Consider the following 72,089-nt stretch of genomic DNA (forward strand, 5'->3'; position numbering starts at 1 on the left):
CAGAAACCATTGTGTCACATATATGCAATAGTAGGAGAAATCGGGGATGAGGGGTGGCTGTACATTTTCACATTGTTGTAGATCTCTATTGTAGTAAATGTTCAGAAAGAATTTTAAATATCCAATATTAATGAAAAATCTGCTGAAATTGTTATGTTCATAAACATAGGCATCTGAGTTTCCATTTTAAAAGCACAACTCAGTTTTGAAATTTTAGCCCAGAGAGGATTATGGAATGTGTGGAAATGTTTGACTTGCCAGCATTTTTTGGTCAGTCAGCAAGCAATGCCAGAGAGACAGATGACTAGTTGCTGCTTAATACAGATCTACTTTAGTTTGCAACAGAAAATAGTATTTATTTTTCTTTTGTTTTTGCATTTGCTTCCCCTGCAACTAATGTGCAAAAACTCTCATCCAGAAGTCCGATTCTGATAAAAATGACTTTTCAGGAAGTGGGGGGGAGGGGTAACTTTCAAACTATGATGGGCCTCTTTGTTGAGGTGGAAGAAGAGGGAAAAGCCGCAAATCTTTCTAGCATTCCAACTAACAGTCTTTAAAAGTAAAAAGCCAGAGAGCAGGAAAACATTTAAAAGAAAAGTGCTGGGATCATGGATCTGATAGTGATTTTGAACGCTGTATTCACCAGGCTTCTTTTTGTTCTACACTCTATAATAGGAGTGTGGAGGGTCACTGAAATTAAAAATGACAGACTTTACTGGTGGCTGGCCCTGCTGAATATCTTTTTGTGCCTTGAAATGATACTGACGCTGAAATTCAAGAAAGGCAGAGGACTGAAATGGTAAGTAACTCTGCACCACTAATATTGTCATTTCAGGTTATTGCACTCAATCTGATTGCAAACGGAGTGAAGAATTCTCTGTACTGTATCTGACTATTGCTCTCCTAGCATCATTATTATAGTATGTGCACTTTATGGCTAGCTTTGTCAAACCTTTATTGATTTATCCAGCACCGATGATGGAGAAGGTTGTTAAGCTAAAATTTCCCTGCCAGTTGAACTCCATGAAGCTTAAATAAGCTCTCAGTAGTTTTACAGTATTACACTATCTAATCCATGCATAGCTCGGGTCAGGAAAGAGGAAGCACACGTACAGAAATTAATTGTAAGCATTCTCATTCATTCTATTCTGAGTTCTTATATCTGGTTCTTTATGTCAGAATGTTACGAAGAATTTGATGCCTATTACCACTACTCTAGATTGGATTACATGAGTGATTGTACAGTACTGTTTTAATGCTTCTTGAAGAACAGGATTTTAGGATGTGATTTGGGTTTAATGCCAGTTTATTTAGAAATGGTACTCAGAGAAATACATGTAGCTGAGAAGCAGGTTAGCAGTCTCTGCCTAGCAAATCAATTCCAATCAGTTTTATCTCTGAATGAGAGTTCCGGTAGCTGTATTGGCTCTACAGGAAATTGAAATTTTTGTAGGTTGTAAGCTGGTCCCATTGGATTGAAAACCTCATCTTTTTTGTTGGCCCAATTAAAGTTAGTTTCAAACCTATATAACATTTCCATTCATTCCCAGTGTGAAGATGATTGTTAAACATTGCATTTAAGTTTTAGGTCTATAAAGGTAGATTTAAAAACAAACCAGAGAAAATATTTTTTCACAGAATGTGTAATTAAACTTTGAAATTCGTTGCCGGAGAATGTGGTGAAATCAGTTAGCTTAGCAGGGTTTAACAAGGCTTGGATAATTTCCTAAAAGAGATGGCTTGCGGAAATCTACTGCTTATTCCTAGGATATGCAGCATAAATTCTGTTTTACTACTTGGGATCTAGCTAGGTACTTGGGACCTGGGTTGGCAACTGTTGGAAACAGGATATTGGGCTTGATGGACCTTGGTCTGTCTCAGTATGACAATTCTTATGTTCAGTAAGAAAACGTCTTTTCACTGCATAATAACCGTGGCCTGTGTCCCTCTTTTTGCAGAATGAGTTTAATGTGCCCTTAGAATTGAGAGTGAGAGCTAAGTCCAACCATATACACAATGGCCATAGTTGGTTTCTACAAAGAGAAGATGGTGCTACAATATAGCATGTAATGTGCCAATTTATTAAATTTAAAAATATGAGACATCACTAATTCACACATGTTTAATTATTTTAGAACATTTAGGCCTTTGGGAATGAAAACTAGAGATAGCTCATATCCATTCAACTGCAGATTCAAATGTGTGATTAATAGCAAAATGAATAATTTCTAAATTGTTGGTTCAGCATTGCCTTGATGATGAGTGTGACTGTTGGGGAGATTGGATGGACTATGCAGGTCTTTATCTACCATCATTTACTATGTATTTGAGGGGTGGCTGAAAAGTTCTCAGCTCAGCCAAGAAGAGAATAATGTGGAGCCATGAAACTTACAAGTTATTCCATACTTTTCTTGACACTGTTCGTTTCAGTGAGGCAAATGCATCTAGTAAGTGGGCACAAGTATAGGGAAACCAAGCCGTTGTGACATCACCGATGAGGTTGGCTCTTAGGCACTGGTGGAATGAGGCATTATGACATCACAATACGAGGGGCCGCTGAACAGTTCTGAGCCCAACCAAGAAGAGAATGATGTGGAGTTATTCCATATTTTTCTTGACACTTCGTTTCAATGGTATGAAATGAAACAAAAAGTGTCAAGAAAAGTGTGGAATAACTTGTAAGTTCCATGGGATCCACATCATTCACTTCTTGGTTGTGCTGAGAGCTTTTCAGCGGCCCCTCATATGTGTTTCCCTGTGAGATGGAGGAATTCTAAGGCAGAAGGGAACAATGCATGAGGGATTCTTCAAGTACAAATGTGGATATTGCCACTGTGCCTCCTTTCTATCTGTTATATTGAGTGTTTTCTATTCTTATCGCTTTGACCTTTATCAGAAAGGATATGAAGAAATCAGAATAACTAAAAAGACTCTGTTGTGCCCTGTAGCACCTTGTCTTTCTTTTAGTTTCTAGCAGTTCCCCTTTGTATTCCAAATTGGTTTTCTACATAAGTTTTTCTGTATAGTTTTCTGGTTTTCACATGGTTCCCTGTGTACTCTGATTTGCTTTTATCTGCTTTCATGTTCTCCCTATAACACAGCATATTCATCAGAGCTAAGGTTTTGCTATTGGCACTAAGTTAGGGGTCCTTTTACTAAGCTGTGGTAAAAATAGACTTTAATGTACTCTTAAGCAGATCTTTCCCGCATGCTAAGTCCATTTTTACTGCAGCCATAAAAACCCCAGTAGCCCATCCTCACGGTAGCCAATCCGAGTCACTAGTACCTAGCAATGACCCAAATAGCAGCAACATCCCATTCTACCGATCCAGGGCAAGCAGTGGCTTCCCCATGTCTTTCTCTATAACAGACTATGGCCTTTTCCTCCAGGAAATTGTCCAAATCTTTCTTAAAGCCAGCTACATTAACTGCTCTTACTACAACCTCTGGCAACACGTTCCAGAGCTTAACTATTCTCTGAGTGGAAAAAAAATCTTTCCTCCTATTGGTTTTAAAAGTATTTCCCTGTAACTTTGAGTGTCCCCCTAGTCTTTGTAATTTTTGACCGAGTGAAAAATTGATCCACTTGTACCCGTTCTACTCCACTTCAATCATATCTGCCCTCAGCCATCTCTTTTCCAAGTTGAAGAACCCTAACCTCTTTAGTCTTTCCTCATACGAGAGGAGTTCCATTCCCTTTATCATCTTGGCTGCTCTTCTTTGAACCTTTTCTAGTTCCACTCTATATTTCTTGACATCAAGTTTCAAGTTTATTAAAAGATTTTTTAGACCGCCTATTCAAATTTCTAAGCGGTTTACAATATAAAATTACGTAAAAACTGATTATAAAAGTACATAAAAACACGTCAAATGGAGGGTATAAATAACAACCAAACGTAACAAACAATTCTGATCTGAACATGGTAACTTCAGCGAGGATAGTGGGGAAGAACTACAATAATTATAGAAAAGATAAAACATAAAAGGGTAAAGCAATAGGTTAGGATTAAGACGGCAGTAGTTTAAATTTTAAAATTTAGATTTAGCCCTTAGAAGGACAATTGTTAACAAAAGGCGTCTTGAAACAAAAATGTCTTTAGTTTAGCTTTAAAATGTTTTATATCGGATTCATAGCGCAGATAATTAGGCAACAAGTTCCATAGAGTGGGGGCAGTAACGGCAAAGTTATTAAAACGTAATGTATTAATCGATTTTAAAGAGGGTACAATATTAATGTCTATGGGTTAATGTTGCTATTAGCATGTGGCCAGTTTTTTAAAATTACCACATGAGTGCTTTTAGGAGCTAAGGGCTTCTGCATTATCTATGCGTTAATTAGTTTGGGCCAGATTTTATAAATGGTGCCTAGGTTAGGTGTCACTAGGCACCCTGATTGAGGCCTAGCCACGTTCTGTGTGGAACTCTAAATTGAATAATAAACTTAATTGACATGTTAATTGGCCATACCATTAAGAACTCATTTTTTAAAAAACTTAAAAAACAATTGAGTTCTCAGTGGAACTCAGAGCGGTGCATACCAATGCCCAAGCTGAGGCACCTACCAGTGCTTAATGTTACCTATCTGAAAAGTAGGCATGGTTAGGGGGCAGAGAATAGGTGTGGTATGACTTAGGTGTTGCTAGGCATCTGCGTTAGGTGCCAGTAAATTCGGCCAGGAAAACCTTGGCCTGATATACTGGTACCTAACATTAGGATGGCTGTCAACATCTAAGTTGAGTTAGGCGCTGGAGTTGAGATTCTGTAAATAGTGTCTAGTGGTCAGTGTCGCAGTAAGGGTAGGAGGTGCCTGGGGTGGAGGTGCCCCCGCGCCCTCCTCTCCGTACCTCTGCTCCTTCCCGCCCCCTACTCCACACTCGCCCCCATACCTCTAAATGTTCACCAGTGCGAATGGCTTCTCTCCAGCATGCTCCTCATGCCAGTGTTGGATTTCTCTCTGACATCATTTCCTGGCCCCATGACCTGGAAGTGATTCAGAGGGGAACCAGGCTGGCACGAGCAACAGGCAGGAGAATTTGCTCACACTAGCTTAGATATACAGATATACGGGGTGGGGGGAAGGATGGTGCGAGCATGGCATGGCAGGGCGGAGAGGTGCCAGTACTACCACTGGCACGGTGCCTAGGGCGGCCCGTCCCCCTATTACTACGCTACTACTAGTGGTTGATTGACAACTGAGCCGAGCAGCACCTAGAAGATAGGCATTGCTAGGTGCCTGCCATTTATAAAATCTGGCCCTTAGGCGCAATTCCGCTGCTGATTTTTTAAGCGCCTTAATAAACGCTGTTTGAATGGTGTTCTTAACTGAGTTTTGGCGCCGGTTTGAGAATTCAGGCTTTAGTGCATAGTAGTGTAAATGAAGGAACACTTTCTCTCTGACCCTGATATACCCTCTCAAAATATTTTTGAAAAATTATTTAGCATGTGGTTAGCCTGTGCAGTTTCAAAGTTACCACAAGAGGCCTGAGTGCATCCTGCAGTATTCCATTTTTTGCAGCATTAGAATCTAACACAGCTTAGTAAAAGGGCCCCTTACTTTAGGCACAATGAGAGCTAATTCTTTTAAAACTGAGATTAATGCAGTCTCTTAAAAAAATCACACACTTGCCTGTGTATGAAGAAGGCAGGCCAAGCAGTTAATGAATGCAGATTTAAAAATAGAGCAAATTTTATTTCTATAATGCTTAGTACTGCAGCTGTGGCAAATTTAGAAGTAAATTGGTTTGCAATTGATACAAAAGACTTGCTTATATGTAAATTAAAATGTCAATGTCTTCTGGGATCTTGCCAGGTACATCAAGCCCACTGTTGGAAATAGGATATTGGGCTTGATAGACCTTTGGTTTGTCCCAGTACGGCAACTCTTATGTTCTTAAATTCAGCATTGATGATGTCCTGCCCTCCTCGTCTTTACGGTGACATGAGCCCTTACCATCACCTATTTCGTAGGTAATAAGGGCTCACACACTAAGGGGCTCATAATCGAAATGGAAATATGTCTAAAAACATGTCTAAATCGGCACTTAGACGGCCAGCGAGACATGTCCAAGTGCCAATAATCAAACTGGATTTTAGATGTATTTAAAAACGAGCTAGGCCTTCATAGTGCTGCTGAATGACCAGAGCTAAAAGGGGCATGTCAGCAGGAGTGTTGAGTGCGGGAATTGGGCGGGACGTGGGCCATCCTAGATTTAGTCATACTGCATGTATAACCCAAAGTTTTACAACACTGCCTAGATGGAACCTGGAAGTTGTGACTTAGGTCATATAAAACCAGGTCTAAGTCACAAGAATGTATCCAAAGTGACCAGAAAAGCACTGAAGACACAAAGTACAGGACCCCCCCCCCCCCACTGCTCCAGTCATCACTGAACCCCCTCTAAAAATTGTAATAACAACTCTACATATCTGCCTCCAGAACATCAGCACCTGCAGCCTGATATAGGAAAGCCTAGTTGAGCTGCACAGAGGTGGCTTAAGTGGTCTTGGGGTAGGTTAGTGAACCACGGAGAGGAAGACCCAGGCCCATAAACCACTCTAATTACTGCATTCATGGTGAAACATGTGCATACCCTACAAAAACCCCCAAAACCCTTTTGTACTGCCATATAAGTGGCTCCTGCAGCCATAAGGGCTATTGGGGTGGTAGATAGGTGGGTCTGGTAGATTCTGGGGGTGTTTTGGGAGGCTCACCATGACCTATAAGGGAGCTGTAGTGAGATGTTTATGTGGGACCCTTTTTGTGAAGTTCACAGAAGTGCCATGTCTGGATGTCCAGTCCATCACTTTTCTGGCCACTCCCGCGCCCAAAAGTTCTTTTTCTAGGCGTTTGTGACTTGGACAAATTTTGGGACGAAAATGGGGTATAAACATGGATGACTTAGCAGTCTGGACGATCAGACGGCAGAACGTACAGTTGGACCATTTTTGAAAGAAAAAAAATATATATATTGGACGTATTTTTTGAAAATGGACCTTTTCCCGTGTCCGACTTTGGGCGACTTGAGACTTAGGCCAAAACGGACTTAGACATTTCTTTTGATTATGCCCCTCTAATTCTGTGCTAACAAGTTAGTGTGAAGCAATTCTGACTTACTAACTGATTAGTGCAAAACCACTAACATGCCCCCTTAGCTAAAAAATAAATATGTTTTTAGTGCCTGAGTGGCATATGCACATTAATAGCTTACTATGGGATGCCTTACATTGCCTCAAGGTATGCCATTTTAAGCTGCAGTAATCACACGTTACTGTTTACTGCAGCTTAGTAAAAGGACCCCTTATACATTTAGCAGCTGCTGCTAATCATATAAATCCCGTATTTTTCAGTGATGCTCTCTTTAAATTTACCTGCTGCTATATCCTCTGGAAGGTCTAGAAACATGCGGCTGCTACAGGAAAACATTTTCATACTGCTGTCTGAGTGTCCTCCTGTGACCCACAGACTGCAGATCTCTCCCTCTTCTTACTTTTGAATAGGTCTTGTGTCCTTTATGGGTGGGGAGGTGGGGGGAGGTGTATTTATGCTTCTTATTTTATATTATTGAATGCATTGTTGTTGTATTATGCATAATGTGATCCTCTATTGTTGTTTTTGATATTGTTTGCATCAATAAAAAATTTTTGAATCTAAAGCTGGGTGGTAAAATCTTTTTTTTTATGCCTCTGGAGCCAGTATAGGTCAGAAGAAAACATTCTGAAGCAAAACATGTAACTTCTCTAGGTTTCTTTTTATAGGCTAACACCCATGGAGGTGTTAACAAGACATCTGATTGCTGTTAATGAGCCTGCATAAATGCACACACACCAAAAAAAATCTTAAATATACCTCCAGAGCTGTACTTAAGAATTTTGGCATTAGTGTGGACAAATTAAAGTTCAAAGAATTTAATGTGCATTATTAAAGGGGGGGGGGGGGAGGGAGTTATCAATATGGGTTAAGTTAGGTTGTTTTACATGTTTGGTTATTTTAGCATAAGGTCTCATTGTACAAAATGTGACCCTGTACTAAACTAAACTAAGGGCCTGGTTTACAAAGCCGCACTAGCTGCTGCTGTGCGGTAACGGCCCCGAAGCCCATAGAGATTTAAAGGGCTTCAGGGCCGTTGCCGCACGGCTTTGCAAAACAGGCCCTAAAACTTAAATTTATAGACTGGGCCATCTCCATATAAAATGTAGCTCGACTCGGTTAACAATCATGAAATAAACTAACAATAATATTAATAAAAAATAAAAGAAGAAAGAAGAGGAAAGAAAAAGATAAACCGAAAGGCATAATATAACAATAAGAAAAAATTAAGTGGAACGGGTGGTTAAATGTGCTAAGATAACCCGACATGTGGTAAAAATAACCTGTCTTAAAAACTTGAAGACTGCCAACATATCCTTTTCCTCTCCCTTGCAGGCAATCTGGTCCCTCAACTCCACCCCCAAGCCTTCAGTTCTTCATCGGCAGTGAGCAGTAACTTCTGCCTGTTACATGCACCGGCCCCGAGTCTCCCTTTGATGCAACTTCCTGTTTCTGCATAGGTGGGACCAGGTCAAGGGGAGGTTCATGCCAGTGCCAGAAGGTTGGGGGGGAGGGGGGTTGTGGAGTTGAGAGACCCAGTTGCCTTTGTGGGAGAGGTGGAAGAGATGCCAGGTGGGCAGGGGCCCACCCAAAATTGGGTGTCTGGCTTTGCCCCTGCTGTACATCACTTCAATCGCTTCTGGGTTTGCAGATACTATATTAGAAACTAATGAAAAACCAAATCAGCATGGAAAAAGGCAAAAAATGATACTCTCACAAGTAAACACTTTCTTTTTTCTTCAAACTTACCTTCATCATGCACTTTCGGATTCACTTTTATGCCCATGCAGAGAAACAGGGAAACTACCGCAAACCCCTTAATGTGGTTACATGGTTGCTTGTCTCCACATACTAACTGCATATAAGGGCTGAACATCTTTTAGCTAAAGGACCCCATAATATCTAAGTATATAAAAACGTAGGGCCCTTTTATTATGCTGCACTAAAAAGTGGCCAGTGCAGGTCTTTCCCACATATTTCCCACACATTTTAGTGCAGCTGCAAAATGATCACATTTCCTATTAATGGCCATGCACTAATTTGCCAATTAACACATGGCCATTACTGTATGAGCCCTTACCACCACCTATGTGCTAGGCAGTCAGAGGTCACATGCTTACTAGAGTTCAATTAGCGCAGAGTACGCTTATTCTCTACCTCCAAACACACCCCCACATTAAAAAATAAAACCTATTTTTTAGCGTGCGGGTAGTATGTGCCGATTCCAGAACTACTGCAGGAGGTTTGAACACATCCCGCGGTAGTGCCTTTTCAACCTGCAGTAAGTTAGTGCTTACTGCAGTTTAGTAAAATGACCCCAAATTGAACTAAGACAATTATAGAGTAAAATATATATATATATATATATATATATATGTTCCACAATGGGGAGAAAGTGTCATACAAGCCCATAGGAAGATGGAATTGAAGGAAATGGCAAAACATAGGAAACAGCAAAACATAGGAGAACATAGGAAAAATACCCCCTCATTTCCTTTAAATAGGGCCTAGAAGAGAACTAAGAAGTGGTCTGATCGAAGGTGGAAAGAAGCCCTTTACTCTAAAGAAATAGCTGTAACTGTGAGGACTCAAAGGAAACATAATGAGTATTTTAATAAGAAACCTAACATTTATATGGAAATCTAAGTTGATAAGTGGCCCCTGAAGACAAGAGCAGAATGCATGGTCAAAAATTTCTTCTGCCTAAGTGGCATCCATCTAGAAAGATCTGTAAAAACAGAAACTTTGGGGCTCATAATCAAAACTTAAACATGTCTAAAAACCCACCTAAGTCAGCACGTGGATGACCATGTGCTGATAATCAAACCAAATTGCTGGATATATCCAGAGACTTTTTAGACCTCTGAATGCCGCTGTGCACCCAGAACTGAAAGGGGTATATCTGGAGGAGTGGTTAGGGCGGTATTTGAGCGGGATGTGGACTGACCTAGACTTAGGGCTCCTTTTACGAAGGCGCGTTAGGGTCTTAACGCGTGGAATAGTGCACGCTAAAATGCTATGCGCGCTAGCCGCTACCTCCTCCTCTTGAGCAGGTGGTAGTTTTTCGGCTAGCGCACACGCTAATCCAGTGCGTGCGCTAAAAACGCTAGCGCACCTTCGTAAAAGGAGTCCTTAGTCGTCCTGCAGGGATAATTGAATATTTCATGAGACTTCCTGGACAAAACTTGCAGGTATCATAAATATTTAGGTACGGTAGGTATATGCCTGTTCCTGGAGAGTTCATAATTTAAAGGAAAAAAAATATATAGAAGCTGAATTGGGACTTGAACCTGGGTCCCCTGATTTATAGTCCACTGCACTGACCATGAGGCTGCTCTACAGACCTGTTTATGGCTTTGTTTGAATGCCCATAACACCTGATGCTGTCATAGATCCCAGTTTTCCTTTCCTGTTTCACTTTCAAGGGAGAGGAAGTGGTACAGCAAGCACTGGGGGATTCATAAGGGATCATGTCGCAATGCCTCCAGTGATCAGCTGATCAGTCAGAGCATGTTTATTTATGTACCTTGGACATCTTTCACTTTAGGCTTGAACATTTCTTCCCATTCAGTTAATTTTGGCCCTCTTTAGTCTTGCCCAAAACACGCCCTTATGCTATTTGGGCAAAGGCAGTGTAGTTTATCCAAATTCTGCCATTCTAAAATCACAGTTTGGGCATTTTTGGCAAATGGATTTTTTTTTTTTTTTACATTTTGAGACATCACTTGCTTTGAAAATGAGCCCTATAATCATACCTAAGTGGTATTTGTCATCGTGCAAAATTCAGAATGGACATTATTACCTTATTGCTAGGCTCATTAGTATTACCCGCAAGGAAATTTATTGCTGGCATTTTGATTATATCTGGGAATTCAATGGTTATATCCAGATACAACCTTGCACTGCTGATGACCATGGACAGAATATTTCTCCCAAACCTTTCAGTGAAATGGCCATATCTTTCCAGATTTCTTATAGTCAGAAATCACAAGGGCACTTTGCCTTCAATGGTTGTTCATATGTTTACTGTGAAAAATCTGGGATATATGTTTAATTGTTTGATGTGTTGTCAACTGCGTCTGCCTTTTTTTTTCCCCCATAGGTTATCTCCTGCGATATTTTTCTACCTGATTAGCATAGTACCATCACTGTGGCTTCTTGAAGTTAATTATGGCACTCAGGTATTTCTTTATATGTTCTTTTTCTTTTTTGCAGTTATTCACCTTGCATACTTGCTCTTCCTTTGTTTCCCTAATCTTCTTGAACAGTCCACATATGTAATTTGATAATGAGAATATGACACTTCTAGAAGCAGTTCCCTGACTTCAACCAGCAGGAAATGCTTCATAATTTGATAAGGTAATCGCTGAGGCCCAGACATATCGATCAGTTTCTTCCATTTCATGTCTGGGGGAGGGGTGAAATTCTTGATTAATTTGTTCCCCATTGTGTTATTTTTATTACACAATTGCTTAGGGGGGGGAAGAGCATATTTAAGCAGTCTATGTTTTGTAACTATGTAGAAAAAACAACAATCAATTTCAGCCCTTAGCGCCACTGTTCTACAAGGCTAATTTACTTGTGTTACCATGGGATGTATGGTAACTAAGTGTGATTTGCTTTGGTAATGAAACCAGCTACTGAAAAAAAAAACACATGCATCTACTGATGGCATTAACAAGTATTGAATCCTAAAACAGCCAGAGGGTCTGAAATCTAAATTAAAGAAAAAACAAAAAACAAAACCTTATACTTAGGAAAGAATAGGAAGCTCAGAGAGATGCAACATAGGGAGGGGAAATAAAAATTATTATAAAAATTATTATAAGAAACCATGGTCAGTGTTTCTCAGGTCAGAGTTTTCTGTCTGTTATTACTACTACTACTACTACTATTTATCACTATTTATCACTGAAAGGTGTAGGCAGTGCTATACATTTTGACGTTTAATAGACGGTCCCTGCTCAGAAGAGCTTACAATCTAACTTGAACAGACAGACATGATATAAAGAGTTAAAGATGCAGAACCCAAGGTGAGAGGAGTTAGGAGTTGAAGGCAGTCTCAAAGAGGTGGGCTTTTAACGGGGCCTTGAACACTGCTAGAGACGAAGCCCGCCATAGAGATTTGGGCAGCTTGTTCTAAGCATACGACACAGCAAGGTAGAAAGGTCTGGAGTTGTCAGAGGAAGAGAAGGGCACAGACTGGAGGGATTTATTAGTTGAGTGGAGCTCAGGGGGCGGGGGGAGGAACATAGGAAGAGATAAGTGAAGAGAGATAGTGAGGGGCAGCCGTGTGAGTGCATTTGTAGGTCAGTAACAAATGGGAAGCCAACGAAGAGACTTTTGGAGAGGGGTAACGTGAGTATAATGGCTCTCTTTGGATGAGTCATTCAGCTGAATTCATTTGTACACTGCTGTTTTCTGCATGACATTATCCCCATAAACTTGGACTAACATGTCCCTGATTTCACTTCCACTCTTGCCAAGTTTAATAAGAAATTTAATGTTTGTTCATTGCTCTATTTCAAGCTTCGACATTCTCATGATGGCACACAAAGACACTTAACAACAATAATGAATGCCACTGAACAAGACACCACCACTCGTTGACATGAACACAGCTATGAGGCACCGATATACAAAGGTTATGAAATCATACCGAGTTGTTTGTACTGTGCTGCCAACTTAAGCACACAGAGGCAAATTTGCGAACTTAATTGGCAGACCTCATATGAGAATGTACAAAAAATGCATCTCATTTATTTCAGCATCATCTATGAATGCCCATAATTTAGAGGTCCTTTTTCTTAGCTGCTTTAGTTGCTAATACATGCCTAACACAGGACATGCTAAAGCATCTGACATTCATTTCTGCATGTGCACATGCTAACTGGAAGTTAATAATTGTTGTGGAATTTTTTGAGGGGCTGAGAGTGGGCAATAAGCTCGATTCCTAGCGACTTGATGAATTACAGATCTCAAAAGAAATCAGTTTTATACTAGTCTGGTAAGGTCCTCCATCGTCAGCCCCATGGTTGTTTTCAACATGTCCAGCCATCTGATTGCAAGTTGCTCTCTTTGCCCAAACATAATGTCCTTCTCCAATGATCTCTCTCTTCTGACGGTGTGACCAAAATAAGACAGTCGTAACTTCATCATTTGGGCTTCGAGTGACATAGCCAGTTTGATCTCTTCCAGAATCGATTTGTTGGTTCTTCTGATGCTTCACAGCACACATAAAATCCTCCTCCAGCACCAAAGCATAAATGAATCAATCTTCTTTCTGTCTTGTTTCTGTAGTGTCCAGATGTCACATCTGTAATTGATCACTGAGAAAATGAGTGTGTGGACAAGTCTGATCTTTGTTTGAAGTGTTGTTTCTTTGCGTTTGAATACTTTGTCAAAAGCCTTCATTGAAGAGTGACCCAGTACTATTCTACGAAGTATTTCTTCCCTGCTAGTTGCTTTTTTATTTACAAAAGAACTCAGGAGATTGAAATCCTTTACAACTTCTATTCTATCGCCTTCAAGCTTAAAAATCTTCATTTTCCATGTTCATGATCTTCATTTTGCTTATGTTCAGTTCTAATCCATAGTATGACTTTTGGCTTTAAGAACATAAGAACATAAGAAATGCCTCTGCTGGGTCAGACCCGAGGTCCATCGTGCCCAGCAGTCCGCTCACGCGGCGGCCCAACAGGTCCAGGACCTGTGCAGTAATCTTCTATCTATACCCCTCTATCCCCATTTCCAGTAGGAATTTGTCCAATCCTTTCTTGAACCCCAGTACCGTACTCTGCCTTATAACGTCCTCTGGAAGCGCATTCCAGGTGTCCACCACACATTGGGTAAAGAAGAACTTCCTAGCATTTGTTTTGAATCTGTCCCCTTTCAACTTTTCCGAATGCCCTCTTGTTCTCTTATTTTTTGAAAGTTCGAAGAATCTGTCCCTCTCTACTCTCTCTATGCCCTTCATGATCTTGTAAGTCTCTATCATATCCCCTCTAAGTCTCCTCTTCTCCAGGGAAAAGAGACCCAGCTTCTCCAATCTCTCAGAGTATGACAGGTTTTCCATACCTATTATCAGACGTGTTGCTCTCCTTTGAACCCTCTCGACTAATGCCATATCCTTCTTAAGATACGGCGACCAATATTGGACGCAGTACTCCAAATGCGGGCGCACCATCGCCCGCTACAACGGCAGGATAACTTCTTTCGTTCTGGCTGTAATACCCTTTTTGATTATACCAAGCATTCTATTCGCTCTCTTAGCGGCCGCTGCACACTGTGACGACGGCTTCATTGTCATGTCCACCATTACCCCCAAGTCCCTTTCCTGGGTACTCTTATTCAATAACATCCCTCCCATTGTATAGTTGTACCTCGAGTTTCTGCTCCCCACATGTAATACTTTACATTTTTCAATGTTGAACTTCATCTGCCATTTCGCCGCCCATTCTTCTAATTTGTTCAAGTCCCTTTGCAACTTTTCGCAGTCCTCTGTAGTCCGAGCTCCATTAAATAGTTTGGTGTCGTCCGCAAATTTTATTATCTCGCACTTCGTTCCTGTTTCTAGATCATTTATGAAGATATTAAATAGCAGCGGCCCGAGCACCGAGCCCTGCGGGACACCACTCGTGACCCTCCTCCAGTCGGAGTAGTGACCCTTCACTCCTACCCTTTGTTTTCTACCCTCCAACCAGTTTCTGATCCATCTATGTACGTCTCCTTCCACCCCATGGTTCTTCAGTTTCCGGAGTAGACGTTCATGGGGCACCTTGTGAAAGGCTTTTTGGAAATCTAGATATATGATGTCTATGGGGTCTCCTTTGTCCATCCGTTTGTTGATCCCTTCGAAGAAGTGCAATAAGTTCGTTAGGCACGATCTTCCCTTGCAGAAACCATGCTGGCTGGTTATCAGAAATTCATTTTTTTCAAAATGTTGATCGATGTTTTCTTTTATCAGTGCTTCTGCCATTTTCCCCGGAACCGAAGTCAGGCTCACCGGCCTGTAGTTTCCCGGGTCACCTCTTGATCCCTTTTTAAAGATGGGCGTAACGTTGGCTATCTTCCAATCTTCCAGGATCTCGCCTGTTTTCAGGGATAAGTTGCAAATTTGCTGCAGTAGTTCCGCTATCTCCTCCTTTAATTCCTTCAGAACCCTTGGATGTATGCCATCCGGACCCGGGGATTTGTCAGTTTTTAGTTTTTCTATCTGCCTACGAACGTCCTCAAGGCTCACTTCTATGGATGTTAATTTTTCTGCCTGACTTCCGTTGAAGAATTGCTCAGGTTCCGGTATGTTGGACATGTTTTCGTTTGTAAATACAGATGAGAAGAACATGTTAAGCCTTTCTGCCACTACCTTCTCCTCCTTCACCACTCCCTTCCTGTCTCCGTCGTCCAGCGGTCCCACTTCCTCTCTAGCCGGCTGCTTCCCTTTAACATATCTGAAGAATGGCTTTTCTCAATAGATACAGCATGTCTTCTTTGCTGCTGGTGATGAATGTTGTATCATCTTCACAGTGCAGGTTGTTTATATTCCAGCCACTCTATAACAGATCTATAATCTTTAGATTAGAACACTGAAAACTGTAAGAAGCCACCAACTTTGAAACCAATGCTCTCTTCTTCCAAATTAGCTTATCTGAAGATGGCTTTGCCTTAAAGGTTGAATAGGTAAGGTTACAAGATGCATCCTTGCCTCACGCCATGTTTTATTGGAAACCAACCAGTGTTGCCATATTCTGTTTTCACTGCAGTTTCTTGATTTTCATAGAGGCTCTTTATCAGCTGAGTTATGCATTTGGGTATTCCCATTTGTTCTAAAGTTCTCCATAGTTCATCATGAGCCACACAGTCAAAAGCTTTGCTGTAGTCATTGAAGTAAAAGTATAAGGGCTTTTGGTATTCTTTGCTCTTCTCCAATATCCATCTAACATTGGCAGTAATGCCTCTTGTTCCTCAACCTTTTCTGAAACTAGCACGAATTTTGGGTAGTTCTTCCTCAATGTATGATTGTAGCCTCTGTTGTATTGTTTTTCAGCAATATTTTGCTAGCGTGTGGAGTTAATGCAATCATTCTGTAGTTGTTACGTCATTGGCGTCACCTTTCTTTGGTATAGGTATGAAGAGTGATCTTCAGTCGGTTGGTCATGTTTTTTCCTTCCAAATCTGTTGACACAGTCGAGTGAGAGCCATGATAGCACCTTCTGAGCCTTTTATTAATTCAATTGGAATACCATCGATATCAGTTGACTTGTTTTTCAAATCAGTTGACTTGTTTTTCAATAAAGCTTTAATTGTTGCTATGACTTCTTTTAAAATATCTGGTTCTTCTTCAGTGACAGTTTCCTGTTCAATTTCCTCAATGTTAGCCTCGTTGTCTTTTTTGTATAGATTTTCCATATATTTTTTCCATCTCTTTTAATGCTTTCTGAATCATTCAATATTATTTCAATGACATCTTTAAGCATCCCCAATATAGGCTGGAATTTCTGCCACAATCTCTTAACCTCCTGATAATCTGGTTTTTCCGTTTACATGTTCTGATTCAATTTTCTGACACATGTCCTTAGATATCATTCTTTGTCTTGCCAAACTTGACATTGAAACACTCATTTGTGACACTTTTTCTCTATCACCAGATTGTTTTTCTTGTTTTCTTTGTTCTGCTACTTTTCTGGTTTCTTCTGAGATCTAAGCTGATTTCTTGGCATTATTCCTCATCTGGAGTATTTTTTTTAGCTTCATCGCTAATTACAGTTTCGATATCATTTCATAACTTCTAGCTCTCTATCTCCTGTTTCAAGTCAGGCATATCTATTGTCTAATTTTATCCAATAGTCTGATGGAATATTTTCAATGTCATATTTTGGGAGGTCTTTAATGATCTTCTTCTTGTGAAGCTTTACTTTGATCTTGCATGTCAAAAGCTCATGGCTGCTTCTACAATCAGCTTCTGGTTTAGTCCTTGCAGTCAAAACTGCAAGTTTCCATCTCTGTCCTATGCAGATGTAGTCAATTTGATTTTGATACATGCCATTTGGCGAGGTCCATGTGTACTGGTGACGTTTGTGGTGTTGGAAATGTGTATTTATTATTGGCAGTTAGTTTATTTTGCAAAACTGTACCAAGTTATCACTGGCTTCATTTCTTTCTCCTATGCCATGTGTTTCAACCACTCCAATAATTGCACTATTTAATTTTCTAAGGAAGCTAGACTGGCTAGAAAAAACAATTCTAGCTAAGTTTGTGGAGGTGGATGTTTTTCAACCACTGCATCTTCAGGTATACTTCCTACTTTTACACTGAAATACCTCATAATGATCAGGAGATCTTGTTTTGGCGTTTGATCTATTTCATTTTGAAATTGTTCATAGATCAACTCTATATTCTCATCTTCCGTGTCTATCGTTGGAGCATATACTTGGATCAAAGTGACATTGATCAGCTTTCCCTGTAGACGGATTGACAAGACTCTATCACTGATAACATTGTACTTTAGTACAGTCTTTGAAAGCTTGTTGAGGATGAATGCCACGCCATTTTTCCTATATTTTTTATGACCAGAGTAACAGATCCAATGCTTGTTTGAATGAAAATGGCCTTGTCCTGTCCATTTGAGTTCACTGAGCCTATCAAATCAATGTTATTTTTTTTCCATTTGATCTTTAACAATTTCCAATGTTCCTTGGTTCATACTTCGTATGTTCCATGTTCCTGTGTTAAGAATATCTTTACAGCATCTGATCTCCCTTTTCTGTTCAAAAACATAATCAGGACGTCCTGGTGGCTTTAATCTGTCAGCTTCACAAACACTAGGCATACTTTGAGTGATGGTCAGCTCTTCCCTAGTAGCATGGTGAGTGTCTTCCTACCTAGGGGACCATTTTCCTGCATTATATGTCAATTCTTTTTGTCTCTTCACCATCAAGTTTTCTTGGCAGAATACAGAAGTAGATTGCTAGGCCTTTCTTCTGTTCAGTATAAATTTGATGTTGTTGCTGTTGTCGCATCAAGTGCAATCCTCCACCTCTTGGAAAAGAGATGGCTGAGGGGAGATATGATTGAAGTCTACAAAATCCTGAGTGGAGTAGAACAGGTAAAAGTGGATCGATTTTTCACTCCGTCAAAGATTACAAAGACTAGGGGGGACACTCGATGAAGTTACAGAGAAATACTTTTAAAAACCAATTGGAGGAAATTTTTTTTTCACTCAGAGAATAGTTAAGCTCTGGAACGCATTGCCAGAGGTTGTGGTAAGAGCAGATAGCGTAGCTGGCTTTAAGAAAGGTTTGGACAAGTTCCTGGAGGAAAGGTCCGTGGTCTGTTATTGAGAAAGACACGGGGGAAGTCACTGCTTGCCCTGTATCGGTAGCATAGAATATTGCTACACCTTGGGTTTTGGCCAGGTACTAGTGACCTGGATTGGCCACCCTGAGAACAAGCTACTGGGCTTGATGGACCATTGGTCTGACCCAGTAAGGCTGTTCTTATGTTCTTAACATTGCCCATCTGCTGCAGCCTAGATGGATGGTGGTACATCATTAATCCACTGAAACCTGTCCACCTTGGGAGACCCTGCTGGTAGTGAAACTACTGACAGCACAGCTTTCAGCTTCTCAGATGCACGCAAGCCCCAGTGGCATGACAAGCCCATGTACCATGACAGCTTTGAAAAAGAACCCCTTAGTTTAGTAAATTAAAAATCAAAAATGCATGCAGCAAAAAGTGTGAATCTGTAAAAAAATTAAAATGTCTTCTGCAAACAGAACTCATCAAAATGAGAAAGAACTTATCTTTCGATTAGAACACTGAAAACTGTAAGAATCATCTCTCAGCTCAGAGAATTTAGGTGTTTGTGTCCTGCTGATCCTGTACCTATACAGTGTAGATCTTGCTGAGATCAACAACCCTTGGGGAAAAGACATTGAATGCAATGTTTTCAACCAGTCTGAATTACATCAACTTTATTCTTTGATCAGTGTGAATCATAAATGTATAATAAATCCACTAAGCTAGGTTTTAATATGCTGTGAAAAAACTTTTGAATGAGTATCCTTTAATAGATAAAATTTATATTAAAATTTATTCAACAAAGCCCATATTATAAGGATATACTATGCTGAAAGTGATTCATATGGTAAAGGTTTTCTCAGTCTATAATTGTGAGGTGGTGGCTAGAGAGTAAAAACAGAGCTGCATTAGCATTTTAATAGTTTCTGGAGTATTCAGCAGTGACACTAGAAGAAGAGCTGAAGTTTGCGATTGAACGGGGAAATAAAGTGCCTAAAAATTGAACCAAGCATTCCAGAGCCCATATTTGCACTCACTATGAAAACCCAAATGACATACTGTATAGTATCACTTTGCTGAGAATGAGCGAGATTAAAAAAAAAAAAAAAAAGGCCGTGTGGTTTGTCTAAAATATTCTACCACTATAGTTTAATTCTGAACTGATAGATAACAAATAATATTTTCTTTTGTTTTTTGTTCCAGTTATGTACCAATCAGAACAGTCCACAAAATGACACAGATATCATCTTATTTATGAAAGTAAGATATATTTTGATTTTCTATATAGGTTAATGTGCCTTGGGGGATAATGATGTGCACAGCCATAAAACATTTTGGGGTCCTTTTTCCAAGCTGTAGTAAAAGACAGCCTTAGCACACCCTTACATGGGTTTTTCCAGTGTGCTAAGGCTATGTTTATCACCGCCAGAAAATGGCCGATTTTCAATTTGTTCAATTAATGGCCATGCGCTAATATTACATACTCTAACAATAGGGAAAGTAAGATGCTATACCAGTTTATACTAAACTAGTCTTTAAGCCCGTTACATTAACGGGTGCTAGAACAGATGTGTCTGTCTGTCTTTCTTTCTTTCTCTCTCTCTCCTTGGCCACTGTCTGTCTGTCTTTCTTTCTTTATCTCTCCGTGGCCCCCTTCTTCCCCCTCCCCGAGCAAACCAAGATTGCTGCCTGCCCCCAGCACACCCCTCCCCCCAAAGCAGCCCCCTTTCCCTCTCTCCCTCCACTTCCCTGTCTGTTCCTCTCCCTGGCCCCCTGCCTCCCTATCTCTCTCTGTTGCGCCATGCCTGCCTGTCTCTCCGTGGCTCCCCTTCTGTCTCCCCCCCCGATCAAACCAAGATTGCTGCCTGCCCCCAGCATACCCCTCCCCCAAAGCAGCCCCCTTTCCCTCTCCTCCTCCACTTCCCTGTGCAGCAGTAGCAGCCAGATGCCTCGCAGCACCCGCACCCTGTCCGCTTCTGAAGGACACCCTCCTGCCGTTGCTCTTGGTGCCGCTCAAACCACCGGACGCGCTGCACGTGCCGCAAGCCGACGCCCGCCATGCAAATCGAACATGGCCACGGAAGCACACAGCCCGGCAGCAGGAATCACGGCCTCCTAAGTGCACATGCGCACTTAGGGTTGTATTATAGAAGATAACTACTTGCTTAAATCCTACTGGAGCAGAATTTGCAAAAAATAAAAAAAATAAAAATAAAGAAGGCATATCTCAGTGCTAAATTTCCCTCTCAGAAACTAAGGCCATAATAGGGGCTACAGTAATTGTAGTCATTGGCATGCCCTCTTTAAAAACATAAATCATATTCTGAATCAAAGTGGAGTAAAAAGCTTGAAAGGAGAAGAAATTCCACCCTGTACAAGCAAGTTTACTCCTAAGTAGTCATCATTAAAGTCCACAAAGCAAAATCAGAGGAAAAAGATGGAACTTGGAAGATATTTATGATAAGCCACTTTTTGAAAATTATTTTCTGCTTACAATTTATTCGAACCATTATTAATGTAATGTTAACCACTTAGGCCCACATTCTATAAATGATGCCTAAAGTTAGGTCAAAAAAGCTTCAAAATGTTACTCACCAGCAGTGGGTTAGATCACCAAGGGCTCCCTTTACTAAGCTGCGCTAGTGGTTTTAGCTGGAAGCTAACGCCTCCATTGAGCTGGCGTTAGTTTTTCCGTGTAGCGCGGGGGGGGAGGGCAGCACACGCTAATCTGCAGCGTGCGCTAAAAACGCTACCACAGCTTAGTACATAAGAACATAAGAAGTTGCCTCCGCTGGGTCAGACCAGAGGTCCGTTGTGCCCAGCAGTCCACATCCGTGGCAGCCCATCAGGCCCATGATCTGTAATGTGATCCTTTTCTAAGCCCTTTGATCCCTTTTATCCTTCTATCCATACTCTATCTAAAACCTATCTCTACCTCTATCTGTATCCCTCAATCCCCCTATCGTTCAGGAATTTATCCAATCCTTCTTTGAACCCCCGTAGTGTACTCTGTACTATCACAACCTCCAGAAGCGCATTCCATGTGTCCACCACCCTGTGTGTAAAAAAGAACTTCCTAGCATTGGTTCTAAAATTGTCCCCTTTCAGCTTCTCTGAGTGCCCCCTTGTGCATGTGGTTCCCCCATAGTCTACCTTCTCTATGCCTTTCATGATCTTGAAAGTCTCTATCATGTCTCCAAAATCCACATTAATAGTAAAAGGGTGGAGAAAAAAGCCTCAAGGAATATACATCACACAGCAATCATTGATGATTTTAAGCTGGCGTTGTTCTTGTCATTGGCATAAAAAAACTCACACCCACCAAATGTAAGGATCTAATAGGGAAACCCCATTCCCCCCCCCCCCCCGACTACTGTGCACTTTCAAACTAGAAATCCAGCATTAGGAAAAAATCAGTATTTAGCTCAAACGCCTGAAGGCTGCTGCAGCCTAAAAATTAGGTGCCTAGATCGGTGCGCCTAGGTGATCTAGGCAGCTAGCTTAATTTTCTTAATTGGCTTAATCGACACTGATAACTGAAAGTGCCATTAAAAAACAGAAACAATTAAAAAAATTAATTAGCTGGTAGATGCCTACAGGTTTCAGGTAAGTGTCTATACCGAAGAACATACCAGCAAGTAGGCGTGGTTAGGGGGTGGATTTGGGGTGTGATCTGACTTAGGTACTGGTAGGTGCCTAACTTAGGTGCACTTATTTAGGCCAAGAAAACCCTGGCCTAAATGGCAGCGTGCCTAAGGATTCAACACTACTGGCACTTAAGACTCCTTAGGCACCACTAGGTTCAAGTCTATAAACAGTGCCTAGCGGATGATTGGACAATTGCACTCAGTGGCGCCTAGGAGTTAGGCACCATTTATAGAATCGGGATCTTCAGAGTATACTCGTTTGTACAGAGTTGGAGATTTCTTTTTTTCTGCTTTCAAGCTTTATCTCCAGTTTGATTCAGTGGATCCCCAAGCCTATTGGTGAGTGAGACACAAGCATAGTGTTTCTGTGAGAAATTCCCTAACCCCCTATTTGTCATAATTGAATTGTAAGCTTTATTGAGCAGGGATTGTCGTTTACGTGTTTAATGTATAGTACTGCGTACGTTTAGCAGCTCTATAGAAATGCTAAGTAGTAGTAGCAGCAGTGCAGTGGCATGAGAGCCAGGCATACTGGGTTTGATTCCCATTGCAGCTCCTTGCGGCCCTAGGTAAGTCACTTAATCCTCTTTTGCCCCAGATATGACATAAATACCTTATATGATATGTAAACTGCTTTGATTGTAACTACAGAAAGGCAGTATATCAAAACCTATCCCCTTTCTCTTTCTCTAGTACCTGTCCATTGCCCATGTAAATGTACAGAATACTGCCACATAAGTGTACACTTACCCACACCAGTGAAGGCAGGGTGCCTGCACATCATTTTAAAACGGCTCGCCTAAGTGGCATAGCACATAAATGAAAGAGGGTGGGCTGCTGTTTACATGCATAACTTACAGAATACTGTAAGTTATGTGTGGTCTTGCCCTATAACGGTATATAAGAAATAAATTATTATTATTATTATCTATTCAATTGCAATTATACCAGTTCTATGGCTGATGTAACTGGTGGTGTGTAAATGTAAGGCACTGATACTAGGTTATGTTAGCATTCTATAATGGAATCTGGGTTATTATAGAATAGGCTGTCACTGCATGGCATCGAAGCACCTAAATTCCACTATGTACGGTAGAAATGTCTCCTAACTGCAAAATTAAGCATTTTCATAGCTCCGTCAAAAATTACAAAGACTAGGGGACACTCGATGAAGTTACAGGGATAATACTTTTAAAACCAATAGGAGAAAATTTTTTTTTTTTTCACTCAGAGAATAGTTAAGCTCTGGAACACGTTGCCAGAGGATGTGGCAAGAGCGGATAGCGTAGCTGGTTTTTAGAAAGGTTTGGACAAGTTCCTGGAGGAAAAGTCCATAGTCTGTTATTGAGAAAGACATAGGGGAAGGCACTGCTTGCTCTGTATTGGTAGCATGGAATATTGCTACTGGGCTTGATGGACCATAGGTTTGACCCAGTAAGGCTATTCTTATGTTCTTATATAAAAAAAGCTGAATCACATCAATCTACTAAATGTTAGTGTCTACCCTTGATCATTTCTACATGTTTATGTTTCATTTTAAAACAGAGCATCGAAATAGTTAATACGTTGGTCACAGGATGTGAAACTGCTTGGACCCTAGGACTGCATCAGACTTTCCTGTTACTCCTAATTATCGGGAAATGGCTTCTTCCCATTGGTGCTGGAATCACCCGCGACCAGTTGTCACAGCTTCTTCTCCTGTTTGTGGGAACAGCAGCAGATATACTTGAATTCACCAGGGAGACGCTTGAACAAGATGATATTAGGTAAGCAATCACTGTCTACAAATAACAACACCAAAATAAGATGTCACATTTATCACGCCAACCTTTTTGGACCAGAGGGATTACAATTAGTTCCATAGGCTGATAACTGATGTATATTTCACCAAAATCATCATTGGTCTGACTTTTAAAAATTTTCATTCAAAATCTTTTCTAATTACTCTCTAACTCCTACTATTACTATTATTGCTATTAAAACAGTACCACGTGCTGGATTAGGAATTGGTTATCGGACAGAAAACAGAGGATGTTCTCTTTTAACCAAATAGTAGAATTTTCTTCTGACCAGCCTTTATGCTCAAGAAAAATCTGCAGTGTCCACCCTTCTTTTTGTTCTTTCCTTTCAAACATATTGTAGTTCTTCCCCCTCCTTTTTGTGCCAGTATATTTATCTGTTTTAAAGTTTTGGGTTTTCTTTGTTGATGTTGCTGTTGTTTTTTTTAAACTTTGATGCTTTTTTAATATTTGATGTCATTCTGTCTTAATTGTTTTTACCCTACTCAAATGTATTACGAATGTTAGCCACTTTGAAACTTTGAAAAGGCAGGATAACAAAATTTGAATAAACTTGAAACTTGAGGATAGGGTTAAATGGCCAATTTTCTCAGTGGAGTAGGGTAAATAATAGAGTGCCACAGGGATCTGTATTTATAAATGATCTGGAAATTGGAATGACAAGTGAGGTGATTAATGGCTTCTTTTACAAAGCCGTGTTAGGTTTTTTTAATCGCCAACTATGGCAGTAATAGCTATTCTTATGTTCTTATGCAATAATTATGACGCCCGCCATGTAAGCTTAACCCCTCCTTTTTACTAAGCCGCAGTAGAGGTTTCTACTGTGGCCTGGAGCACAAAAAACTAAGACGCTGCTCCAACACTCATAGAATTCTTATGAGCATCAGAGCAACATCGGAGCATTTAGTGCTCCGGACTGTGGTAGAAACCTCTACTGCAGTGTAGTAAAAAGGGAAGTGGGGGGAAAGAGAACATAGTATTATTTTGTTTAAACTTCAAATACTCAGTTGGGGAGTTAGGGGCCTAGAATTTATGTGAAGGGGCTACAAAGCTGAAATTCATCTGGGGGCCATCTAAAACCCTAGCACCAGCTGTATTCAAATGGAAAAATTCCGGAAAACTCTGAGAAATTGATGTACATATATAATTATAACAGAGTGACTAGCATTAGCTAAGTATTTTCAAGATAGATAGTGATTCACAGTTTTAGAGGACCTGCTTTCAATATCCATAAAGATGCAGATAAAATTCTTTTAACAACGCCAGCTATTAAATGTTCTTTGTTAATGATGTAGACGAAGTTAAAAAGTTGTATGAAATGGTTAACATGGACACTCCTTGCAAGACAATGGTGTAGCTATGCTTTGGCTTATGCTTAGAGATCAGGTTTTATTTTTTATGTTGTCTTCAACATATTTATAAACGACCGAGAAATTGGCACGACGAGTGAGGTGATTAAATTTGCGGACGATACAAAGTTATTCAGAGTAGTGAGGACACAGAAGGATTGCGAAGACCTACAACGAGACATAAACATACTTGAAGAATGGGCTGCGAAATGGCAAATGATGTTCAACGTGGATAAGTGCAAGGTGATGCATGTCGGTAACAAAAATCATGTGCACGAATACAGGATGTCCGGTGCTATACTCAGAGAGAGCCCTCAGGAAGGAGACTTTGGGAGTACTTGTAGGCAAGTCAATGAAACCGTCTGTGCAATGTGCGGCAGCAGCGAAAAGGGCAAACAGAATGTTAGGAATGATAAAGAAGGGGATCACAAACAGATCCGAGAAGGTTATCATGCAGCTGTACCGGGCCATGGTATGCCCCCATCTGTCACTGGAATACTATGTCCATTACTGGTCGCCGTACATGATAAAGGACATAGTACTACTCGAAAGGGTCCAGAGAAGAGCAACAAAAATGGTTAAGGGACTGGAGGAGTTGCTGTACAATGAGAGGCTAGAAAAACTGGGCCTCTTCTCCCTTGAAAAGAGGAGACTGAGAGGCGACATGATGAAAATATTCAAGATATTGAAGAGAATTGACTTAGTAGAGAAAAAGAGATTGTTCACCCTCTCCAAGGTGGAGAGAACGAGAGGGTAGAAATCTGGAATGCTCTTCAAGAGGCTGTTATAGGGGAAAGCACCATTCAGGGATTCAAGAAAAGGTTAGATAAGTTCCTGCTGGACCAGAACATACGCATGTAAGGCTAGGGCACTGGTCTTTGACCTAAGGGCATTACTTTGCCAGACAGTCTCGATCCTTCTCCAGGATTCTCTTCCGTGAACACAGAACAGAAGTATTTGTTTAGCACGTTTGCTTTTTCCTCATCACTCTCCACATATCGGTTCCCATCATCTTTTAGTTTAGCAATTCCATTTTTCATCTTCCTCCTCACTAATATATCAGAAAAAATTTTTGTCTCCCTTTTTTACATTTTTAGCCATTTGTTCTTCCGCCTGCATATCTTTCTCTTGGCTTATTTCAGTTTCACCCGGTAGTCCTTTCTGCACTTCTCTTCTTGGGTTTTTTAATATTTCACAAACGCCAGCTCTTTTGCCTTTATTTTCTCCACCACTAGTTTGGAGAACCATATCGGTTTCCTTTTTCCCTTGTTTTTATTTATTTTCTTCACATAAAGGTCCGTAGTCATTTTTATCGCTCCTTTCAGCTTAGACCACTGTTTTTCCACTTCTCTTATGTTCTCCTATCCTAACAGCTCTTTCTTCAGGTACTCTCCCATTTTATTAAAGTCCGTACATTTGAAATCTAGGACTTTAAATATTGTCCGGCCACTCTTCACTTTAGCCGTTATATAAACCAAACTGTTTGATGATCGCTACTTCCCAGGTGTGTATCCTCTTGAACTTTAGAGATACTCTCTCCATTTGTGAGATCCAGATCCAATATCATTTTTTCCCTCGTGGGTTCCGTCACCATTTGTCTGAGCGGAGCCTCTTGAAAGGCATCCACAAACTCCCTACTTCTTTCCGATTCCGCAGATGGAACTTTCCAGTCCGCATCCAGCAAGTTGAAATCTCCCAACAGCAGCACCTCGTCTATTCTTCCAAACTTTTGGATATCCACATTCAGATCCTTATCAATTTGCTGCGATTGTGTCGGAGGTCTGTAGACTACATCCACATAGATAGAAGTTCCATCTTCTCTTTTCAGAGTGATCCATATCACTTCTTCCTCTCCCCAGATCCCTTGCATTTCGGTCGCTTGGATATTGATCTTTACTTAGAAAGCTACTCCTCCACCTTTTTGACCATCTCTGTCCTTCCTAAATAGATTATATCCCGGTATGTTTGTATCCCATCCATAGGATTCACTGAACCATGTCTCTGTAATAGCGACAATATCAGGATCTGCCTCTAACATCAGGGCTTGCAGATCATGAACTATGTTGCTTAGACTGCGAGCATCTGTGGTCATCGCTTTCCAGCTATCTTTCAGCGGTAATCTCCTTTTTTGTATAGTTGTTTTGTTTCGTTTCACTTTCCATTGCAATGCTAGGAAGTGAGTTGCTGATATTAAGAACAAAAGAACATAAGTAATGCCTTTGCTGGGTCAGACCAGAGATCCATCATGCCCAGCAGTCCGCTCACGCGGCGGCCCATCAGGTCCAGGACCTGTATAGTAATCCTCTATCTATACCTTTCTTTACTACCATCACATCTTGTCTTTTGCCAGGGGTGGTCTCTATAATTGTCCTTCATACATACACCACCCCTACCTTCTAGTTTAAATGCCTAGAAACGTGAAGGATTTTCACAATAGCACAACAGTAACTTTTCACAAGGGATTCAAATCAATGACTTATTCCTCCAAAGATAGCAATACCTTCAGCTATCTTGGTATACCCTCATGCATATATATTATTATACCGTTCTAAAGGATCCTCAGCGGCACCACTTAGGGCTCGATACACTCTCATTGCCCAAAGCTTTACGTGTCAAATCTTCATCGGTAGAGTGGTCGGGTTGTTGGCGATTGAATATCTGGGGAAGTTCCTTGATAAAGCTAATAGCGAAACATGTCGGTATGACAATCCCTGGGCCAGAGACCACAAGTCACTAAGCTAAGTGTTGCTTTTTGAAAAGTAGATCAAATAGATCAAATTAAAACATAAGTAAAAAATGACATATAAAAATGATATATTTAAGTTAAGTTAGGACCCGATGAAGATTTGACACGTAAAGCTTTGGGCAATGAGAGTGTATCGAGCCCTAAGTGGTGCCGCTGAGGATCCTTTAGAACGGTATAATAATATATATGCATGAGGGTATACCAAGATAGCTGAAGGTATTGCTATCTTTGGAGGAATAAGTCATAGAAACGTGAAGGGGCATAATCGAAAGGAACGTCTAAGTTCGTTTTTGTCTAAGTCGCAAGTCGTCCAAAGTAAAAAACAGCCTAGGACACATTTTCGAAAAATACGTCCAAAATTTTTTTGTTTCGAAAATCGTCTAACTATACACCCTGCCGATCCGATCATCCAAGTCGCTAAATCGTCCATCTTTATACCACATTTTTGTCCAACTTTTCGTCCAAGTCAAAAACACCTAGAACAAGCCCTGTTAGACGTGGGAGGGGTCTGCAAAGTGATGGACTGAACACCCAGACATGGCACATAAATAGTGGGGTACCTTACAGGGCACTGCTGTGAACTTCACAAAAAGGGTGCCATGTCTTCTCATTACAGCTCCCTTATAGGTCATGGTGAGCCCCCCAAACCTCCTCCAAAATCCCCTAGACCCACTTATCTACCACCCCAATAGCCCTTATGGCTGCAGAAGCCACTTATATGCCAGTACAAAAGGGTTTTGGGGGTGTATAGGAGTGCACATGTTTCAGTATCAATACAGTGATTACAGGGGCTTATGGGCATGGGTCCTCCTCTCCATGAGTCCCTAACCCACCCTCAAGACGGCTTAAGCCGTCTTTGTGCTGGATGACTAGGCTTTCCTATGCCAGACTGCTAGGTGGCTGAATTTTAAAGGTGTGATTAATATTTTTATGGGGGTTGGCGGGGGGGGGGGGTCGGTGATCACTGGGGTAAGGTGTGGGGGTCTGTTTTATGTGTTTGCAGTGCTTATCTGGTGACTTTAGGTGGGTTTTTGTGACTTAGACCATGTTTTAAATGGTCTAAGTCACAACATCCAAGTTCCGTCGATCCTGGGCTGTATAACTTTCAGTTATACATGCTGTACGACTAAGTCTAAGCCGGCCCACATCCCGCCCAAATCCCGCCCTCGACACTCCTCCTGAAACGCCCCGTTTAGCTATGGTTGTTCAGCGGCACTATGAAGGCCTAGGTCGTTTAGAAATACATCCAAAACCCGGTTTGATTATCGGCACTTGGACGTCTTTCGTTTATGATCGTCCAAGTGCTGACAGGCCGGTTTTTGGATGTTTTTCTCATTCGATTATGAGCCCCATATTGTTTAAACTTCTCCGCAAAGATTCTTTTTTCTGCTATAGTAATATGTAGCCCATCAGTACAATATAGTTTCTTGTCTTTCCATGTATTACCCCATCCTCCTATGTACCTGAAGCCTTCATGATGACACCAGGCTTTGAGCCATCTATTAAAGTCCTCTGTGTTTTTAACTCTTTGCTCTCCCTTTCCACATGCAGGCAGTACTTCAGAAAAAGCTACAGTCTTTACAAAAGACTTATTGATTAATTTAAATAATGTTTCCCAGGTAGCAGACTCACTCTGAAAGTTTACTAAAGAGATGATCCTATATTCACTCGTATTTTTCAAAAGGAGGGAAAAAAGGATTAACATCAAATTGTCAATGTTTTTGCACATTTTCCTTGTACTGTATACTGCTTCCTTTTTTGTGAAGTAAAAGTAGTTTTGTACATTGGCCTCTATACCTGACCTAATTTTGATATTGCTGTCAACTAAAGGATTCCCTAACTTATACTATTTTATATCATAATAATTTGAATGTTTTGATTGAAGATTGTATGCTTAAACTATATGCAATGAGAGAAAACAATCTCTTAAATGAATGATATATATTATATTTCCTTTTTTTAACCCCATTTGTTTCAGAAGTAACAGAGTCTTAGTATATTCAATTCTTGCTGTATGGACCTGGAGCATGTTGCAGTTTCCCCTTGATCTTGCTGGTGAGTATCTCATTGTAAATAACAAAAAAAAAATAAAAAATAAATAAATATATATATATATAATATATATATATTGATCATGTAAGATAATATGATATATAAAGCATGGAATGAACATAGTAGATCTCTAATCAGAAGATAATAGTATACTGTATATTGAAGAACTAAGGCCAGTACTTGGCAGACTTGCATGGTCTGTGTCACGTTTATGGCCATTCAGTTGAGGATGGGCCGGGATGGTTTAGATGAGCTGGAGTGAGCTTCGAAGGAGACTCCAGTAGATGGCCAATACCAGGCAGAGCTCTAGGTTTCTGGCCCAAAAATATCTAAGAAAAAGGACTATTTAAATTAAATCATTAAATTATAGAGAGTGTATGTTTGGGTAGACTGTTTGGACCATTCAGGTCTTTATCGGCCATCATTTACCCCCTCTTTTACGAAACTGCAATAGCAGTTTCTAGCGCTGGGAGCCGCGCTGAATGGCCCGCGCTGCTCCTGACACTCATAGGAACTCAATGAGCGTCGGGAGCAGCGCAGCTTCCCGCACTAGAAACTGCTATCGCAATTTGTAAAAGGAGGCCTTACTATGTTACTATGTATAAGGGAATCATATTATCTTGCATGATTACAAGGGGGTGCTGAAATGTTTTCAGCCCAACTAACCATCTTCCTAAATTCTGAGCATTATTTTGCTATTGTAGCTGAAAACAATGCTATCATATTTTGTTAAGTGCCAATTTGAAGAAATGAAATTCTATGTTTTTGACATTGTTTCAGATCATTGATTGAACCATACCAATGTCATTCCCTTCGTGGTTGGGTCTCATAAATTATTGTTAGCACTCTTGCTTCTCAAGGAACAAGAATCAAACTCTTAACAACCTTCTATAGTCCTTTGTAAAATGTGGAATTGAAATTGCAGAACTATTTGGCTATAGTGTCACAAGTTCCAGTTTTGTCTTATTTTTAGATGGACTAAATCTGTAATTCATTGATGACTAACCTATATTTCAGCTAGAGCAACCAGTCTGCTACATAGGACTGAACTAAGAAAGCTAGTTTTGGAGGGCTCAGTAGGTTGACTGACATTAATTTTTAGAGGATTTATTGGTTACCTTCATTAGTTAATCATATGTATATTTTTTTCAGTTTAAGTTATGGGGTCATTGACCATTGAAAATTTGTCATTCAGTTAAAATCTAATCAGCTACATATAGGAGGAGACCATGCATTTGCACAGATATGATAAAACTTTAGGGGCTCTTTCACTAAGCTGTGCTAAAACGTGACTGGTGCTAATATTAATGCATGGGTGTCCCATGCGCTAAGGCCAATTTTATCATGGCTGTAAAATGGCCACATTTTGCATTTTTTTTTTTTTAATTAATGGCCACATGCTAATTTCCAAATTAGCATGTGGCCATCATCGCGTGAGCCTCTAGCGCCTCCTATTTACTTGATGTTAAGAGCTCCCGGGCTAAGCACATGCTAATCAGTTAGCACACAGTGATGTAGCTGCACTAACCAATTATTTATTTACTTATTCAATTTTCTAAACCGTTCTCCCAGGGGAGCTCAGAACGGTTTACATGAATTTATTCAGGTACTCAAGTATTTTTTCCTGTCTGTCCCGGTGAGCTCACAATCTATCTAATGTACCTGGGGCAATGGGGGGATTAAGTGACTTGCCCAGGATCACAAGGAGCAGTGTGGGTCAGGGTGCTTAGGCTGTAGCTTTAACCCTGCGCCACTCTAGATGTAGTAAACGTGAGCCAAGTATAAGACAATCAAGCCATTGTGACCTCACTGATGAGGTTGGCTCTTAGGCACTGCTGGAATGAGGCATTGTGATGTCACAATACCAGCTCTGGTTATCAGAGGCTGAAACTTCTCACTATTTATATATTCAATTTTCTATACCGTTCTCCCAGGGGAGCTCAGAACAGTTTACATGAATTTATTCAGGTACTCAAGCATTTTTCCCTGTCTGTCCCGGCAGGCTCTCAATCTATGCATGCATACTTTACACCCCCACCCCCCAAACATTCCCCCTGCACTAAAAAATAAAATGTATTTTTTAGCACATGGGAAGCACGTGTCAAACCTAAAACTACTCTGGGATGCCTGAGTGCATCCCAAGGAAGCGCCTTTTTAACCTGCAATAAGTACGCATTAGTGCCTACTGCAGCTTGATAAAAGAACCCCTCAACCAGTATTCAACATTATCCAGTTGAAGTTAACAGATCTATTAACTTGATAAGGATATTTGTTAACTCAAACTGCTTATAGTTAACTGTGCAAAATTAACTAGTACTCTGCCTGAACTTTAAATGGATAAGGACATGTTAACTATTGACCCCCCATTAGGCTTAAACACTAATAAGAATGTTGCCGATGAAAACACTGGTTTAACATAAACAGGTTATAAAATGATAATTAAAAGAAATCTTAGGGGCACTTTTACTAAAGCTTATTGCGTGTTAACAGACTTTAGTGCACACTAAGGCCCTGATTCTCTAAAAGTGTGTCCCGATTTTAGGCAGCTGTAGGCGTCCTACAGCTGTCTAATCAGCCAATCGGGATGCACGTTGTTTAAAAAAAAATGCTCCCCAGGCAGGCCGCCTATATTGAAGGCAAGGCCCGCAAGACACCTAGGCCCTGATTCTGTATAGGACGCCCGGGAGAGGCGTCCTATTCAGAATCGGCCTAAACTAAATCCCGATTCTGTAACCGGCGTCCATGTTACAGACGCGGGTTAGAGAATCGGGTTAGATTAGACACAGCCCGCTACACTTATCGCGGCAAGGGATCTCTCTGCCGCTATAAGTATAGCGGGCCGTGGCCCCCTGACCGATCGCTGGCAGGAGGGTGCCCAAACCCTCCTGCCCGAAGACGCACCCCTCTCCCCGACACTACCGACCGCCCCCCCGACACTACCGACCGCCCCCCCCCGACATTACTGATCTCCCCCCCCGACAATATCGATCGATGGCAGGAGGGTGCCCAATCTCTCCTGCCCAAAGACGCACCCTCCCGACACTACCGACCGCCCCACCCCCGACACTACCGACCGCCCCCCCCGCCGACATTACCGATCTCCCCCCCCCCGACAATATCGGTCGCTGGCAGGAGGGTGCCCAATCCCTCCTGCCCGAAGACGCACACCCCCCCGGCGCTAACAACCCCCACTCCACCATACCTGTTCTTACAGATGGGTCTTGCACGTCGAGCAAGCAGGCACGCCTCGTTGAAATGAGGCGGGCCCGCCCCTTCCCGGCCCATCCCGCCGAAGCCAAAGGCCTGATTGGCCCAGGCTCTAGAAGTCTGGACCAATCAGGCCTTAGGAATAGCGGGTCCGCCCATCCCTACTAAGTCTAAGGTCTGATTGGCCAATCAGGCCTTAGATTAAGGTCGGTAGTGTCGGGGAGGGGGGTGCGTCTTCGGGCAGGAGGGTTTGGGCACCCTCCTGCCAGTGATCGGTCAGGGGCCACGGCCCGCTATACTTATAGCGGCAGAGAGATCCCTTGCCACGATAAGTATAGCGGCCGCGTCTACTTACAATGTAGACCAGCATTTTGCTGGCCTACATTTTTAAGCTTCTCATCTACTAGGGAGACGCATAGGGCCGCCTAGGTTCAGCCTAAGGCCCGCCTAAGGCCCTTAGATGAGCTTAGGCATCTTGGGGGTCTCCCTAGGCTCCCGGAGGCGCCTTCAGGCCTGCCTGGGGAGCATTTTTTTTTTTTAAAACGTGCATCCCGATTGGCTGATTAGACAGCTGTAGGACGTCTACAGCTGCCTAAAATCGGGACGCACTTTTAGAGAATCAGGGCCTAAATGCTATGCAGTTTATTTTATACCTATGGGCCACGTGGCACCTAGCACATGCATTAGAGCAGGGGTAGGGAACTCCGGTCCTCGAGAGCCATATTCCAGTCGGGTTTTCAGGATTTCCCCCAATGAATATGCATTGAAAGCAGTGCATGCAAATAGATCTCATGCATATTCATTGGGGAAATCCTGAAAACCCGACAGGAATACGGCTCTCGAGGACCGGAGTTCCCTACCCCTGCATTAGAGTGTGTTAGGTTTTAGTAAAAAGGGATAAAGATCATCCTCTTCACAGACTACTTTAGCCAAGAAAAACAACATAGAGGAGACAGTTGGCTAGTCCCCACTCCCCAGCATCAGGAGCACGCTAGGATGAACACAATGGGGATATAAATAGACAAAGCACAAAAGCCCAGAAAACTAGAATGAGGAAGATGATATTTTAAAGATAAACATAAAACACGATACAGATATGTGTATATAGATTATATTTAGTTGAATTGGCCAACCTCCTTAGGAGGTATGTAAATATTGTGTACTTAGCTGCAATACTAAACCTGATATTATATGTGAATATACGTAGGATAATTGATTTGGTATAAACATATGCATATAAGTAGGATGATCGATGTGCCAGTAGCATAAGTAGCTGTGGCTCTGTATTGTTCTGTCCTGCTGCTCCGAATTGTTCCTGTCCTCCAGATTGTTCCTGTCCTGCTACTCCAGATTGTTCCTGTCCTCCAGATTGTTCCTGTCCTCCTGCTCCGGATTGTTCCTGTCCTGCTGCTCCAGATTGTTCCTGTCCTCCAGATTGTTCCTGTCCTGCTACTCCGGATTGTTCCTGTCCTCCAGATTGTTCCTGTCCTGCTCCGGATTGTTTCTGTCCTGCTGCTCCAGATTGTTCCTGTCCTCCAGATTGTTCCTGTCCTGCTACTCCGGATTGTTCCTATCCTCCAGATTGTTCCTGTCCTCTTGCTCCGGATTGTTCCTGTCCTGCTGCTCCAGATTGTTCCTGTCCTGCTACTCCGGATTGTTCCTGTCCTCTAGATTGTTCCTGTCCTGCTGCTCCAGATTGTTCCAGCCCTTCAGATTGATCCTGATCAGCTGTTACAGCTAGTTCCTGCTTCTTATGCTCTGTGGTTACAGATTGCTACTTCCCTGACGATCCAACTGAGCTGCGCTATAGTTCCAGCCTCTTCCTGCAGTAGTAAATTCAATATTGCCTGCATAATGCCATGAAACAGCTCCAAGAATCAACGCCAGAAGAAGCAGCTGGCAGAATCTCAGTTCCTCGCTGCAGCACTCTCTCAACAACACGCACTGATCTGCAATGCCTCCCTGATGTTGCCCCCCCCCCCCAGTGATCCTCTACCAGGCAGAAGCAGCAGCCCTAGAGGTACATTGAATCAGTGGACCTCCCCTTGACAGTCGGCCTTGCGTCCCCGAGAAGAGCCGCAAGATCTGCGCGAGGACGTGCTCCCATGCTTCAGTGCTGGTCTACACATGGCGCAAGCTCTCCTCTCCCTCAGGAATCAAGTGCCTCTCTGTGTGGGTTAGAACCTCAACTTGTACAGTCCATTTCCACTCGGGCTTTGGCGATCCCATTCCCGCTCTCACTGGTGTAGCATTTCCACGTCATGCAGGAGACAAAGGAACTATAGTCCCTCGGACAGAGCGCACCGCAGGCATTGAGCAGAAAGAAGATCCATTTCCCAATCGCCTGGCCATTGGGTCCCTTCCAATAGGAGATCTGTGTCCCGGGATGGCTGGAAAGCATCTAGGGAGTGTGGCAAAAGGCGCAGAAGTCAGTCCCCGAGGAATCACAGTCACTGCAATCAGGAGGGGCTTCATAGACATTATAGGACAGCATGTCCCAGCCTGCAGAGATTCATGTGCTTGTGAGAGCAGCAGCTTACTTTGTTCTCAGAGTGTCACAGTCACCCTTGCTGCGGTGCCCCCTCACATGAGCCGTGGGATGTGGCCACTTTCTGCACCAGGAGAGGCACAAGGAACCATGGCGTGCTGCAGCAGATCTTACCTAATAACATCACAACAACAGAAGAAGCGGGCAGCGCTACTCAACTTGGATGCGGTGAGCAGAGTGGCACCCCCAGTGGTCAGCCAGTGGTAACTGAGCCCCTTGCCTCAAAGGATAGCTTGTCTAAGGCCTCACCAGAAAAAATGGTAAGAAGTGAAGGCGGTCTTCCTCCTTTTATTCTTCCCCTTCCTTGCTTGTGCAAGAACGTCAGATTCTGCCTATCTCCCAGGCTATACAATGCTCTTACAGTGTTCCGCCGGAGCACTTGTGGCAAAGAGTCCTGAGATCTCTCAGGAAGAAGATAATCAAGAGGGAATAATTTGATATTTTCAAGCTTGTGGAGGGCAGGCGCAAGAAGTATGCTAAGCAGGCAATACAAGGGTACCTAGTGCAGACTCACAATAAAACCATTCCCCACAATCTGGCCTGCTGGGTGCAGTCTTTTGCCCAGATGATGAGTGTTACATGCAGGAAAAGGCCGGAACTGATGGTACCTAGCTATCTAGATACGGTGATTGGCATCTACCGCAGAAAATGAGGGGCCTGCCTGGTTAGCATACAACAAGCACGTCAGGAACAAAATGGAGTCCAACTTAAGCCTGGCATGGGACATGGACGACAGTGCTCTGTGGTTAAGGAATGTTTTCATATGCAGTGCCAATCCCCTGAGATGTCCCTCCTTTCAGAAAACCAGAGGAGGGGGCAAATCGGGGAGGCCTGCCCCTGGGTTGCACGATGTATGCTGGAAATATAACAAGTCCACATGCAACATCTCAGGTTGAAAGTGTGCACCATCTGTGGCTCTCCCCATCCTTCATCCCTGTGTGCCAGAAAACCTCAAGCAAACCATGGAATCAGCGCTAGAGCCTAATGGCCCTTGCTTAGCTCCCTTTCCAATCAGTGTACATAATATGTTGCCATGGCTGGAGCTCTATCCAAAATGCAAGGCTGCTCAATGGCTCCAAAGCGGTTTCACTGAGGGGTTTTCCATCCCTTTTGTTGGGGCCATTCCTCCGGCTTCCACCGTGATTGGCTCTGTTCCAAGGCGTCACCTGACCTCTGTGATAGTGAACAAAGTGGTTGTGGAAATTGAAGCAGGGCGAGTGGCAGGCTCTTTTGGACACCCCTCCCCGTTCAATCGGATGTTTGTGTTTCTACTGTCTGCAGTCCCGAAGAAGGAAAAAGGGAAATATCGGCTGATTTACAGCTTGCCCTACCACCGGGTTCGTCAATCAATGACCACATCTCTGTCATTTGACTCAGAGATGGACATGGTGCGGTCGGCTGGTCCTGGAGCCATGATGGCGAAGGTAGATATTGAATTGGCGTTCCGACTCCTGCCTATCCACCCCGGCAGTTTTCCTCTCCTTGTATTCAGTCATTCAGGCCTATTCTTCTATGGTAAGTGCATGCCGATGGGTTGTGCGGTCTCTTATAACCTCTTTGAGAAGTTGAACCCCTTTCTGCATTGGGTAGTTGCTCAATGAGCTACGGTGGCAACTATTGTACAATATCTTGATGACTTCTTCTTTGTCGGTCCAAGTGGATCAGGGATATGCGATTGGATCCTAGCAACTTTCCTGGCGGTGGCCATGGAATATAGAGTACCAGTTGCATCCAGCAAACCTTCAGGCCCGTGGTAAGATTCACCTTCCTGGGAATCAAGATTGACTCATTGCGAATGATAACCAGGCTGCTTGTCGACAAGATGGAGGATTTGAGGTTGAGAATACAGAAGGCGATAGGGGCTTGCAAGCTTACATTGTATGAACTGCAGTCCCTCATTGGATCCCTGAACTTTTCCCGCAGAGTGATTCCCAGAATATTTGTTCGAAGGTTGGCAGCAGCAACGGCGGCATCTGCCACAAACATGTACGGGTATCGCTTCCTTTGAAGCAAGACCTTAAGATTTGGTTCAAGTTCTTAAATTAATTCAATGGACTAGCCTTCATACAGGAGTGGGCTGTGTCAAGTGTGGACCTGAACCTCTTCACTGATGCAGCGGGCGCCGTAGGTTGTAGAGCCTTCTGTGACGGAGCCTGGTTTGCTTCCCTTTTGGCTACGAGCATGAGTGAAGGCCCTTTATGTGTGGACACACAAACTGTCTAATAAGAAGGTGGTATTTTGGTCAGATAATGCTGTGGTGCTAGAATCCGTCAACAGGCAGTCTGCTCACTGCCCACGGGTTGCGGAGTTGTTCCAAGCTTTTGTGCTGTGCTGTCTTCAGATCAACTTCTATGCGCAGGTGTGTCATGTACATGGTGTGGATAATCAAATAGCGGACGCTCTTTCATGACAGTATTTTCCTCTCTTTCGACAGCTAGCTCCAGCGGTGGAAGAGGTGCCGACAGCTATCCCTGAAAAGCTGTGGAGTCTGGGGGTAGTGCTGCAGAACATCTGATCGCTGGTTCTCTAGCTCCGGCCAAGTGGCGGTCATACCAGACTGCATTCCAGCATGTCTCTGAGCATATAAATTCTTGGCATTTAAAAACTTACTTATTCTACGACAGCTTCAGTGCTCAATATTGCCATTATAGAATACTTGCTTAGAGTTCAATTCTTTCGCACCTAATTTTTGTGCATTTTCTTAAATTTAATCTACCCTTAAATGTTCAAATATTTAACAGGCTATGATAAAGTACAAGATGAAATATTTTGCATAGAATGAAACTGTATGAAAGTGCAGTGTGACTCAATAGAACTACAATATTTCTCTAAGAGAGTGATGACTATCTGGAACAGATTTCGTGGGGAGTATGTGGCACAGTGGTTAAAGCTACTGCCTCAGAACCCTGAGGTTGTGGGTTAAAATCCCATGCTGCTACTTGTGACCCTGGGCAAGTCACTTAATCCCCCATTGCCCCAGGTACATTAGATAGAGTGTGAGCCCACTGGGACAGATAAGGAAAAATGCTTGAGTACCTGAATGTGAACCACTTAGGCTATAAGTGGTATATAAATACTAAAAAAAAAAATACATTTTTAGGAGCTGAAAAAGTATCAGGCTTCAGTCATGATTGGATAGATGCAAAGGGGGAAATTTTATAAAGCTTTTCCATGTGTAGAGCTGTTTTACAAATAGCGAAAGGTTTGTGTAACATTTCACAACTCCACATGCACATAAAAATTAGGCACATGGATAGAGTGCACCTACTTTTTACTCAGCCTTTGCACTGGCATTCCTGGAGGTGCATCTTCAGCAAAACGGTATACAATTGTGATATACATGCTTGCATAATTTACAAAATATTCAGCATGACATTCGAAAGATCCCAAAATTAGAGAGGACATCAAAACTCATCACATCTTGTAATTATAAGCCACAGAAGTAAATTATATATAATGGACCTTCATCTTGGGAGATCACAAAGGACCTTTCTATGAAAAGCATTAAGCTTTGGACTTAACGTGGCATAAAGCAGGATTTTATGAGTGGCAAACCCAAAACTAATGCTGCATCAAGAAGGGGTGTTCCTGCTTTTTTTTTTTTTTTAATTGTAAGTCATGCATTAACATTCAGATTAAAATGGGGTATCTGCCATTCAGTTAACATGTAAGTGGTAAGTTGTCCTGTATTACCTTTGTGTTAACGCACGCACGCAATAAGTGTAATGTGCCAGCTGGTTAATGCTTCCTTACTTACTCTCTACCTGTGCCACACAGTCTGACAGGAAATTCACTAATGCAGTGTTCTTCAACTACCAGTCCACAGAAATTTCCTGCCGGTCCACAGGGCCAGCATGTGCATCAGGTCCAAAATAGTGTTCTTCAACCACCGGTCCACGGTGCAATCAATGCGGCATTATCTTTGAGTCAGCTCCCTCTTCCTCACTGATTCAGTGCACAAAGTCACGGGCGCATCCTGCGCCTGAACCAGAAGCCTTCTCTCTAGCGTTGCAACGTCAGAGGGTAGGCTTCCAGATGAGGCATGAGACGCGCAAGGAGTGAAGAAGAGGGAGCCGGCCTGAAGATAATACCGGGGGCAGCATAAAATGGCCAGGTGGGAGCAGGCCAGAAGGTAAGGCATAGCATGGAGGGAGGGAGACAACAAAGGTAGGGGGGAATGATTTTATTTTTGAATTTAGTGATTGAATTATGTCAGTTTTGAGAATTTACATCTGCTGTTAACCATTATGTGTTGTTAATAAGATGATATTGTGTATCTGTGAAAAATGAATGAAAAAAATAGTGTTACAATTAGTACTATTATGGGGGTGGGGTCTAGGGTGGAGATTGGGTAGAGATGGGCGGGCTCTGGGCCACGACATAGCCCAGTGTTCTTCAACCGCCGGTCCATGAACCAATGCCGGTCCACAGACTAATTCTTTTATTTATGCCGGTCCATAGGTGTAAAAAGGTTGAAAAACACTGTACTAATGCACAGTTTAACATGCAAAAAAAGGGAAACTACTGTACTGAAAAATCCAGAGTCACAAAGAAGACAGTCCCTGCTCGAAAGAGCTTACAATCTAAACAGCCAAGACAGACAAACAGGATGTCATAGATACAGTTAAGGGCCTGATTCTATGTATAGCGCAAAAAATATCTATGCTGAGCTGCATAAACTCATTTAAAATGTCAGCGCGTTGGTTTCAAATTTGGTGCCCAAAATATAAACAACCTGGCTATGCGGATGATACAATGCTCATGACCAGCTACAAAGACATGCTGTATCTACTGAAAAAGGTTAAAGCCAAAGGCCATAACATGGCATTAGAACTGAACATAAACAAGATGAAGATTGTGAACATGGAAAACGATGAAGATTTTGAGCTTGAAGGCAATAGAATAGAAGCTGTAAAAGATTTCAGTCTCCTGGGCTCTTTCATAAACAAAGAGGCAACTAGCAGGGAAGAAACACTCCACAGAATAGCACTTGTCGGTCACTCTTCAATGAAGGCTCTTGACAAAGTATTCAAAGGCAAGGAAATAACACTCCAAACAAAGCTCAGACTTGTTCATGCACTCATTTTCTCAGTGGTCAATTACAGATGCGAAAGCTGGACTCTACAGAAACAAGACAGAAAGAAGATTGAGTCATTTGAGCTTTGGTGCTGAGGAAGGATTTTATGCGTGTTGTGGGGTGACGGGACTAAATCGCGCGAGACAATGGTGCGCCGACAACGGTGCACCGACAACTGAGCGCCGATAACTGAGCGCAAGGTTGATGGGGCGCCGAAGAAAAGCACTATTTTAAAGGGCTCCGACGGGGGATGTGGGGGGGAACCCCCCCCACTTTACTTAACAGACATTGCACTGCCATTGTGGGGGGGTTGGGGAGTTGTAACCCCCCACATTATACTTAAAACTGAACTTTTTCCCTAAAAAAACAGGCAAAAAGTTTGGTTTCAAGTATAATGAGGAGGGTTACAACCCCTCAAACCCCCCACAATGCCAGCGCGATGTCTGTTAAGTAAAATAGGGGGGTTCGCCACCAACAACCCCCCGTCGGAACCCTTTAAAATAGTGCTTTTCTTTGGCGCGCCGTCAACCTTGTGCTCAGTTGTCGGCGCGCCGTTGTCTCGCACGATTTTGTCTATGAACCGTGTTGTGGAATGCCGGAAGGACTAACAAATCAATTCCGGAAGAGATCAGACCAGCAATGTCATGCAAATCCAAATGATGAAATTACGACTGTCTTATTTTGGTCACACTGTCAGAAGAGAAAGATAATTGGAAAAGGACATCATGTTGGGGAAAACTGAAGAGGGCAACCTGCAATCAGATGGCTGGACTTGTTGAAACAGAAGAGCACCTCGCCTTCGAGAAAGGACAGTCAAACAAAAAAAAGGCAAGGGTGGTGGTTTTTCAACTGGTAATAAAGTCTTTATTAAACAATTAAAAATCTCAACAAGGATCCCTGTTTTGGCATATAAAAACGACTTCCTCAGGGGACACTTGAGCTGTTTGACTGCTCAAGTGTTCCCTGAGGAAGGGCACTAGGTCTTTCTTCATGTTATTCACACCATCCAGGATGTCTACTCTATTGCAGATTTTGGTATCATCCGCAAAGAGGCAAAACTTACCTGACAGCCCTTCAGCAATATCGCTTACAAAAATGTTAAAAAGAACAGGCCCAAGAACAGAACCTTGAGGCACACCACTGGTTACATTCCCTTCCTCAATGGAAATTCACGGGACGCAGCAGTCTGCCAAATCTCAGCAATCAATGACATCATTAATTTTAAGCAACATGCTTGCCATTTGTATATGTGGGCAGCAATGTCTTATTATTACTTATCAAAAGAGAATAAAGTATTGGAGAAATTCTTACCACTCGATCTCATGTGCCTTTAACACCATCTAGAACCTTTAAACATTTTGCCTTTTTGGACTTCTCATATAGGCATCCTGTTACAAAGTTACCCCAGTTGGGACCTTAATGGCTGGGGGAGAGAAAAGACCATAGACTGAAGAAGACCTATAAAAAAACAAAATAAGCAGGTAAAAAAATGGGCAGGCTAGGTGGAACAATTGATTTTTATCTACCAATATCTTTTTTTTTAACATGAAATATTTGTATTCTTTTGTCTCCATCTTTTTTTTGTTTGTTTGTTTCTATGTTAAAACATGTCTCTAGAGAAAGGAAAATGGTAAAACTAGAGGACATAATTTGAGGTTGAGGGGTGGGAGACTCATGAGCAATGTAAGGAAATTCTTCTTTACGGAGAGGGTGGTGGATGCCTGGAATGTTCTCCCGAGGGAGGTGGTGGAGAGGAAAACGGTGACGGAGTTCAAAAAAGCATGGGATGAACACAGAGGATCTAGAATCAGAAAATAATAGTAAATATTGAAGAACTAAGGCCAGTACTGGGCAGACTTGCCTGATCTGTGTCCATATACGGCCGTTTGTGGGGAGGGTCTCAATGGCTGGGAGGGTATAGATGGACTGGAGTGAGCTTTGACAGAGACTTCAGTAGTTGGAACCTAAGAACAGTACCGGGCAGAGCTTTGGATTCTTGCCCAGATAGAGCTAAGGAGAAGAAGAAACCTCCCCCCCACAAAAAAATTTTTTAGATTGAATCAGGTTTGGACAGACTAGATGTACCATTCAGGTCTTTATCTGCCGTCATCTACTATGTTACTATGTAACTGATTTTGCCAGTATATGTAAGGGAAACATGCTTATTTCTGATCTGAGATAGAAGGGATTACCTTTGTAAGCTAATCATAAACTACATTAAGTTAGTCCAATGAAAAAGGTATTTTTTTTTCCTTTGTGTTTTTGTTTTATTTTATATATTACTATATTAACACAGATCTGTATAGACCAGCGGTCTCAAACACGTGGCCCTCCAGGGACTATTTTGCGGTCCGCGATCTGTCCTCTCTATTTCACAAGTTTTCCAATTGTGGAGAGGACAATCGCGTACAGACTGCGACTGCTGTAATTGGACTTGCAGAAGTCTCTCTGGAGGGAATGTCAGCAAATGGCTCGCTGCTCGCCTAAAGCAGGGGTCCCCAATCTGCTTCCCTTCCTGTCTCACTGCCCTCCCCCAAGCCACCGCAATCGGGGAACAGGCCAGCCCCGAGATCTTAGCTCTCCCTGCTTATCTTCCCCAGTTCAGAGCCGACCAATTCTCGCCACCCGACGTCAATTCTAACGTCGGGGAGGAAGTTCCGGGCCAGCCAATCGCTGCCTGGCTGGCCCGGAACTTCCTCTCCGACATTAGAATTGATGTCAGGTGGTGAGAATTGGTTGGACCCGCGCTGGGGAAGATAAGCAGGGAGAGCTAAGACCTCGGCGCTGGCCTGTTCCCCGATTGTGGCGGTGGTGGCCTGTTCCCCAATGGTGGTGGCTTGGGGGAGGGCAGGGAGAAATAAAGAAAGGGGGGGGCAGAGAGACAGAAAGAAAGAAGGGAAATGGGACACAGAAAGAAAGGGGCATGGAGAGAGAAAGACAGAAAGAAAGGGCGGGCATGGAGAAAGAAAAAAGAAAGAAAGGGGGCACGGAGAGAGAGAAAGAAAGAAGGGGGCAGGGTAAAAGAAATAAAAAGTTGGGGGAGGGAAGGAGACAGATGCCAGACCAGGGGAAAGGAAGGAAGAAAGGAGGGAGGGAGAGAAAGGAAAGAAAGAGATGTCAGACCATGGAAATAGGGACGGAAGAAGAGAGAGATAGAAGGGAAGGTATGACATGGAAATGTAGATTTTGAAAAGAAAGCAGAAAAATTGAATATTAAGTTAATGCCAAAGATGGATGCAAGGCAGAAAGTGAAGACGGAGAGAAAAACAGTCAAAGGGCAAGAAGGCCCTGGAAACATAGTTAAAAGCACAGAAAAATAAAGTCATCAGCCAACAAAGGTAGGGTAAATGATTTTATTTTCAATATAGTGATTGAAATGTGTCAGTTTTGAGAAAGGAAAGATATTAAACTTTAAATGTGAGGGCTGCAGAAAAAATAGGGTACTTGGAGGGCCGCAGAAAAAATAGTTAATGACAATTTTGCTTAAGGTAAAACTCTTTATAGTTTATAAATCTTTCCTTTAACTGTTAAAGGAAAGATTTATAAACTATAAATAGTTTTACCTCATGCAAAGTTGTCATTTCTTTAATAAGACATTAACTATTTTTTTTTCTCGGCCCTCCAAGTAGCTACAAATCCGAAATGTGGCCCCACTAAGGGTTTGAGTTTGAGACCCCTGGTGTAGACTATGACAGCCATTTCACATTTTCTTGTTTTCCTTAAGCAACCACTATATTTCTTTGCATATCAATGTTGCAAATACATATCATTCATTTTCCTGATGAAAAGATTGTCCATTTTCCATATATTCTCCCTCCTATCACATCTTTCAGTGTAATGTGACATTAAGAAGAAGCAGTACTAAACTAGCAAGCTGCTTGTTTCTTGGACTGACGTGGATGAATTATTCCATGAAAAAAAATCAAGTAGATAACAGAACTGGTTAAGATCCAGTAATTAGCTGCCTGGTGCTAGAGATCTGTTGAAGGCCAAAAAGAAAAGTTACATTAAAATGAAGCACCATTCTGTTCCGAGCCAGCTAATATGCTACAATGTTGCATTTCATAGTCGGCTCTGTTGCCTGAATTACATTTTATGACAATAACAAAGCAGATGGAATGTTCTGTACTGACCTAATAAGCATGAACAATCCTTTGTCTGAGTTCAGAATTTCAGATGAAAAGGTTTCCTGTTCTGAAACTTGCAATTTTTAGGTTACAGATTAAATATATTTAATGTGTGCTTGTAAACATAATATACTAAAATTTTCCCCTTATTTTATATCCGTCCAGCTCACATAGCTCAACCCTTCCCTTGACAGTATAGGGTTGGCAAATACCACAGCTCTTTCCGTTATAGGCCCTGGTTTCAGCCCCTTGGGCATTGTTTTTATAGAACTGGTGGGGCTCATTCTGCCTTAGCAGCTGAGAATGCTGACTCTAGTTGGCCTATGGGGTGAAGGACCTTAAACTAAAGTGTAATAAAATTGCAGGCTGACTATGAATTCTGTATAGGCACCTGGGCACCCAGATTTGGTTATAGAATACTAGCGTAAGTTGGTGTTTATACACTAACATTTAGGTGTGCCCACTTATGCATATTAATAGTAGGTGTAAATTTAGGGTTACCATATGGCTCCAGAAAAAGGAGGATGGATTGAGACATCCGGCTTTCACTTCCAGTGTTTTCAATAGAAGTTTTGATCAGATTTGTTTGACGAGACCTACCTCTAGTAAATCCATGTTGCTTCTGGTCCTGTAATCCACCGGATTCCAGAAACTTCACCATTCTCTGTTTTTAAAAGTGTTTCCATTAATTTGCTTACCACAGAAATCAGACTTCTTCCTTACTTCCACTTTTGTGGAGAGGGACCACATTCACCCTTCTCCAGTCCTCCAGTACCACTACACCTAAAACACAGGTGCCAAGGAATGTGGCATATAGCGCATGCCAATCTTAAGTTAGGCATCATTTATAGAATCACACTTCACTGTGCATAAAGTGGACTTAGGGACCGGTAGACGTCCAAATCTTAGGCACATCTATTTATGCCAGGTTTTTCTTGGCCTAAATACCGGTACCTAGGTCCATAATGGGGGCCTACACACCAAAAACACTTCCACGATCTGCCCCTAACCACACCTACTTTCTGGTAGGCGTCTTGAACTAGGCATCCACCTCAAAGTGGTAGCCGCCTACTATCCAATCAGTTTTAATCTAAGCCAATTATGAGGTGCTAATTGCTTGCAACCAGTGCCAATGAAGCTTTTTAAATAATTAACCCCCTCTTTTATGAAGTTGCATTAGGATTTGTTTGTTTTTTATCACCGGCCATGGCGGTTTTAGCTCCGACTCTCATAGGAATTCGGAGCTAATAGCACAAAAAAACCTAATGTGGCTTCATATAAAAAGCAAGGGGGGGGGGTGGAGTTAGGCACCTAGATTGGCTAGGCGTTGTGATCTAGGCACCTAACATTCGGCATCTTTTTATAGAATCTGGGCCTAAGTGCTCTTCAATAAAGCAGCGAAATTGGACCATGCCATCTCCAACCTGCTGATGACAACAAGCGATTTCAAATCTTTTCGCAAAGAAATCAAAACCCATCTATTCAAAAAAATTTATACAGATGTCATAATTCCAATCTGGATTCCCCTCAGTGTGACTCCCCCATCCTCCCTTCTTCACCAGTTACCCTTCCCCTCAAAGCCCAAGCTTGTCAACTGCTTCCCTAACTGCATATATACTGAAACTGCACTATATCCTATCTGTACAGCATCCCAAATTGTATATCCACTGGAATAGCCCAATCCTCCTTGCCGTATCCCATTCCCTAAACCGGGGGTCGGCAACCTGCGGCTCCAGAGCCGCATGCGGCTCTTTTCCACCTTTGCTGCGGCTCCGGTAGTGTGTCACGCAGGCATGCAGCTTAAGTCCGGCGTCCCGGCGGGAAATAGCCATGCTGAGCAGTGAGCTCAGCACATACACAGATGAAAGCCTTGCTTGCTGATTGGTCCGGCGGCCCCGCCCCGCCGGACCAATCAGCAAGCAAGGCTTTCATCTGTGTAGTGCTGAGCTCACTGCTCAGCATGGCTATTTCCCCCGCGACGCTGGACTTGTAATGTGCACGCCTGAAAAAGAAATCATCCTGGCCGGGGTCGGTGTCATGCTCCGGAGATCTACAGCCTTCCTATCTCCCTCTCCCTTCTACCGGCTTCCGGCCACATCCCCTGCTCCGCGGCTCTCTTCGGCAACTCAGCACAAGCTTCTGACGTCGGGGCCTACCCTCTGCGAGTCCCGCTTGTTTCAACTTCCTTTTTCCACAAAGGCGGGACTCGTAGAGGGAAGGCCTCGATGTCGGCAGCTTGTCTTGATCACTGCTGCTGACGAGTTGCTGAAGAGAGCCGCGGAGCAGGGGGGTGTTGCCAGGTGCAGGTAGAAGGGAGAGGGCCAGATGCAGGACTCGTGGGTGAGGGAGCAGAAGAGAGAGAGAAAGAGAGAGGGGAGGGAAACAAAAGGAAATCTTTCATACTGGGCTGGGCCGGAGTGGAGGGAGGGTGGAAAGATTCTAGCTACAGGGTGCAGTAACAAAGAAAAAGGGGGGGAAAGCTGAAAATGGAGATAGTGACACAAAGAAGAGAAAGGGTGAGCAGGACCTACTGAATAAGGATAGAGATACAGAGGGGACATGAAGAGAAGGTGAAATAGAGACATAGAAGTAATGCTGAAAAAGTGGGGGGGGGGATAAAGACATTGAAAGGGCAAATGGTGAACATGGGGTAAAGACAAGGACAGAGACAAATGAAGATTCTGAAAAAGTGGTGAGATAGGGATATAGGTGAGATGGACACAAAGAAGGGTGATGCTGGAAAATAGGTGGAATGGTAATTCTGACAGACACAGAAGGGAAATGCTGGATCAAGGAGAGATGGGGCTCAGGCTGGATGGAATGAGGAGAAATGCCTTGTTGGCCCGGAACTTCCTCTCCTACGTCAGAATTGACGTCAGGGAGCGGAATGCTGGTCAGCGCAACACTTCTGCAGGGAAAGCTTGGGATGGCGGTGGCTTGGGGGCTGTTCCCCGATTGCGGTGGCAGCAAACCGAGTGGCTTGGGGGACGGCACGGAGACAGAAAGAAGGGGGAACAGGGAGACAGAAAGAAAAAGTTGGGGGAGAGAATGAGGTCTGGAGGAGAGGAAACATACAGGAGGCTGAAAGAAAGGAAGAAAGATTGGATGCACAGTCAGAAGAAGAAAGTGCAACCAGAGACTCATGAAATCACCAAATAGCAAAGGTAGGAAAAATGATTTTATTTTCAATTTAGTGATCCTGTATATAGCATTAAGATAAGAAACAATATATGCAGTGTTAGATTTGTTTTATAATGGTTTTGCGGCTCCAAGTTTTTTTTTCTTTTCGGAAACGGGTCCAAGTGGCTCTTTATGTCTTAAAGGTTGCAGACCCCTGCCCTAAACTATACTACACCATTATTCTTGTAACTCCTCTGGAAATGTTCTTCTTCTTGTAACTCTTCTGGAAAAGTCCAGAAGTCTCTTTCTAATCATCCTGGAAATGTCCAGATGTCTCTTTTGTAATCCGCCCAGAACTGCAAGGTTGAGGCGGAATAGAAATCAGTAATGTAATATAATATAATAAAAGATCCCCTTAGATCTTAAGCAGTTCTGCTGTAATATATTAATTATCTCAGAGGTGTCTATCCTCAGTCCTCTTCTGAATCAATTACTTTGGTTGAAGATTGAGAAAGGAGTAAATTTTAAATTGGTTATACTTATATATAAATTGTTGCAGGGAATGGGACCAGGAGGTTTAATGACATATATAGCTTTCCCCATAAACGGAGCTACCTCCCGGTATAGACAGTCATTGAGGCTTGGCTAGTCTATAAGTTGATATGGTCGTTTCAACAAATCTTTTGCGTTTATAAAAACAAACCTGTGGTAACATATATATCTTTCAAGATTTTAGTAATCCTTCATATAATAATAACCTAATATAACATATTATATAATATAAATAAAGTGTAATGTATGTAATACCTATTGTTTTGATCATTTGTATGACACTGTTTTAGATTAAAAATCAATAAAGATTAAAAAAAAAAAAAAAAAAAAAAGCTGTGGAATGACCTTCTGACTGCACTAAAAAAGTTTCTTCTTATTATACCTTTAGAAAATTGTTAAAACTTTTTTTATTTTTAATGACTGTTAATTTAATAATTTTGTATGGATACAATTTTTTTTTTTAAATTGTTACAATCTGCCTACAATCTATTGTGAGAATAGTGTGGAATATAAATACAATAAATAAGAATAGAATAGTCCTCCAGGGCCACAATACAGTCGAGTTTGCAGGATTTCTCCAATGAATATTCATGAGATCTATTTGCACCCACTGCCTTCATTAGATACAAACAGATCTTGCGCACATTCATAGTGAAAATCCTGAAAAACCAACCTGGGTGAGAGCCAAGGTTAGATATCCCTGATCTAAATGCATCACGTTGTGAGGGGAGAAAGATGCAAATTCTCTGCAAACTCTTTGACTGCATCACATTTCAGACTTTATGCTGAAATAATTTATGTGCTTATGGAAAAAAAAAAATCTTTATTGATTAAAACCTATTAAGTACTCTCACACAGCAAGTACAGAATTATACTAAAACAGGCCTTCAGTTCCAGAACATTCAACAAAATTTATTGTAGTGAAAGAAACAAGGAAAACCACATTTCCAGCCTGTCAAACTTTTGCCAGCAACGTACTGGCTCCTAGCTTTTGCCTTATACACACATGTTTTGCTCAAAGAGGTAGTTAACAAGAGAATCAGACTTGTTTTGCCTTGAAGGGCTTAGTTTAGATGCTTTAAATCTACATGCTCCTCAACAGATTCTGAACTTGGCAGCTCGGATTATCTCAGGAGTTCAACATAACGATCATGGTGCTTATTTTAGCAGCGCTATTCATGTTTTGGATGTCTGAAAGCCAGCATTTAGACATTCATTTTGCATGGATGTCCAGATACCGATTTTATAAAGCCAGAATATGGACATATAACACTGCTGTACAGTGGTGGAAGTGTAGGGGTCATGGATTGGCTGGAACTAGTGAGGGACCAAAAGTTGGCATCCAGATCTACTACTGTTACTACTATTTATTATTTCCATAGCGCTACCAAATGTATGCAATGCTGTACATTAAACACGCTTGAAAGAGATTACAGTGACGGGACAAAAGCGCGCGAGACAAACATGTGCCGACAAACACGCGCTGACAATTCAGCGCACTGCAGGAAAACCTTCTTTTAAAAGGCTCCGACGGGGGTTGTGGGGGTGGAACCCCCCACTCTACTTAATAGAGATTGTGCTGCCTCGCGCTGCCGTGTTGAGGGGGTGTGGGGGGGTGTAACCCCCCACATTATACTGAAAACAACTTTTTCCCTAAAAAATAGGGAAAAAGTTAAGTTTCCAGTATAATGTGGGGTTACAACCCCCCAAGACCTCCCAACTCTAGCGCTATCCCTATTAAGTAAAGTGGGGGGGGTCCCCACCAACACCCCCATCGGAGCACTTTAAAAGAAGGTTTTTCTGCGGCGCACTGAAGTCTTGCGCTGAATTGTCGGCGCTCGTTTGTCTCGTGCACTTAAGACTATGAACCGAGCTTACAGACTAATTCTGACAGACACACAGGACAGAGTGTGCAACTGAGAAGGGGGTGTGGCCATGGGAGAGACAAGGGCACATCAAGAGGTGTTCCAAAAGTGACTTCCACTGTTACAAAGAGATGAGTGAGCACACCCATTCTGGGCACCAGCATTTACAACTGGTTTCAACAGGTGGTAAACCTGACACTCAAAGTTAGGGCTTGGGAATCGGTGCCTTTTTAGGATCAAGCTTAGTGCCAGTCTTTTCTGGCACCTATTTTTGAGCAATCCAATAGATAAAAGTAGGGATGGCTAGATGCCTCTACTTCGGATCTTAAGGTTTCATAACAACATTTATTCATAAGCATGTACAAACAGAGAAACAGGCTCTGCAAGGCCAGGGTTTCGCAACTGAAAAGTGCCTTCTTCGGGAGTCTAATATTACAATGCGGTAGCTCAAAAAGTACTAATGCCTCGCACTTCGTATGCAGTAGAGCGGTGTCCCGCGAACTTTCTCGAGCCGCGGCACACTAAACATAGCGGCCGCGGCTCATATTCGGAAATGCGCAGATGTCGCTGTGATGATGTTATGCGCACGTGTGACATCATTGCCTTGACATCCTCACATCCGCGAAGGCACTCCAGACGGGCCCTGAGATATCAGTGAGGTTGCCGTGAGAGGGAAGTCCTGTAGACAGTTAGCCGGTGCCATGCCTCTCCTCCTCCCCAGTGTGCCGCAGCACACTTGAATTCTTGGGAGACACACTAGTGTGCCACGGCAGACAGTCTGCAATACACTGCAGTACAGAAACTGAATCATCTCTCTCTATGACTGCTCTTGCACAAGTCACGTTGTAATATTAGACTCTTGATTCAGGGCCAAAATACTGGCTGTTTAGTTTTCCTCTGTTTGTATATAGTTTATGAGTAAATGAGTAAATGTTATGACACCTTAAGATCCTGATCAGCGGTTGGGGGGATGGGGTCATGGGTTCAGAGGGGTCTACCAGCAGAAGGGAGCGGTCATCCCTCCTGCCATGGGATTTTGAATGGGGGTTCAGGGGTTCTGGCAGGAAGGAGCAGGCGTCCCTCCTGCCGTGGGACATTGAGGGGGGTTCTGGGGCTTCAGGGATCCCTGCATGCTCAGCTGATCAGGGATAACTTCCCCTGCCGTGATCAGCTTATGATTGCTGTGGGCTGGCTTTAAGATCCCATGACGGCATAGATAAGTGGCTGAAATATAGGCCAGGGTTTTCCAGGCCTACATTTCAGCTGCTGATCTATTTGTTAGTCCTGGCTGGCCCATTGAGTGGGAGCAAATTATGATAACCAATGCCAAGTTACCAGTTGCAGAGCTGATGAGTAAGCCGTTACTTTAGGAAGCAATTCTCAAAAGGTCTGGACCCACTGGACTCCCTGAATCCCCCCCCCCCTCCATGAAGATTGGCAAGAGGGATGCCCACTCCCTTCTGCTTCAGTGGCCACAGAGACCCATCAGTATTAGGCCCCTCCCAGTTCATCCCTGGATGCACTGGGAAGGGGTCCAAGGCTCTGATTGACCCAGAGTCTTAGGCCCCTTCTAGTGAATCCCAGGATGCACCGGGAAGGTAAAGGCCCACCATTGTGAAGAGATGGCAGAATGGAGTGGGTATCCCTCCTGCTGTCTTCTGAATAAGGTACGGAGTTAGGTTGAGGGCATGGGGGGGGGGACTGGGTAGCTTTTGAGGTAGGAGGGAGAGGACATCCTTCCTACCAATATTCACAGGGGGGGGGGTGGCGGGGGTCCAGGTGGCCAAGGTAGGAGGGAGTGGTCATCTCTCCTGCCAATTTTTTTGTTTGGGGGCCATTGTCAGGAGAGGGCCCATCATCAGGGAGTGGCAGAATAACTTTTTTGGGGGTGGGGCCAGATATTGTGTGTAGGACACAGATAACACCTGCGCCCATTAAAAGAAAAAAAGAAAGTCTTCCTGTCCCGAACTATTAAGCAGCAGGAGGCTACTTCAGGGCTTCCCCTGCCGCTCAGCTGTTCGAGCTTCCCCTGCCATCTGTGGGCATGTGTCAGTCGCTTTTCCAATGACTGATCGGATGGCATTAGGGGGGATCTCTGTGCAACTCATTTGCATATGACATTGTTTTAACATCAATCCCCTTTTTGAAATCAGACAATTCGTCGGCACTACAGCAACCCAACTAATTTTACTGACAATATTTGAGAATCTGGGCCTAAGTGTATTTTTCTGCATCACTGCAAATTGGTGCCAATTAACTCCAATTGTTATCAATTACTAATTGTTAATGCCAATTTGCACGTAATTTAGCAATTTAAGTTACTCACATAACTGACAGTATTCTATATCTGGCTAAAATGTGTGAATAAGTTTATAGAATTAGGAGGTATATGAATTAGTGGTTGGGATGCACAGGCTGATCTGGATTCTTCCTGAGAAAAAAACTTAGATATGAAATCATTTTTAGATAGCATTCAGCTTTCATTCTCTTAAAGTTGTTAAGCATGAGTCTTAAGAATTAGATCTCCTATAGTTCCCTATACTGAATATTTTTTTGAAATCTTTTTTTTTTTTTTCCTGTCTTTAGAAGTTTGCCCTGTAAGTATTATTGCTTAGTCATGTACTTAAATTCTTGTGACCAACTAAATTGTTAACAGGAACTCATAACCAATGATATTCCCTTTATAATTGTCAGCAACTCTGCATTTTGCTCACACATGAACTTAGAGGTAAGAAGAGTCCAAACTAAAGAATGATACGGTGACAAAATTCATCACCGTCCCCGTCCCCGCGGATAACCGGAAATAAACCCATGTCATTTTCTAGTGTCTATTTCATCCTTAGTCCTTCTACACCAGCATTATTCAAAGCAAAGCTTGCGGGTCAGTGGCTGTGGCCATTCATATTCTGATTCTTCCCTCTCTCCTTAAAGAATGACATGAAGATGGTTTCCCGCGGTTATCCGCGGGGACGGGAACGGTGATGAATTTTGTCACCGTGTTATTCTCTAGTCCAAACAAGAACAGGGGCTGCTTTCAACTCCTAACTCTTACTCACCGTAAGACAGTGGTTCCCAACCCTGTCCTGAAGGACCACCAGCCAGTCAGGTTTTCAGGATAGCCCTAATGAATATGCATGGGGCAGATTGTATGCCCGAAACCTCCATTAGATGGAAATCTATCTCATGCATATTCATTAGGGCTATCCCAAAAACCTGACTGGCTAGGGTTGGGAACCACTGCCGTAAGATACCTATGCCCATCTCATTATTTTCTCTGCAAGAAACTCCCCAACTCCTATCTGTCCCATTTGTTCTGTCTGTCTGTCCTAATTAGATTATAAGCTCTTCTGAGCAGGGACCATCTATTACATGTTGAACGTACAGCACTGAATATGCCTTTAAAGCACTATAAATGATAAATAGCAAAGGCTTGAGCAAGGAAACTACAAATATTTTTAACCCTGCAAAACATTTGTATTTACAGTGATAAATATCGGCTGCCATCCAGCTTCATCGACCAAGAGACTGCCTTGTTTGTTACTGTGCAGATATAGTGCAGACCTGTGGAACATTGGAATTAGCCTTTTCATACAAGATGGCCCTTTTCTCATTGTGCGACTGATCTTGATGGGCCATTTTAAGGTCATAAATCACATGCTGGTTTTCTTCACAGCCAAAAACGTTCTAGTGGTAATGCTGCAGCTATATCGTCTCATAGTGTTGCTGTTGGATTTCCGCGCATCCCTGCAGCATCAGCCGGACAGGAAGGGAGGAGAAGGCTACTGCCCATGTGAACTTGGTGATAGAAACCCGAGTCTCCCGCCCTCTGATAGCGATGGTGAGACAAAGGAGCACAACACTACTGCCATTTCTTTGGAGGATTCGCCAATCTCGTCGGAATGCCAGCGAACACCTTCTGTAGTAACCTCCTAGAGGGGGGGCTGCCTCCCTCCTCAGTCCTAGTCAGCCCTTTGTAACTGTGTTCGGTTATGAAATGCAATGAGTGTTCATGGTGCACAATCAGAACGATGGATGAAACACTTGAAACCAATGCTGTAACGCTTTGCAAACTGGAAAAACTGATGTATCTAGAATTTGACAAAATATATATTTTTAGACAAGATGACTAAATCTTATTTGCATGCATTTGATTGCTGGTGGGACAGCAATCGGTTAGCGTAGTGTCCAAGAGGATTTAGTGATGATGGTACACAATTTTAAAAAAAATAATAAAAAGAATGCTATACTGGACAAATTCATACTAGCATTTGTTACTGTTTTGTTTCCCCTCCCCCCCTACACAATTCTCTCTATTTCAGAAGGGGAATGAATGCTATGTCCAAAAAGATGGAGGTCATGAGTTAGACTTGCTACCCAGGATATCCAGATTTCCAAAATGCACTCCCGTTGAGCAGCGCTGCACTAGAGGGTTTAGGGAGGTCAGCCCCAATGGTTGGTGTCCCTTTCCCCTCCCCTACAAAAGTGAAACTGGTAGGGGATTCTGGGTTCTGTGACAGCTTCAGGAAAACCAGACATCTGACTTCTATAATGATTGCCATAACTGTTTATGTTCCAGCACATAAACGACTATTGCCATCTCATAATCTAGACATCCATATGTTGCCACAAAGACGCTTAAGTTCCTGTGTTGCCCCGTTAATATTTTAGGGGTGCATTTATTAAGCTGTGCTAGGTACTGATGTATGCCTAATGCAGCATAAATGGCTTAATGTGGGACACAGTAAAGCATTCTTTCTTAGTTTTACCATCTTTGTCCAGTAACCCCCAAATTCTGCCTATGGCGCCTAAGGTTGTGAGTGCACATTGGTGCGTGTAGCTGATATACACGCACAGTTTAATTGATTAATTGGCCTGATCAGCACTAATTGCCAATTAACACTTCGTAACTGGTGTTCATTGGCACTAATTAAAAGTTACGCACACAAGTCGGAAAGCGCAATTCTATAAGAAGTGCGCACCAGCTGCAGTGTGTGAATATGAAAAGGGGGCATGGCCAGGGGCAGAGTGTGGGCAGGGCAGGATTAACCAATAGGCCAAGTAGGCACGTGCCTAGGGCCCGAAGTGGTCAGGGGGGGCCCGATGAAGGAGGGCATCAACATTGTTTTTTCCAAACAGCGATGGGCCCCTCCAGCATCGATCGGCAATGTGGGTCCCACCCCGATCAGCAACGCGGCCCCCCCCCCCCCCATCGATGGAAAGTAAGACAAGCAAGCAACGCAGGTAAGAAAGGCAGCGGGAACTATAATTGTGCAAGCGGTGCTGCTTTCCCAAAGCTTCCCTCTGACGCAGCTTCCTGTTTCTGCCTGGGCGCATGGTGGGGTGGGGCGGGGCAGGGGGCCCAGTGCACTTGTGTGCCTAGGGGCCCTCGACGAATTAATCCTGCCCTGAGTGTGGGTGAATCATGGGAATTCCTAAAAGTTACGCGCATTGTTATAGAATTCGTCCAATAAGAGCACAACTTAGGAGCAGGCATTTCGGCATGGTTTAAAGCCAACCTAAATGGATGCACCTAAGTTATGTGATGCATGCAGGCACTGAGCGTGATTAAACGAAAGGCATGTGCATCTTGTAGAATTACTCTAATTGCCATTCAAGTCGGCGCAGATTTTTTTAGGTGCTTTATATAGAATTAGGCCCTACGCATGCAGTCTTTATTTATTTAACCCCCTCCCCTTATGAAGCCGCGCTAGGCTTTTTTATTGCCAGTATTAGCTCTGATGCTCATAGGAATTCTATGAGTGTCGGAGCTAATACTGCCGTGGTCGGCAATAAAAAAGCCTAACACGGCTTAGTAAAAAGGGGTGGGGGTTATTTTTGGGGATAGGCATGCCAAAAGTGTAGAATGGGCATGGTTGTGCTAACTAGCAGTAAACTGGCATTACTGTCATGCCAACTGGCATCTATAATGCATGGCAAATTTTTTTTCAATGGTGCACGCTAATGCTACCATTAGCGCATAGCCATATATTCAACATATACAACCCCCCCCCTTTTCGATGACCATGTTAAAAATAGGATTAACAAAGAGGAATTTCCCACATAAGGATATGCTAAGCCCATTTCTTAGAGCAGCTTAGCAAAAGGGCCCCATTAGTTGCCATTTAACGCACAAAACAAACTTTAGAGCCCTTTTACAAAGAAGCGCTAAAATGTGGGCTTAGCACACCCCTATGCAGGTCTTTCCCACGTGCTAAGGCCCATTTTTAGTGCTGTAGTCTAATGGCAGATTTTCTATATTTGTTATGAACGGCCATATGTTAAAAGAGAACCCGAAAGGAGAAGCCAAAGCTCTGCATCAAACCCAAAAGAAAAAACAAAGGAACAGAGAAGACCAGACCATCAAACTAAAAGCTTTAATGGCAAAAAAGGGATGTGGAACAAGAAAACAGATCCGACACGGGCTGTGTTTCGACTAGAGCCTGCATCAGGGGTCCTCAAGTTGTCTACTCTACAGAAAGACAAAATGAATAAGTTTATGCAGCAATCTAATTCAGCAAAAACTGTCATCCAAAAGCCACTAATGCATGGCCATTAGAGCATGGACCTTTTAATACTACCTATTTTGCAGTTAATAAGGGCTCATGCACCAATCCTTCAGTAAACAGTTAGCACACAGCAATGCCAGTATGCTAACTGATTAGCATAGACACATCCGTTCTCCACCCCCAGACACACCCCTTCAGCAAAAAAAAAAAAAAAATATGTATATATTTTTGTGCATGAGTAGTGTCTTACCGTCGGACGCCTCAGCACATCTCACGGTAAGTCCTTTAAAGCTCTGGTAAGCACGCGTTAGTGCTTACTACAGCTTAGTAAATGGACTCCTTTGTGAATTTTTGCACATTCACAATGAAATAAAAGCTTGCCAACAGATGTCAACATGCAAACATTTTCTCAGATTAACCATACAAGCAACTCATTAGATATAGAATGTTCAAAATTGCCTCCACAAAGGCCTTTTTGTAAAAATCCATCACAGTGAAGGGTAGTAACATAGGGATCTGGAATGTCTGAGTTGTGTCCTCACAACCCCCTACCCACTTCTTCATACACCTAATTACCAATGCCCCTTTCTCCTTGACCAACCAAGGCTTCTTAGCCCATACCATTCCCAATCACAATTAGACCGCAGACACCTTATTGATGGTAAAACCAAGGCCACAGCTTTATTGGGAAACAAACAAACAAATCAACAATTGTTTCACATCCTGAGCTACAAAACATAGACAAATACAGAACTGTAGTCCCCTGACTCTGCCATGTCAGCAAGAGCCTAGAGGGTGGGCATGGACCTCCATACCCCTGTTCATAGTCGCCTGCCTCAAAGAATATTCCCCCACCTGAGCTCACTTCCAAATACCAGCTCAGGCCTGCTGAGCCTGGGGGTAGACATGGACCTCCATGCCCCCTTTTAGGGTCACCTGACCCAATGCGTAACCATTTACCTGAGCTCATTTCCAAATAACTGCTCATTTGATAAGCTGAAAACCTTGTAACTTGGGATTACTGCCACAGGCTGCAGGGGAGAACTCTGCACCTTGGAGGCACCGGTTCTTAAGCTCCCCACCCATGATGCCTTGCTTCTCCTTCCTCCCCAATCGAACTTCCAGCTAATCGGCGGGAAGCCAAGTTGCTCTTGTGCTTCCCACCACCCCTAACCTCTACTCCCCTCTCCATGGGCAACCAACTCAGGCCATCCAGTCCCTTGTTAAGGTTGCCCATCGAGACAAGCTCTTGGGCTCAATCTTATAGTTTTTGCAAAAGATTCACTGTTAATTATTATGTGCTGTTTTATTCTTAAATCAGGCTGATCTTGAATGCTCACCCCAGTAGAAAAACAGCAGCCTCAAAATTTGCAATTGTTTGTTAAATTTGGCAAACAGTGGTATATCAGCCTCAATATTAAACTGGCAACTTGGAAAAATAATGTGAAACCATGAGCCAATTCAGGATAAATATAATCAAGTTGTGCATAATAAGTAAATATGATAATTATGTCCAAAATTTTAAAACATTTAATAAATCATCTTAATTATGTTGTATTTGTGAGATTTATCAGTCGGTTACTTTGGGGTTCTCATTAGAAAAAAGAGTCGACTCCCTTACCCAAGAGAACTGAGCTGCACAGCTGTGTCAGCTGAAAGCTCACCCTCAGCTATATATCCTCTGAGTCATTAAATAGAATTGCAAATTTCCATGAAATCGTTTGTTTTAATGTACCCATTAAACCTCTTTTGGTCATTGTAATTCGGTAGAAGAATGCAGTTATTTGCAAAAAAAAAAAAAAAAACAACAAACAGCAGCAGCCTTGAAGCAGATTGGTTACTGTTGATGAATAACTAAATCAGCATGGTAGATAAATATGCTTCAACCCAGTGATATTTTTTGCCCCTTTTTCCTAAAAGTATGTGCACTTAAACCTGGTTAATTTAGCTGTCTAGGTACAGTTTAGCCATGTCTGACAACCAGATATGTTACATACGTTCACGGCAACATGAGCTGCAATATCTGAACTGCCATTAAACTAGATCAAATTTGACATTACCAGATGATATGAATCAGCGAGCTCCAATTACAATGAATATGCTCCAGGATCACTGTGTGAGAGCATAGATTCTTCTTGAACATTCATAAAGATCAGAACAAATTGGAAAGCAGAGCCAACACAAGCATTAGGCAAGATTAAATGGTCGCCTAGGGTAGCAGCTTTTTGGAGGCAACAAAAAGCAACTGCTATTAAAGCAAAAAAGTAGGCCCTGATAGCCACAAACTAAAAGAACAATCAATACATCTATACAAATTTGTTTAAAGTATTCGCTGGGTGATGATCATGTGGTGATAACTGTTTTAAGTCCTGCAGAAAATTAGCAGATAGCCCCAAACAAGTGAATTAATTGATCAGCAGCCTTTTCCAGGCAGTTAAATCATTTTGAATATCGACCAGGACATGTTTTGCCTGTGTAATTTCCTACTGTACAGTATGCATATTCTATTTTCAAAACTACATATAAGAACATAAGAATTGCTGTACTGAGTCAGATCAAGGGTTCATCTTGCTCAGTATCCTGTTTTTCAACAGAAGCTAGTCCAGGTCATAAGACCTTAATAATGATTTATGGACTTTTCCTCCAGAAAATTTTTCAAATCTTTTTAAAACCCAGCTACATTAACTAGCAAATTTTAGATTTGGACAGAAAAAAAAAGCCTGGAAATAGTATATGTAAACTGCTTTGATAGTACCACAGAAAGGCAGTATATGAAGTCCATGACCCTCTACCTCATTACCCTTTTACCTATACTGAAAAGCCACATACAATCAATAATAAAACACTCTTTTCTTGTGATGAGAAAGCTAAGACCCATCAGAAAATACCTTGAAATGGAGGCCTTCCAAGTTGTAGTGCAATCCCTAATCCTATCTCAATTAGACTATTGTAATGCAACACTAGTTCTTTGCTCTAAAATCTTGCCAAGTTGTAGTGCAATCCCTAATCCTATCTCAATTAGACTATTGTAATGCAACACTAGTTCTTTGCTCTAAAATCTTGCTATCACATCTACAACTAGTTCAAAATGCAGTGGTAAGACTCATATATGGACTATGATTGCCAGTCAATTTCAAATTTACAAAGTCTATAGTCAGACCATAAAGAGTCTGCCCAATTTTCTAGTTTCCAACAGATTTTAGAGTTAATCAATTCTTTGGAAGAAAAAGTGATTAGATCTAATTGATGACCACTTTGATGAGTTTTATGTTTAAATATATTTATTAAAGTTTTCAAAAAATATGCCAGTAAACAGCATGGAAACTACAAACAGAATTCTCAGAATTGAGGACAAAATATTGCTTTACCCCAATCTACCCTCCCACACACCCCAGTCCCACAGACCCACACATCATCTACATGTCATGAGCAATGAAAACAGAGAAGAGAAAATCATAAGTTCAAAAGTCTACCACGGGCATGAGGAGTAAGGTCCATTCAAAAATGTTCCCAAATAGTACAAAAGCGACGACCTAAATTAGAATCCAGGTCACCGACATGTCTGCGCTCCAGGGAAGCATGTACTATCATCAGAGATCTCCACTGGGCAAAAGTCGGTGGTTCCACAGACAACCAGTTAACTAAAATTGCTTTCTTACCAAGGAGCATCACTCTGGCAATAAACACTTACATTCCTTTGTGTTTCGGTGGTGTAATGATATAATGTCCAAAAAAGTGCTCGCGGTGCAGGAGTCCAATGCCGGCCCCACAAGGATGTAACATAGTGACCCAATCGTTGCCAAAAAGGAGAAATATGCAGACAAGACCAAAACATATGTCCCAGAGAGGCATAGGCTCCACTACATTTAGGGCAAGTATGAACTGGAGTGATACCCATCCGATATGCTTGAATGGGAGATATAAAAAGACGTAAGATGAACTTTAGTTGAAGTTCCCAATGTAGTACATTAGTAGATAGCCATCTCATGGTTTTTAGCACTCTTTGTACCTGCAGGGCCACATTTTGGATTTGTAAGTACTTGGAGGGCTTCAGAAAAAAATAGTTAATGTCTTATTAAAGAAATGACAATTTTGCATGAGGTAAAACTCTTTATAGTTCATAAATCTTTCCTTTTAATTGAGTCTTAATAATAAGAACATAAGAATTGCCACTGCTGGGTCATACCAGTGATCCATCGTGTCCAGCAGTCCGCTCCCACAGCGGCACCCAGGTCAAAGACCAGTGCCCTAATGGAGACCAGCCCTACCTGTGTACTTTTTAGTTCTGCAAGAACTTGTCTAACTTTGTCATGAATCCCTGGAGGGTGTTTTCCCCTACGACAGCCTCCGGAAGAGCATTCCAGTTTTCTACCACTCTTTGGGTGAAAAAGAACTTCCTTACGTTTATACGGAATCTATCCCCTTTTAACTTTAGAGAGTGCAAATCCTCTGCCCATGAAGTTGCTACAACATCCAAATTAGAGCCAGGCTGAGCATCCCGTAAACCCACATGATGAAAGCGCAGGGGATCAGTTGTTGTGCGGAGAGACTAAAAAGTTCAGATATGGCCTCTCGGCACTCCTCCACCAAGTGACAGGCTGGCAAGGAATGTACATAATGTCGAGCTTGGTAGTAAGCAAAAATATCCAGAGCTGGCAAATCGAATGTGGTTTGCAAGGAGGCAAAGGAACCTCTTTGATGAGTTTTAACTGGATAAGGTATATGAAAACCTAATGATGAGATGAAAGTCCAGAGCTCTGTGGTTTCTGAGTGATCTGCTTGTTCAAGATGAATATTAATATAACTTCATGGAGTGTCCCCTCGTCTTTAAACTTTATGAAAGAGTTAATTGATTTATGTTTACCCAATCCACTCCATTCAGGATTTTTATAGACCTCTATCATATCTCCCTTCAGCCATCTCTTCTCCAAGCATAAGAGTCCTAACCTCTCTATTCTTTCCTTATATGAGTCATTCCATCCCCTCAATCATTGTGGTCACTCTTCTCTGTACTTTATCCAGTTCCACTATATCTTTTTAGAGTTGTGGTGATCAAAATTGCATACAATCTTCAAGGTTCTTTTTCACCATGGAGCGACACAGTGCTCATTCATCTGTTCTGATGACTAAATTAGCTGCTGAATTAATCTCCTATTTCAGTGGGCTATTTTAATGCTAGGTTTGTTCAAAATAAGATTGATGTTTTAAGAGACCTACTTCAGGATAAAAATTATGATTTAACCTTTATTGTTGAAACTTGACTGAATAATGAGGATGTACAAGGGGCCATTGGAAAGTTCTCATCCCAACCAAGAAAAGAATGATGTGAAGCCATGAAACTTACAAGTTATTCCACACTTTTCTTGACACATTTTGTTTCAATGATATGAAATGAAACAAAAGGTGTCAAGAAAAGTGTGGAATATCGCCAAGTGGTATAAATTAATATCTGAATATTTAACTATAAAATCTAAAACTAGCCTAAAAGATATTTGGAGCACTGAAACAAAGCAGCATATTTCTGCTACACAGTGGCCATGGATGTGGACTTGGAGAATGAGATGTACAGCATCAGCATCTATGAGACAAACAACTTTTTTCTGTTATATAGAATTTTTTGGACCCCTGTTCTTTTGCAAAAGTTGGATAGTTCAAAATCTAATTGATGCTGGCACTGTCATCTTGAAGTAGGGACACTGGATCACTTGTTGTTTTATTGACCCTTGATACTCAAATTTTAGAAGTTTATTTGGGGTAAAATTAATAGGATATTGGAGGTTTCTATTCCACTGTCATATGACATTGTTTTATTTGGGACTTTATTACAACCTGAGAGTCCAGTTGATGCAACCAAAAACAGACTTCTTATTATGACGGGGGTAGCTATGCAGTTAATAACAAGGAATTAGAAGAACTGGGACAGACTGAATTTTACCTTTTGGTGGGAAACTCTTTGTCAATATTATAGATATGAAAGAATGAATGCTGAACAATTGGGTCATAATAAAAATTTTAAAGAAACTTTAAAATTTTAGCAGAATTTGCTAAAATGAATTAATTAAATGAGCCTTTAATTCCTAATTAATTGATTTTTACATCCCCCCCAGGGAGGGCGGGGTTAATGTACTTTGTATTACTATTTGTTTGGCTATAAGTGTTGTTTATTGTATTACTTGTATGTATATTCTTTGCACTTTGTATTTGATTGGAAAATTAATAAAGAATTTTTTTTTTTTAAAGTGTGGAATAACATGTAAGTTTTAAGGCTCCACATCTTTCTCTTCTTGGTTAGGCTGAGAACTTTACAGAATTTGTTAATTAATTTGTTGTTCAAGGAGGGCTGTTTTCTGGATTTATTGGGGAAAATAGTCCTGAAACCATTGCTGAAAGGTACAAACATTGACTATACACTATATAACAATTATAGACCAATGGCAAACATTACAACATTGACAAATTGAATGGAAACAGTGGCTGTAGTTCAATTCACAAATTGTTTAGAACAATATCAGCTCCTAGCTATAAGACAGTCAGAATTTAAATTGAATTACATCACCGAAACAGTGCTTACTGGATTACTGGCTGAACTTTGCCTCAAACAGGATTGTTATCAAATTTTTATTGTTCAGTTGGAATTGTCTGCAAATTTTGACCTGGTCAACCATGATATTTTATTGACCAGGTTAGCTGATGTACGCCTATTAGGCAAAGTATTGGCCTGGTTTGCTGGTTTTTTGAAGAAAAGATCTATACAGGTTTACTGGAAAATCAACTTTCAACATCATGGAGTATATGTTATGGTGTTCTGCAGGGTTCACCTCTATACTCTATTCTTTTAATTTTAGTTCTGTGGAATATATCATTTTTTTGCAGATGACATAGTCCTGTTATTGGCAAACAAAACAAAAAAATCCAACAGAACTGCAGTGATATATCGAATCGAAGAACAAAAGAAAAAACTGCAGAAATGGTGTACAAGAGGCCAAGTCTTTAATGAACAAACATAAAAATAATCATGAACATAATCATAAAACAGTTTGTATCCACAAAGGTTGATGAACCTGGACCCGACAGTCTATGCTTTGAAGAAACACTCCTTCCTCAGGGGTCCAAACGTGTATCATAAGGAAAACCTTATGGATAACAACTGGAAATAACGGTGTGATGAGCAGCTAAGCAAACTATGCAAGCTCCTACATGGTGCAGGAACCAAAATGAAAGTTATTTCAATGGAAAGGACAAGTATGAGCATTATTGATCTACAATTTAATGAAACAAGTTTTGAAGCTTGTTTTGTTGGTTTTGCTCTCTTACATTGAAAATTAATCCAGATAAAAAAATGTATTCTTAATCCAATAAAAGGCATGACTTTGTGTTTTATCACCTGTACATTCAAGTGGACAAACATGGCATTTGTAATCGCCCTACTTTTTCTACTTCTAGGCTAATGCTGCAGTGCTTGATGAATATGGAGATTTAAAACAAAAAACAATTCTCTTGAGACATGTGAAGACATGTTGTTATGGTTTGGGGAAGTGCTTTATAAAAGCATCAACATGGCTCTTTTTAGCTCCATTTCACTTAAAGGCTTAAAGGGGGGTGGGTGTGGGGGGTACTTTTTTTAAAAGTTCTTTCTTCAAACAGATTTGTCAGACCTACTGTAGATGTTATTCTAGTCAGAGGAAAGTTATTCAGGAGGGACACTGCTGACTAGGACTTTTCTGGTTTTATAGTGGAAAACACTATCAACATTTACCATATTCTCTGTGCTTTTATGACACTCAGCTTTCACTTGTAAAAAAAAAATGTCTTCTGGGATTTGAGTCAGCTCATAACCCTTTACAAGATTTTCCCCAGTTTAGCCAATGAATGCAGTGAGTCGAATAATGATCCGTACACGCAGGATTTAATTTTGGCTAGCAGAGTGGATTTTAAAGTTTAAATGCTACCATATGACCCAGTTAAAATATAACATGGTTAAGACTTTCTTCTTTCCATGCAAAACTGTAATCAGAAAGATTTATTGTTTAAAGAATGTTTGAGTTTTTAAAACTCAAAATGGAAGAAAAAAATGTTTACACTAAGTACTGAAAAAAGAAGAAGTGAAAACTGATGGACTGTCTCAGAAACAAGATTGCTTTCGATGGTATAATGCTGGGAAGAACAGCAAATAAAATTTGTTTTCTGTGTGATTACATTCCACCCATTATATGTAATGATTTCTGCTTCAAACAAAAAACACATTGTGCCTTGTGTAACAGGCTAATGCATACACCATCTGCTCATATCAAATTTGAGTTAAATGTCTTTATAATTGATTTGCTCAGTACAGTATAGTTTTATGATACTTAAAGACTTCCAAAAAAAGTTTCTAAAAAGAGTTTGGTGGAGAATGCATAAAGTGTAGCCGTGGAGGGGCGTAATCAAAACAAACGTCTAAGCCCATTTTGGGCCTAGGGCGCTAATCGCCCAAAGTTGGCAGTGTCCAAAGTTCATTCTCAAAAAATACATCCAAAATATTTTTTTTCGAAAATCATCTACTTCTACGTCCAGCCTTTTGATCGTCCAGACAGCTAGTATGTCTATCTTTATACTACATTCTCATCCAAAAAGTCATCCAAGTTTCAAACACCTAGACCAAGACCTTTTGGGCATGGGAGGGGCCAGAAAAGTGATGGACTGGCCACCCAGACATGGCAACAGAGTAGTGGGGCACCTTACAGAGCACTGCTGTGAACTTTACAAAAAGGGTGCCACATAAACATCTCACCATAACTCCCTTGCAGGTCATGGTGAGCCCCCCAAAACACCCCCAAAACCTACTATACCCACCTGTCTACAACCCCAATAGCCCTTATAGCTGCAGGTGCCACCTATATGACAGTACAGTAGGATTTTATGGTGGACTCACATTTTCCATCATGAATGCAGTGGTTAGACTGGCTTATGGGCCTGAGTCCTCCTCTTTATGGTTTACTAGCTCACCCCTCAGACTACTTGAGCCACCTCTTTGCAACTCTACTAGACTTTCCTATACCAGATGCTGATGTTCTGAATGCAGGTATGTACGTTTTTATTCAGATTTTTATAGCAGTGTTGGGGGAGGGGGTCAGTGATCACTGGGAGAGTGTGGAGGGGGGCTGTACTTTGTGTCTGGGTATCTGCAGTGGGTATCTGGTCACTTTGGATACCTTCTGGGCACTTAAACCTGTTTTTAGATCGCCTAAGTCACAATGTATAAGTTCCATCTAGACAGCCTCGTAAAACTTTCGATTATCCCTGAAGCACGACTAAGTCTAGGTTGGCCCGCATCCCGCCCTCACCACTCCTTCAAAAATGCCCCTTTCAGCTCTGGGCACACAGCGTGATTCAGAGGCCTAAAAAGTCTCTGGATATGTTTAAAATCTGTTTCGATTATCGGCACTTGGACGACGTGTCTTTTAGATGGTCCAAGTGCCGATTTGGGTGGATTTTTAGATGCATTTCTGTTTTGATTATGAGCCCCTAGTGGTTAGATTATAGATGTTACAGGCACAGGCTGAATATTTTATCAGAGAAAAATGTGAAACTGTACCTTACATTTTTCCCTGCACATAATATCTGTGCTATGCAGATATTCAGGGAAGCTGTGGAGGTCACAGATTTGTATTCTGCACCTGGTTCAGCAATTCAGCAACAACACAAGCTGAACCTAAGTAAAACGAACCTACTGGAGACGTTGCACCCAAGAGAGATCGTTTATTCTTTGACTCATGTAGAGAGGGAGAAAATCCTCAAGTATTCAGTCGGAGACCAAGCAATCGTGGCAGAAAGATGCAGAAATAATTCTTATCATATTTGATCCCACAGGTCTGAATAAAATCAAGTTAGAAGCATGCTTGACTTGTTGCTTATAGATATTAGAAGTCATTTTATAAAGGTATTTTCATAGATTTTCTTTGATAAAATATCAACTGATATAAAAGTGTGCACCAAGACATGACAGCGTCTATGTTGATGGTAGGAATGTGCAAGGGTTGTGTTTGGACAGACCATGGGCAGCGTTCACAAATACTGCATAGATGATAAAATGCACTAATCGATGCAGGTACTCGCAGTTTCTAGACATGGACACTTACTCATGCTCTGTGGCAGGTGTAAGTGTCTATACCTGCATGATAGATGTGATTTCTGCTACTAACGCCTTTATAAAATAACGCCTAAGTAGATGCCTACGTGTTATCTTACACCAAGTGCCCTGTTACAAATTAGTTTCATTATCTCCTATGACTACAGGAAAAAGCTTTCTTTAGCGTGATAAACTACTACTATCCATTCGGTCGTGTCCAACCTTTGGATACCCTGCAGGCCAGTCCTTACCTTTCTTCCCTGCACTATAGTGATGTGGAAAGATTGAAGCCATCCTCTACACACCCTGGCATGTGCAAAACTAAAAACAACAAGCAGTGGCATAGCAAGGGTGAGTGGCGCCCCTCCTCTCTTCTCTGCCCCTCCCATTCCTTCCCAACCCCTCCCTGCCGTGCACGCACCCCGTTCCCTTCCCCCCTACCTTTTTAATTTTCCCTGCATGAGCAACATTGCAAACTTGCTGCCCGTGTCATGTCGGCTATCCCTCTGATGTCACTTCCTAGGCGCGGGGGCCTGGAAGTGACATCAGAGAGAGGCGACACCGATGCAGGTAGCAAGTTCGTAATGCTGCTCACGGAGGGAAAATTAAGGAGGTACGAGAGGAGGGAAGGGAAGAGGGGGGTCAGGAAGGAGCAGGGTCAGAGAGGAAGATGGGTGCCAGCACCCCTACTAAGACTGCGCTCGGGGTGGACCCCCCCCCCTGCCCAGCTCCTTTACTACATCACTGACAGCAAGTGAAGATTTTTATATATTGTGAGTAGGGTTGCCAGATTTTGTCCTGAAAAAAAGAGGATGCATGGCTCCTCCCCATTCCGCCCATAGCTCTGCCCCCCAACCCCGGCCCCATACAAACCCCGCATAAGAAAAGGCGCCCTTTCTAGTTACATCAAAATGTATTTTCCTTAGGGTAGAAATTGTCAGATGCCATGCTCCTTCAGGTCTTAAAGCTCAGTGAGGAATATACATTTTAAGAACATTTTAAAGCCTTATTTATCAAAAAAATTTTAAATTAATTTGTATCCCCAACTGGTAGTTGTTTAAGAAATGGAATAAAATGCTAAAAACAGGGAGTGACCTGTTACAAGGCAAACGATAGCATTTTCAATAACCTGCAATGATTTTAGACTTGCAGCTGATAGCCATATTTTGAAAAATGAATTTTTGATAACACTATAGGTTTGAGCCTTGAAAGTCAGATCGGAATGTAATGTAATTCTCAGGTTATAAACCTGTTGTATAGTTGGTCGCATAAGTCAATTTTGTGGGGAACATTTGGTCAAAAACTTGTCCTATCAGTAACACTTCAGCCAACATATATATATATATTTTTTTTAACCACATTGCTAGAGCAGAAAAAAAGTTGATTGAAGCCCACTATCACTACTTCAATAGAGGTATCAAAGGTGGAAAGCTGTATGTTGTCAGCATATACTCTGCAGTGTATGCCCAAGGTCTTCAACTTTCAGCACATGGGGAAAAGATAGATATTAACTAAAATGACCAACAGCAAAAAGCCTCGAGTTGTACCTGCAATCAGCTCCCTTGGGCAAGAAACATTCTCTCAAATTGTCACTTCTTGCTTTCTGCCATCTAATAAGGAATGAACCTAGTCCAATACAACTCCCGAAAGGCCAGAAGCCTGAAGGCGATGTAACTAAATAAAGTGATTTACAGTGTCAAATGCTGCAGAAATGTCCAATAACAGCAGAAAGTAACTGTAACATTGATCCAAACCTTGACACATGATGTCTGCTGTAGAAAGTAATAAGAATTCTGAACTATGTGCTGTCTAGAAGCTGTATTAAAAGGGGTGCAAAATATTTGCCTTCTCCAAGAAATTATCCAACTGCATCAGAAATATTCATTTGATTATATGTACTAACACTGGCAATGAAGAAACAGACTTATAATTGGTAAGAGCTGTGGGCAAGTAACTTAATCCTCCATTGCCCAGGTACAAAAACTTATATTGTGAACCACAAGGGACAAAGGGCTAGATTCACAATGCAAACCGATCGTGTACCGATCGGTTTGCAACCCCTTAGCGACCCCGGCCCGATTCACTTTCCTGTCTTCTGACCATCCTCCGATCCGCGCATGCAAATGAGGGCAACGGCATACAAAGTAGGCAGGGACGTGATTCACTAAAGTAAACCCAGGAACATTGACTGGGCTGGCCAATCAAAAAAAAGCGACTGCTGAGGACCAGTCGCTGAAGCCCTTTCTGGCTGCCCTGCCTTCTACCGCCCTGCTCTCTGCCCTGTCAGCCCCTATCCTGCAGCCCCGAACACGCTGCCTGCCTGCCTCCCTTCCCTGCACTGCAAGCCCGTGGTTTTAACCTGCGGGCTTAAGCGGGTTAAAACCACAAGCTCCATTAAAACGATCGCCTTAAAAAAAAAAAAATCTATGCCGGCCCTGAGGTCCAGCGCATGTGCAGATCATCTACAGATGGTCTGTGCATGTGCGGGGATCGCTATCGAGCGATCCGGGAAGGCAGATGGGGGCGTTCTTCCGATCGCTCCCCATCTGCATATTGAGGCTTCGTGAATTCATCGGACCTGCCTGGATTGGGCCTGATTGGGCAGGTTCGTGAATCTAGCCCAAAGTACCTTTATAATATACTGTATATAAACCACTTTGGATGTATCTCAAAAGGTGGTATATCAAATGCATTACCATTACCATTACCATTACCATTGAGGAGTCTAAGGAGAGGATATTTTTAAAGAGTGGACATACCTTTGCCAGGTTCAATACATCAGGCAACGTGCAGATAAACAACATTGGTCTGAGATGCACCTCAATCGAGTGTGAAGGCCGCAAAATGCCACTTTTTAAATATTTGGAACATGAGATTAATTATAAAATGTTATGTTATATAGGACTTGTAATCTGCCAGCTGTTTAAATTAGGTTCAAGGCGGAGTACATAGAACTATAAATACACAATAAATAACATAATCACCCTTTTACTAAGCCGCAGTAGAGAGTTCTACTGAGGTCTGGAGCGCTAAATGCTGCGACATTCATAGAATTCCTATGAGTGTCAGAGCATTTAGAGCTCCGGGCCACAGAAGAAACCTCTACCATAGCTTAGTAAAAGAAATATTAATAATAGATGCCAATGCTGGTCGAATAAGAGGGCCAACTTGTCTGAGAACAAACAGACAGCATAAATCACAAAAAGTCTGGTAGGTCTAAGACAGGGGTAGGCAATTCTGGTCCTCGAGAGCTGGATCCAGGTCAGGTTTTCAGGATATCCACAATAAATATGCATGAGATAGATTTGCATCTCAAGGAGGATGTGCATGCAAATCCATCTCATACATATTCATTGTGGCTATCCTGAAATCCTGACCTGGCTCCGGCTCTCGAGGACTGGAATTGCCTACCCATGGTCTAAAACAGGGATCTCAAAGTCCCTCCTTGAGGGCCGCAATCCAGTTGGGTTTTCAGGATTTCCCCAATGAATATGTTTTGAAAGAAGTGCATGCAAATAGATCTCATGCATATTCATTGGGGAAATCCTGAAAACCAGACTAGATTGCGGCCCTCAAGGAGGGACTTTGAGACCCTTGGTCTAAGAGATAGTAAAATAGACCAAACTTCAGATTCGCTAACAGCAGGGGTGTCAAAGTCCCTCCTCGAGGGCCGCAGTCCAGTCGGCTTTTCAGGATTTCTCCAATGAATATGCATGAGATCTATTAGCATACAATGAAAGCAGTGCATTCAAATAGATGTCATGCATATTCATTGGGGAAATCCTAAAAACCCAACTGGATTACCGCCCTCAAGGAGGGACTTTGACACCTCTGGCTAACAGGCTCAAAGGCTGCCACTTAGTTTCCCTTATAGCAAGGGTAGGGAACTCAGGTCCTCGAGAGCCGTATTCCTGTCGGGTTTTCAGGATTTCCCCAATGAATATGCATGAGATCTATTTGCATGCACTTCTTTCAAAACATATTCATTGGGGAAATCCTGAAAACTCGAGTGGAATACGGCTTTCGAGGACTGGAGTTCCCTACCCCTGCCTTATAGGGTACAGCTTGGCATTCCACAGATTTCAGTAAAGCAAGTTTCCAGACTTATCAGGAGATATGTAAAAGGAGATTTTGAGGAGGGTTTATCCTGTATTAGGGATTGTATGATCCTAAAAAAACACCCTTTAGCTCTACCAAGGTCTTCCCATATTCTATTCTGATACTACAGAGCCCTAGCTTAATTGACAGCAGATTTATTTTCTTTTAATTTTAAGTAGTACGACTCCTTTACATTTATTTGTTCAATGTTCTATACCTCTCCTAGGGGAGCTCAGAACAGTTTACATTAATTTATTCAGGTACCTCTATCATTTTTCTCCATCTTTTTTTTACTTGCAATAATTCTATCCTTGTTTCCGTGCTGTAGTAAACCATGATCTAGGCTTTAAACCCTTCTCTTGGCATAATTTCAGTCTCTCTCAATGGGGCAATCTCATCAAGCTCAAGCAGGAGACCTGTTCAATGGGGTGGGGGGAGGGGACATTTCTGCTACAGCCTAAGGGATATCTTTCTCCAAAGGTGTCAATTTATTAGCTATAAAAGCACACGGGTTGATATTCAAAGTGATTTAACTAGCCAGAAATGGCTTCTGGCCAGTCAAATTGCTTGCTTGGGGCTAACTAGTCATTTCCAGTGACATTTAGTGCCACTCAAAATGACCATTTAGCACTTATCTCAAAACTATTTTGAGGGCAATCTGGGGGTGGAGTCAGCTTGATCTAACTGCACTTACGTGCTATTCTCTAAGTTAGTGCATGGAAAGATATACTAAACAGGCCATGTAGTCTTTATCTTTCTTCATTTTTCTCTAAGTTCCTTACTGTGTAACTGCAAAAGGAGCATACATATAGGTGCCAAATATATTAATTACTTTAAGCTCAGTGGTGTGTGGTCAGGGCCTTCAGGGGATTATCCCACTCCCTAAAGGCTCTGAGGGCACTG

At 42.1% G+C, this 72,089-nt stretch overlaps 1 protein-coding gene across 2 annotated transcripts; it reads left to right on the forward strand.

The window, feature by feature from the left end:
• Window positions 1-310: 310 nt before the first annotated feature.
• TMEM26 (transmembrane protein 26) lies at window positions 311-54,710 on the forward strand. Of its 2 annotated transcripts, XM_033942995.1 has the most exons (6): window positions 313-799; window positions 11,190-11,268; window positions 19,589-19,645; window positions 23,578-23,798; window positions 29,905-29,981; window positions 53,959-54,710. In XM_033942995.1, the coding sequence occupies exons 1-6, from the start codon at window positions 609-611 to the stop codon at window positions 54,405-54,407; spliced, it is 1,074 nt and encodes a 357-aa protein (XP_033798886.1). In that variant the 5' UTR covers window positions 313-608; the 3' UTR covers window positions 54,408-54,710. The 2 variants fall into 2 exon arrangements, with proteins under 2 accessions (XP_033798887.1, XP_033798886.1); XM_033942996.1 differs by lacking the exon at window positions 19,589-19,645 and having other exon boundaries at window positions 311-799.
• Window positions 54,711-72,089: the final 17,379 nt, after the last annotated feature.

This window comes from Geotrypetes seraphini, chromosome 4 (assembly GCF_902459505.1).
Source record: "Geotrypetes seraphini chromosome 4, aGeoSer1.1, whole genome shotgun sequence".
In the NCBI taxonomy this organism is placed as follows: domain Eukaryota; kingdom Metazoa; phylum Chordata; class Amphibia; order Gymnophiona; family Dermophiidae; genus Geotrypetes; species Geotrypetes seraphini.

Excerpts from the sequence above, each read along its gene's own strand:
- TMEM26 (XM_033942995.1), top strand. The coding sequence starts at position 609 with ATGGATCTGATAGTGATTTTGAACGCTGTATTCACCAGGCTTCTTTTT. Across the intron at positions 11,269-19,588 it reads AAGTTAATTATGGCACTCAG|TTATGTACCAATCAGAACAG; the intron begins GTATTTCTTTAT and ends TTTTTGTTCCAG. Across the intron at positions 29,982-53,958 it reads GTTTCCCCTTGATCTTGCTG|TGATAAATATCGGCTGCCAT; the intron begins GTGAGTATCTCA and ends TTGTATTTACAG.